Source organism: Rhipicephalus microplus, chromosome 9, assembly GCF_043290135.1.
Source record: "Rhipicephalus microplus isolate Deutch F79 chromosome 9, USDA_Rmic, whole genome shotgun sequence".
Lineage (NCBI taxonomy): Eukaryota > Metazoa > Arthropoda > Arachnida > Ixodida > Ixodidae > Rhipicephalus > Rhipicephalus microplus.
Window position 1 is genome coordinate 48,707,142 of NC_134708.1, and position 72,089 is coordinate 48,779,230.

Sequence of the window (72,089 nt, forward strand, 5' to 3'; positions counted from 1 at the left end):
TGTGGAATCATAAGACAAGTGGCTACGTGCTGAGCGCGATCAACTCAATGCGCTTATTCGCAAGGTGGTCAAACGAGCCCTTGGCCTCCCTATCACCACTCCAACGTACAAACTCCTCGAGCTTGGCGTACATAACACGCTAGAAGAGATCGCCGAAGCTCAGGAACGTGTGCAATTGACCCGACTCACTACAACCAAGGCGGGCCGCCATATTCTGCGCGAGCTCGGCTTCTTCTCCTCGAGGGCCAGGGACCCCCCAGAGTTGACTCTAATTCCCCGTGAAATCCGCGACCTTATTACGATCGCTCCCATACCACTAAATGTACACCCCGAATACAACAGAGGCAGGCGCCTTGCGCGGGCGACCGCCATTCTCAAGCGCATAGACATGGAAGCGGACAACGTCTCGTTCGTGGACGCCGCTGCCTATCGCAACAACCAAGCCTTCGCCGCGGTCGCGGTATCATCCGCGCAGCAGACTCTTAACTCAGCCACAATCCTCACCCGAAACCCCGAAGTAGCGGAGCAAGTAGCTATAGCTATAGCTATGCTCGACAGCAAACGGGAATTCATCTACAGCGACTCCAGGCCGGCCATCAAAGCCTTCGAACGCGGAGTCGTCTCCGACCAGGCGTTACGTATCCTGCGCAATGCGGACCCGAGTGCCCTGAAGCACCACACTGTCATCTGGTTCCCCGCCCATCTCGGCCAGGTGCCGGGTGCCCTATATCCAACCTCAACGAGATCGCCCATGATGCAGCGCGCGCACTTACCGACCGCACTGCCACAGGGCAACCTCATCTTGCTGGGTTGGATACCAATCGGGATGCACCAATCACGTACAATGAAATTACAAAGCACTTTTACTTGGAACGCCGCATTTTTCCACCCCCACATCCGAAACTTAACCGACCGCAGACATTAACCCTACGCCTATTACAGACACACACGTACCCAAACCTTGCCACGATTCACGTTTATTATCCCGATGCATACCCCAGCGACACATGCCCATCATGTGGACACACAGCGACACTCGAACACATGCTCTGGGAGTGTAGAACAACTCCTCCCGACTCTACCTCAAGCAAGTGGGAGAGGTCCCTCAGGAGCTCACTTCTCGCCGACCAGCGATGGGCCGTCCAGCAGGCCCACGAAGCGGCCGCCAGGTACTCCCTGTCGGTCCCTACGTGGGAGACGCCCGCTACGCGCTAAGCGCGTTCTGCAGGACTGAAATAAAGTTTTTTTCATTCCATTCCATCATAAGACGCATTATTGCAGGCACACACCTCGGAATGAAACACGATCAGTGTTATGCTGCTGTGATTTTTTGAAAATGATCTACCAACTTTTCCTTTACAATGACACTTCAAAGCTTTGTGTCCATATGCTTTGACATTTTGATGAATTCAGAGTGAGCAAGAGTCAACTCTTGGAAATGTATTCTCGAGAAGAGGCTCGACACATGTCTTCCCAAGGACCGGCGTCAGTGCATTTAATTTATACGCCACGTAAGGCAATTTCGCGTCCTGAAATTTCACTGTACAAACAAATATGTTATCGTTGACAAGGCAGCAGCATCTGATGTGGTTCGGCCTAATTGTATTGCAATTAGTAAGCTGACGATCCGAAGAATGGCTCATTCATTTGCAGCGGACGGATAGCACCCACTTTGTGTCACGGAACTGGACATTATTTTTATGTGGGATGTAATTTGTGTATACGAATTCAAATGATTACTTCATTGTGTTTTTTTCCGAACATTTATGACACACTGCAGATGAAATGACCATTTTATTTTCCATTGAACGTCCGCACTCGCTAAACCAAATATAGTACGCAGAGCTTACTGATCATGAAAAAATCTTTCTCGTAATGGGTCCAGCCGACACCTTTACGAATTGTGGCATGTTATGGTCTCAAGTTTGAAAGAGCCCAGTAATAGTACTTTTTGAGCATGCTCAGAAAACGTTGTTCCTCGAAAAGCGTTGTCGAGAACACGCGAGCCATATAATATAGCGTGGCCTTCAATTTACCAAAAATTATCAGGCAGTTAAATATCACTCTCTCTTTGCACGCAAATGAATATGTGTACTAAAAATAGTTATTCTACCACAAGCCCATGTTTCACGTCATTGAGCACGGCGTGCTGAGGAGTTACCAGGACCATCAGGGAGAATGTGACCTGTCCTTGCGTGTCCGCACCATCACGCTGACTCAGAGCCGTGTGTTTGAAGAACAAAAAAAAGAAAAAGTGGTCATGGTCACCAGGCGCGCGTGACGGATTTTCTTCCGCGTTCTATCACTCCTTACTCAGCTTCCAGCGCTTTCATCAAGACGAGAGAAAAGAGAAAGCAGATTCATCGTGCAACGAAACTTTGTAACTCGGCTCGTATTGGGCGGATTCTAAAAGTGCGGCGGTCAATTCGTGAGGCAGTAAGCTCTTTCATTGGATCCGTTCCATCGCTACGTGGAAAAACGTTGCAGGACCCCTTTAAGACAAACAACAGCTGAGCCTCTTCCCGAAGTGAGTGTTGATCACTCAGAGAACGTAAACTTCTCCGTGCTCCTTGTTCTTCACGGCGAACACCTTAGACGCATCTTCAAACAAGAAAAATGACCGTCGGCAGCAGCGTCGATGTGAATGATATAAAAGTGACGTGGTCTAATGTCACGCTTGAAGACGCCATCAGGAGACATCATCAGGACGTCACAATCACTGTGGGACCATGGTCATAAGTCATAAAAATGTTGGCCTTATAGCTATGACGTACTCATAAAGCCACAGTGGCGTCACATGCCATGTGTCATATGATGACGTCGTCACTCAAAATCATCGCGCTGTCAAAATGCGAACCAATCTCTCAGGCAATGTGAAACAATATAAGGTGCAGACTTCTTGCAATGGCTCTCATTCCACAGGAATTCCACTGATGCCACTTAAACAGCCAAGTTGCAGCGTCGACATGGAGGGATGCGAACAATGCGAGGTCATGTTAGTGTTACGAGATGACCACTTGCTGATTTGTTCGTTATTCGTGCACAGATGGCCAACAACCTCCCAGCAACGTCGATATCGCACTGAAGTATGCGTTGATCACCGCGCGGTTATAAGACGCAATCTAAGCCGCCACGTTGCAGTCATGTTGTGCTTCTCTGGCGTCACGTGCAAGCTCTCAGTTGCAAAACAAGCCGAGATGCAGAAAGCATTTTGCGGATGGTGGAAAAGGATGAATGCATCATTTGAGAAAACAAAAGTGGCTTTCATCTCCAAGTGGTCTCACTTCAAACAATAGGGAACCCCATATTTTCGTTTGTTTGTTTGTTTATTTGTTTGGTGCTTGCCTTAGAGCCGCTCAGCTGAAACAGTATGTAACAAAAGGGTGCGCCAAATATCTTATCTCGTGCGTTGCGTGCTTGCACTCAGAAAGCAGAATACTCTCCATGCATTCCAGCTTCCACTGTTCACCTTTACCAAAACAACAGGATTTGGCCACCGACTTATTTGATGACGTCATATCCCCACGATCGAACGTGCTCACAATATTTAAAAAAAACTCGCTGCCCGATTACATTATTACATACTCTGCCATGCTGTGCGAGCTGGCGGAATGTACATACTGACACAAGCAATGAGCGGCAGCAAAGGCCTCTGACGAATGACGAGCTGTGACCAAGTCGTGATTGTGTGTCTTCATAAAGTAACAAGATCGCAGGGGAAGGTTATCCCCGTGGGCATGTGTATAACATACTAGAGATACCACCGCATTCTCTTTGGCGTGCGTCTTTTTAATGTGGCTGAACGAAGCCCATTTCTGTACTCACTCTTGTTGTAAGTCATCTCTAAACAGCACAACAGATGAGGAAGAAGAGGAAAGAAAACAGCGGGAGAGATGCTGACTCCTCGTGGGAACTATTCTTATTAGGTTAACACGGAGGTGTGCAATACAAGCTCAAAAGCCTAATATTTGTAATTTAAAATTATATTTCGTACTGTTGCTATTTATTTCTTTATTATTTTACACCTACCATAGCTTAAATAACATTTAAAAGTCGAACGTCGCATTCATGGCCAATTTCGCAGATTAGACACATGCCCTTTATAGAAGGAAAACAAACAAGATACTCACTCACAACTAAGAAATTTACTTGAAAGAACACAGTTTTTATACAAGATGTCACGTGCACAGTGGTGTCGAAAAGCACCGCAGGTCACGGGTTCGAATCCCGGCTGCGGCGGCTGCATTTCCGATGGAGGCGGAAATGTTGTAGGCCCGTGTGCTCAGATTTGGGTGCACGTTAAAGAACCCCAGGTGGTCGAAATTTCCGGAGCCCTCCACTACGGCGTCTCTCATAATCAAATGGTGGTTTTGGGACGTTAAACCCCACATATCAATCATGTCGAAAAGCATAAGGTTTCGAAGTAGAATACATGATTTAAAGGTGAATTCTAACCGACTTGCCATAAACCTTCTTTTAATGCGTAAACGTTGGGCGTGCATTTGCATTTGTGTTTGAAGTGTATGCGCTACAGAGATCATGTGAACCTTCTCGGAACATCTGTGCACGGGGTGTTTGTGCAAGAAAGTTCTCTGTGTGTGCCTTGCCATCGCTGTGCTTGTGTAACAGTCCTCGGCGACATAGAGTTTCCTAATGTTAACCAGAGAGATTGGGGTGCTGCAATCGTTCAGGGAATGAGTACATGGATTCACCTAGTATTCGTGCTTGTCGGTTTCGAACGCATTTGTAGCTTCGTTTATTGAAGTGTTTTGGTTTTGTTTCGAATAAAAGAGTCAACTGTTTTGAACTTCCAGAGCCGATTCTAATTGGTGAGCCAAATAGAATAAAGTGGTGACCTTTGATAAGCTATTATTGATTGTTGTTTTATGTCAAAAGAGCTTCAAGCCATGGAAAGCCAAACGAAGCGTAAAGTGCAAAATATATGCAAATTCATGTACTACCCGTCATTCTCATGCTCCCTGAAGAGCCATGCGTTGCAGCTCCCATTGACACTAGCGCCGCAGTTGTCTGTAATGTTCTTATAGAAAAATATATGGTCTGTCGACAGTGTTTAACGACGACCTTCAGTTCAATGCACTCATAAGGTTATTAGCTTTTGAGAGAGCTGCTTTTCGGTTAATGACCGAACTGAGGCTTCCTTCAGAATATGGACTAAATATTTGCAGAACTCGGAATCTACGCCTGCGTACTTATTCATACTTCGCCGGGTGGCTTCTCATCATTTGATTGCGTATCTATAATTACGCGTTCGGCATCGCACACTGTTTTATTTGAGGCAATATAGTTTCATTTTTGTTTTTATTATCGATCGAACAGCGAAAGCGCCACCCTAGGCTACCTATGTTTTTACACACATTTATGAAAATGAGAGCATTGCGCTCTCGTATAAATATTTATCAACTGATCAGATTATATACATAAATAGTATGAAGAAAGGCAGGAAAGTAAACCGGAAAGCAATTATCTGGTTGCTACCCTGAATTGAGTAAGGGGAATGGCAGACAGGAATGTAAGAAAACGGGAATGAGAGAAAGATAGCGGGACGAACGCGAAAACACACAAACACACTAAAACGTCACAAACGCTTGACGAGGTGGGTCGATCGCAGAAACTTCAGGGTGGCCTTCGTCGCTTTTTGGCGGGAAAGTCAATCTTTCTGGCATCCCAAAATTATTTCTTCGGAAAGCAGCTAATCATCGAGGCGTGTAAACACTGCTGACAGGGACTGCCCCTGACAATTGTACTGAGGGCACTGACACAAAATAATATTCGATGGTTTTGTCAGCCCCGCATTGGTCACACGCATCACTCTCTGCCCATTCGATGCTGCAAGCAAAGGCGTTCGTATAAGACACTCCAAGCCACATGCAGCAGAGAATGGTTGTCTCAGATATAGATAAATCGGATGGAATGGTAAGTCGTTGGTGGGAATCCGGGCGATGAAGACGGGTGTGGAAAAATCCGGGCGTGTTCCACAGAGACCTGGCGACATTGTGCGCGAGCCTAATAGTCAAACTTTTATTAGATAGAAAAAATACTTTATTGTAGAAAAGACTTTATTAAAATGTTTATTAAAATATATTTATCCGTCGAGGCAAACATAGGCTGGCCACAAGATAAAAAATTGGATTGCTCATTTTTGTACATAAAAGCTCAAACGATTGTAGTAAATGTAGTCATCATAGTGATCATCACAAGCAGCCTAACTACGCTCACTAAAGGGCAAAGGCCTCTCCCATGTTCCGCCAATCAGCCCGGTCCTGTGCTTGCTGCTGACACTTTATACCCGCAAACTTCTTAATTCAATCAGCCCACCTAATTTTCTGTGTCCCTGTTGCGCCTTTATCTTCTCTTTGAACGCAGTCATTTATCTTTATTGACATGCGGTTAATCCTACTTATGCGCAACGTGTGCAGCCCACGTCGCTCGTTACGTGAGGACATGCCGAGACTGTCAGCGACGCAAGACATTGCCGACAAGGCCAGCAGGCTTTCTTCGGCTGATTGAATCATCTCGCCGACCGTTCCAACAAATCGGGATGGACCTACTGGGGCCGTTTCCGACGTCGAATTCGGCAAACACATGGATCGTCGTAGCTACTGACTACCTCACCCGCTACGCTGAAACAAATGCCCTACTCAAAGGTAGCGCTGAAGAGGTAGCCAAGTTGATTGATTGATTTGTGGGGTTTAACGTCCCAAAATCACCATTTGATTATGAGAGACGCCGTAGTGGAGGGCTCCGGAAATTTGGACCACCTGGGGTTCTTTAACGTGCACCCAAATCTGAGTACACGGGCCTACAACATTTCCGCCTCCATCGGAAATGCAGCCGCCGCAGCTGGGAATCGAACCCACGACCTGCGGGTCAGCAGCCGAGTACCTTAGCCACTAGACCACCGCGGCGGGGCAGGTAGCCAAGTTCTTCGTTGAGTATATTGTCCTTTGTCATGGTGCCCCAGAGGTTGTCGTCACCGATAGAGGTATGGCCTTTACTGCTGATTTGACTCAAGCGATCTTGAGACATAGCTAAACAAGACAATCGCCGATACGCTGGCCATGTGCGTCGACGTCGAACACAAGACGTGGGATGCCATCCTTTCGTACGTAACCTTCGCATACAACACCCCCGTACAAGAAATGACGAAGACGACGCCGTACAAGTTAGTCTACGGAAGGAACCCGACAACGACGCTCGACGCCATGCTGCCAAACATCGCTGATGAAGAAAACCTCGACGTCACCGTCTACCTTCAGCGCGCAGAAAGAGCTCGTCAAATCGCTCACCTGCGCATCAAGAATCAGCAGGCGGCCGACAGCCGCCGTTACAATCTTCGACGAATCTTCGTGGAGTACCATCCCGGTGACCGTGTCTGGGTATGGACGCCGGTACGCCGACGTGGACTTAGTGAAAAACTTCTACGATGGTTATTTGGACCGTACAGAGGAGTTCGACATCTTGGACCACTGGACTACGAGGTTGTTCCCGACGGCATTACGATCTTCCTACGACGCTGGGCTTGACCTGAAGTCGTCGATGTAGTGCGCCTCAAACCATTTCATCCGTAAACCAGAGGACTATATTTTGTTGTTTTTGCGGTGCTTTCTTGCTTGTAATTATTGTTTATTGTTTTTATTATTGTACCATCGTCTTTTGGTAAATCATCGGGACGATGCCTTTTTGAGAGGGGGCGATGCCCATTCCTTTCCTCAAGTTTTGTTACCACCCTGTTCCACCACATTGAGCGCAAACCGCGCCTAAGATGTTCGAGAAGCTTCAAGGCCTTAGTGGATCGTTTTGTTGAGATTACGCCTACATCGTGAACAGTACATATTATTGTGGAACTTACGTCACCGCTAGCGATAATGCTAGAACAGTCATTGGCAATTGTATAAATGCCGACAAGCTTCACCACTTGTCAGTTCATCGACGACCGACGCTCTGCCCGCCGCTATCAGTGCCGGTTTCTCGCTCTAATCTTACTTCTCATTTTTTGGCCACAAGTTCGGCCCAAATAATTGCTTTAATCTTTGACCTACTGTCTGCTCCCTTCGTCACTGTCATGACCCCGTGGCAGTATTGATTTGATTGATATGTGGGGTTTGACATCCCAAAATCACCATATGATTATGAGAGACGCCGTTGTGGAGGGCTCCGGAAGTTTCGACCACCTGGGTTTTTTTTTTAACGTGCCCCCAAATCTGAGCACACGGGCCTACAACATTTCCGCCTCCATCGGAAATGCAGCCGCCGCAGCCGAGATTTGATCCCGCAACCTGTGGGTCAGCAGCCGAGTACCTCAGCCACTAGACTACCGCGGCGGGGTGGCCCGTGACAGTATAAATATGGTTTATTATTGAGTAGCCTGTATGAAATATTGCTTGGCCCTTGGTTGAGTCAACTATCACGTTCTCTCTCTCATAAGCTGCGATTATGCTTGTAACGTTTAACTCAGAAACAAGACGACGATGAACACTTGGCTGGGCCTCGCCATGACGAAAGACCCCTGGCCGTTTATTCGCTGGGCTTATGTAGCCGCGCTCACAGCGGGGAAGGGGGAAAGAAAGCAAAGGAAGAAAAGTAAAGCGCACAAAACGGTGGAGAGGAGGAGGAGACAATATCGCCTAGGACGAATGCTGATAGCAGATAGTCCGGTTTGTTACATCTTCTCTTCACACACTTTCAAAACACTGATTTCTTTTGCACTCATTTGCTTGATGGAAGGATGGCCCGTAGTGAAGGCGCTTCGGTTTGCTGCTTTGGCGTCCTGACCTGCGCAGGCCAGCCAGTGGGCTTCCTGGAGTGTCTGGAGAAATGGTGGCGCTATAATCTTCCTCTGGCTGAGCTGGTTGCACCTGGTGACTTCCCAGTGGGTTGTCCGGCTTGATGTTGCCGTGGTGTCCATCACTGAACTTCGTCGGGGGCCTCGCGTCGGGGTTCGGATTACCCTCGGGGCTGACCTTGTCGTCGAAGTTTTCGTCCGTTCGCAGCAAGTGCTGTCGGTTCCGTCTCAGGAGCCCATGGTCTTCCGTTCTTACCACGTATGATCGTGGTGCAGTCTCTTGTACCACTTTCGCTCGGCGTGACCAGCTTCCATGTTTGATCCGGACCACATTTATGGCTTCCAAGGGTGGTAGTGGCCTGCCTCGGGAAGACTGTCGGTGTTTCCATACGGGTATGCCTCCGTCGACGTTGTATTCTGGAAGAGTGGCGTGCAGGCGGCGACCTTGCAGTAGTTCTCCGGGTGAGTGACCACTGTCAAGGGGAGAAGATCGATAAGCCAACAGACCAAGCCATACAACCCTCGGGGCTGACCAGATTTAACCTCTGGTCCTCGTGAGAGGGCGTGGGTTCGAACCCCACTTCTGACACCATGTAACGTTTAACTCAGAAACAAAACGACGATGAACACTTTGCTGGGCCTCGCCATGACGAAATACCCCTGGCTGTGAGTAGCCACGCTCACAGCGGGGAAGGGGGAAAGAAAGCGAAGAAAGGAAAGTAAAGCGCACAAAACGGTGGAAAGGAGGAGGAGACAATATCGCCTAGGGCGAATGCTCATAGCAGATAGTCCGGTCTGTTACAATGCTGGCATTGTTTCAAGATCCTTGTACCGTACCCGTCCAGACCCTCTTAGTACACAGGATGGCCAGTCATTCTAAAACAATCGTTTTACCATCTTTCCGAGGGTCTAATGTTACCTTATCCTCACAGCGGCTATGGGTCTTTGCATTCTCTCTATGGCATTTATTACTTACCCCGTCGTTACAGGTGGGGTCGTCCAATTTTTCTGGGCTATTACTGCTTCTTACCATATCGTCCTTGTTGTCTCGGCTGCTGTACACATCTCTGTAGAATTCCTCTGCTACCTCAACAATCCTATCAATATTGGTTATGACAACACCTTCCTTGTCCCTTAGCGCATAGATTCACTTTTTGCCTATGCACAAGTTTGCCTTCACTGCTTTTAGGCTTCTGCCTCTTTTTGCAGACTGCTTGATTCTCTCTTTTACCTTCTGGTGTCGGCTACCTTACACGTATTCTTTAACTCCTAAAGCTCCACCAGCTTAATTTGGTCGTTTGCATTCGCTCCTTTCATGCTTTGTCGTCTCTTAATTAAGGAGTGTGCAATGCAAATGCCTCTATCAGCTCTCTGGTGGTCCAATCTTGGTGTTTTGAACATTGAGATCTGACCACCAGAGAGCTGATAGAGGCGTTTCACATTAGGAGACGTGGGAGGAGATGCGTAAGCGCACCCTTCATTACGTTGACAGAAAAATAATTTTTATATCTCATCAGCACTCTTGGGGTCTGATCTGAGGTACGTGTTTTATACCCCCATTTGTGTTTATTTGAATTTTTCTTTTAAAATTTTTTTATGTTTTATCTGCCAGGTCATGGGACACAGAAGTCAAGTACATGTACCTACCTTTCTTTCGAATATTTTTAGTTGCGAGTGGCGCTCTTGGTCTGTGCAATTTTCTAATTTAATGTCCGTGTCTGTGTCCGCACCCTTATTTAGGTAAAAGATGAACCAATACCAACTAGTCCAATTATCTGTGCTACTGCTGAGAAAGTTTCGTCTTAAGTGTACTGGGCCGACTGTTTCTAAAAGGCACGCGAAGGCTTCGCGCGGAAGTGTCAGTAATTTGCTTAAGTTGTCAGAAAGAAGTTGGCTTAAGTGACATTCAGTAAACGTTTGCAGGTAAAAACCACTCGCGCAGGAGCAATATCTTGCCAATGCTGCCAGCCTAAAGCCATCTGTAGCTGCCACATCACCACCCCAACTACTACCGCAATATATATGATATAGCCATTTTGCGAGCTTCAAGTCAGGTTAGTAAGAGATTGCTTTAGGATGCACGAAATTAAAAAAAAAGATAGAACTGAGTAAGCATTGTACAGATTTTCAAACTTCTCCATGAGGAAACATACGCGGCAATATAGAGGCAAAAAGTTGGAGGCACAGTAACGGAGCTAAAAGGTAAAGCAAATCATGACAACAAAAATATCAGATTCAACCCATGGCTTGCGTGAGGCGTTCGGATAAGTCACGTGGAAGATGGAACGATTCGACGACCAATACACTCCATGATAGATTTCGCGCGTATACGAAAAAAAAAGAAAGTGAATATATGTTGAAATAATAGCACTAAGGACCATAAAGCGCGCCTGTACGCTCTGAATGCAAAAAGTTTGAGGTAAATGAACTCTTCAGCAACGCCACTCTCGTTTTTTTTTCTTGAAGTGCGCTTCCAGACAGAATTTTCAACGAAATGGTAACTTCGATAGATGAAGAAAAAGCTTCACTTCAGGGAAGACCGAATAAAAATAAAAGTGCCTTCATCACCGGCACTTTTTTCAGAAAATGGGCATCGAGGCTTTATCAGAGATGATCGAAGGCCATCACCGACCTGTCCGAGCCCCGTAATGGCCCTTTTTTTATTTCTTCTTCGTTCAGTCACTTTTTTTTTACCATGTTTAGAAGGTTTGCGTACGATTAGGCTTTGTCATTCGTCATTCACCGAGAAACGCTGAACACTATACGAACTGTAGAAAAATATTTGAACTACTGAAAAAAACGACAGTTTTTAACTCTCTTTCATAGGTATCGTTCTCCAAATGAAAGTGGCACAGAAACGTCGTATAGTCTGAGGTTCGATCCCTGGTCGAGTAGTTGTGATGGTCGTAGAAAACCTTATTTTTGTTCTTTTTTGTGAAGTTCTAAAGAGGGAGGAGTTTTCAGCGTAGGGCTCCACTTGCTGTTGCGGTCATGACAACCTTTTCAATCAATTTTCGTTAGTCGTCCAGGGTGGGCTCGAAAGTGTGGCTTCGCACTCTGTCAAATTTTTTTTCTAATATTTGAGCTGCTCGTGCCCCTCTTGTATTGACGTAAGTTCCCTGGCGGGTATCACGTGCATCAGCTCTTGTTCTACTTTCGCATAAAACACGTTCGTGTTAAAACATGACAAAAAATGTGGCACGTTCTTAAGCGGAAGCGGTAGAAGTGGGACGACTAAGCTTGGTCCACTCAGTGTCTTCACAACTGACCATGCACCCTCTGGAGGAGTCTAGAGAGCTGTAAGTCGTCCCAAATAAAAATACAATGTGATGACGTACCATCGTGCCAAGACTCTTCGTCTTCCTCTGCTTCTTCTCTCTACCCTTTTCTAGTCTGTTACAATATATTGAAAGATTACCATCTTGAAGCATATGAACTAGAAAGAGGGAGGTAACAGAATTGGGAACACAAGGCGAATTCTTCTCGCGAGAGCAGCGTTTATGTCTGCAGCAATTTATGCTGCGTTGCTCCGAAAATACTGAAACTCTATGTGCCCATAACACGATGTGATAGCAAGGCTCCCATTGGGGGAGGATATTACTTTTGGTTTATTTAGACTAATTCAGGTTTTTTTCTTTCTGTGTTTGTTTGCAGGCACCCGAAGCTAACTGCACGATTCTTGACTTCACCTTCACCGAGATGTGGTCACCATGAAAAGAAATCGAACTCAGGCGTTTGAACTTGAAACCACACTGCAGCTTCTGAGCTATGATCACAGGTAACATTTATTACTTGTTTAATGAGCTTTTACTATCGCAATAAAATAATTTGGATCAATGGTAAAAGCTAATTTGTTAATAGCAGAGAGCAACCAACGGTGATCTATAGCAAATAGAGCCGAAAAATTTGAAGTTGATAATTGGTAAGTTTGTCCCAGGACCTCTTTTTACTGCGAAACGGCTTCTTGGTGAAGTTCCTAAATTAGTTATTGCTTCACTGTAAGTGTTCTCTTCAGTTCAAACATATAATCGATTGGATGCCCGCGTTTTTTCGCTAGTATAAACACAATTGTGTTTTAGCTTATGGAAATATAGTCAAAAGTAAGCCCATTTTCCTTGTTAGGCTTGCCAAGAGGATATAACCACCTGGAATGAGTGCTTCAGCTTTTTAGCTAAGTCACTTCTACGAAGTATTGGCACCCCTTTCTTCAGGCTTTCCGTGTGAGTATTGTATGATCCTGTTATTCTTACTTCCATTAACTAGCGCAGGGTAGCCACTCAGACTGAGAAGTGGCTGGAGAAAGAGAGAAAGGGGGAAATATCGATCAAAAGGGAAACGCAAAAAAGTGGACCTGGTAGAAGTAACTGGCTTGCTACCCTGCACAGGGGTTGAGAAATGGAGGTTGTAAATAGGACAGAGTGAACTGGCTGACCCGCTCCTTCTCCTTCCGCGTATTGCTTCCCTCCTTCGAAGATCTCTTCATTTTTTCCCTCATGCTATGCTTCATTCATTGTTTTCTTTATTCCTTCCTTTATTACTTTATTTCTTCCTTTGTGACTATTGCGGCACTGACGAAATCATCGAACATATTGCGCCAGTGCCTCAGTACAACAGTCAGAGACAGTTCATGTCTGCAGTGTTTTTACGCCTCGACGACCAGCCGCTTCCCGAAAAATTAATTTTGGAATGCCGGAATGATGAAACTTCACGCCGAAAAGCGACGATGGTTCTCCTGAAGTTTCTGTGATCGACACGCCTCGTTGAACAATTGTGACATTCTAGTGTGTGTGTGTGTGTGTGTGTGTGTGTGTGTGTGTGTGTGTGTGTGTGTGTGTGTGTGTGTGTGTGTGTGTGTGAGTGTGTGTGTGTGTGTGTGTGTGTGTGTGTGTGTGTGTGTGTTTCCTCTTCCCTCCCACTTCTTCTCTCATCCCATTTCTCTTACTTTTCTGTCTCCCATTTCCTCTTCCTCAGTGCAAAGTAGCAAGCCAGATACTTGCTTCCTGGTTAACCTCCCTGCCTTTCATATCATATCTCTCTTCATCTTTTATTCCTTCCTTCCTTCTTTCGTTTCTTCTTTTATTCCTTTATTTTTTGCTTCCTTTATTACTGCATTCCTTCCTTTCATACCTCCTGCTTTCATTCTTTTCTTTATGGCTTCATATTTCTTTCATTATTCAATTCCTTCTGTTATTATTTGCTTGCTTCCGCCCTTCCTTTATTTATTCTTTATTTATTCTTTATTTCTTCTTTCATTCTGTCCTTCAGTACCTTCAATCTATAACAAAACCGAAAACGTGACAGCAGCTGTAATATCTGCTACAACGATGAAGTGCTTGTTAGCAGGAGGCTGAAAACTTGAAAATCATACGAAAGGCAAAAAATCTGTTGAAAACGATTCGCAGCATGTTTTATTTATTCTTTTGAAAAGGTGCCAAAAGTCTTGGCCATTGAGAGTTAAAAATTAAAGGAATACAACAGCAAAGAGGCGCATTTCATAGGTTGCGCGACAGCATAAACCGAAGTTGTAAATGCCAGAAGGAGAGGGCAAGAATTTCCTTGTTCTTAGTGAGTTTGAAGCGAGGAACAGCGCATTGCTGTGTTTAAACGAGATCACAGATTTGTTAGCACCGATTTCTATCTGTACTGTTACAACGAACATTGAGTATGACGCAACTTCATTATAACGAGTATCGGCTATCCTTCATGGACGTCAGCTCAAAAAAAGGCCAGTGTTCGCGGCGCGCCGGTGCTGTCTCTTGCATTTATCTCCGCGGGCGCTGTTTCGGGAGCAAAATCACAAAGCACACAGTAGATTGTTTTCGGCTGACACATAAACCACAAAAAAAAAAGCTACGCAAGCCGTCAAGATGTGGGCACAAAAAAAAGTATTCGTGGAAGATGCATCGAGCTACAGCACGGCAATATGGACAGTCTCTGTACGAGATATTCCAGATGGCATGGGGTAAGAAGGCTGTAGATATTGGTCAGGACGATGGAAGTCACGTGTAGTATTAGGCCGTCATCTTTTATAGAGATTGTGTTCCATCACCCGTGAACACGTCAAACAGCTCTTATTTCTGTGTCTACTTGTATCAGTTGGATGAGCTTGCGCAAGCAACCATCGTGACCACTTCCATATAGCACTTCCAGGTATATTTCCCTTGAGGTCTAACGTCTACTTGCGAGGGTGCAACATGCTTGCTTCTACCAATTATTCTATATACTGACGCTTCAACTAAAGTGGATGGGTCTGCAGGGTCGGTGATCTTTCCTGCAACAGCGACAACGGTGAAGTTTCGTTTATCCCACCAGACATCATCGACAGCTGTGGAACTTGCTGCTCTACGTAGCGCAATTCAAATCATTAAACACCAAGAAGCCAAGAAATGGAGCGTGTTCACGGACTCTAAGGCAGCACTACAGTGTTTGATATTCGCCTTACGCCGGGGACCTCATGAACAACTACTGCTGGAAATTAGAGAGCTACTTCACCACCTCTTCGACGAAGGACACAGAATCACGTTTCAGTGGCTTCCAAGTCACTGCGGCATATTGGGCAACGAACATGCCGATGCAGCTGCCCGATCAGCACACGAAGATGGTGAAGAAAAATCTATACCATTTTCAAGGACTGATGCTGCAATGACCATCCGAAAAATCGCTAATGCAGAATTAAAATCCCTGTGGAATACCGATTGCTTACGGCACATGCGACTGCGTAGACTGGACACGTCTCGTCGACTCCGGCCTCCGTCTGGACTCTCTCGACTCGAGACAACGGTGCTTTGCCGACTATGGCTTGGTGTCGCCTTCACCAAAGCTTTCGCCCTCCGAATTGGAATGGAAGACAGTACTGCTTGCGGTCATTGCGGCAGCGATGAAACTATAGAGCACGTTCTCTGTCACTGCCCTTGTTACAGCGTGCAAAGACGGCAACTAGCTGCTGCGTTAGCTCGCCTTGACGACAGACCTTTGTCTGAACAATCAGTGCTGGAAAGACGACATGATTTCTGTGCTCACAGAAAATCAGTGAAGGCCTTACTAAACTTTTTGCGTGGAAGCGGCCTATTGTATAGACTGTAGCACCCCAGCTCCCCCACCTTTTTTTTTTCGCGCGCGTCTATTTCCCTCTTCGCTTTCTTTCCAATCTCTCTTCCCCATTCCCCCTTCCCCTAGTGCAGGGTAGCAAACCGGATGCTCCGTTTTCTGGTTAACCTCCCTGCCTTTCTCTCATTTTATTCTCTCTCTCTCTCGGACTAGTGTAAAGCACACGGTAAGATACATTGCGTATAGGATGAATTGAACTTTCTGCATAGTCATTGTGTCTTGAGTTAACTGCGTTGAGTGGAGGATGACTCACCCTGAAACGCATTTTTGTGTTCGAGCGAGATCACTGATTTGTTAGTCCCGATTTCTATCTCTACTGAGACAAAGAATATCAGGAACGACTCGACTTCGTTATAACGAGGATTGGTTGCACTGCGTGGACGTCAACAATGTTCTGCGGCTCGGTCAACGTGCCACGTTCCAAAACCTACTTCAAAATTAATTCCATTTGCTCTAATTGAATGCAACCAGAAACAATTAGCCTGCTCACCTTGAGCGTAGAATTTCGTTTTTTTATAGGACAATCAAGCAGGACTGACTGCAGGAAATTATATATCTTATTACGCGATAATTATCATAAATATTGAATCTCACCCAAAACAACAAATTGCTTTACTTATTATCTTGTAGTGTAGTGTGAGAGCCTTGGAATATTGTTGTGTGAATTTAAACAAATTTACAAACTGTCTGGCGTAATTGGCCACTGAAAGCAATAGGAGACAGTCACGTCTAAATTAGGCTGTTTTTCTGATCAGCCTGTCGATCGATAGCTGCGCTTCAATGCCGTGTGATGCAGCCTAATCCTCCACTGATTTTAACAGCTTCGTCATTTCACCCAAGAGTGTGCCTCCATTTGACTGCCACATTGGTGATCAATAGAAGTGACATCGCAGCGTAATCACAAGAGATAAGGAGTAGAGCGGCCGCGATACCAGAACGCCAATGAAATACGTGTGTTTAGAAAAAATGTTGACAATTTAGACTAGCTTATGTGTTTTACTACGGGTAAGCAGCAAGCTGTCCGTAAACACACTCGCACTATATGTGCGTTTGGAAAAAGTTTCTAAATACCCAGGGTACTTGGTACTCTACTGTGTTAGAGCCTTAAGCCATCCCGTGGGCCTCACACATCATGAGGCTGTGTCGACAAATGTAACGCCGTGAACGAGTTCACACCATACAGATTCTGGGTACTGCTGTCTGCTGAGAAAAAGTTGTTGACGATTTAGAGTACTTGGTATTCTACTATGGGAGAGCAAAACGCTGTTCCGTGGAAATACAAGTTGCTGGGCTACTCTATTCACGTTCATGTAATCGGTTGCGCTCCCCTTCAACGCTTCCTTAGTTAATTCTTTGCGCGCAATAGCCACAACTGCGGCTTCTAGTTGAATGGCTCACATAAGCTGAAAGTTATTCGAGGTGACCACAGTTTATGGCACGCCCATTCATTTTTTTTTCGTAATGAGGTTTGACTCGTTATCACGGAGTTTTATTTGATTCAACTTTCTATGTCAGCGTCTAATTTCTTTGTTCCTTTTTTGCAATAAATATTAGTTACTATACTAGAACGCACGTTCTTTCTTGGGCCACCTGTGTAACCTTACCGACCATGGTACGTCACTGGTTGTGCGTCCAGCACTGCCCAGCAGGAGACAGCAACTTGGTTCACTCGTCACGGTGCGCGCATTATGGGTTACTATTTGCATGGCCATGGCGAAGCCGTAGAAACTTCAGACCGGCAAAGTGTTCTCGTAGTTATCAGAACCAAATGAACGTTTATTGAAAAGTGTGTAGCTCGTATTTATAGGCAGTCGAGTAGCAGGCATATAACGAGAAACACGTTCCAGCAGCGATAGTCTGATGGGGGCTGCAGGCAGTCAAGATGAGACGAAAGCGTGTGCGTGCAGAAACACCCACACCCTTGCACACGCACTAATACAAACACACACAAACACACACACAGATACGCACACGCACAAACACAGAGTACGCGTGACGATGCAAGATTTACTAGTCTTGAAAGGGCCCATACGATGAGGAGGGCACTGACACGAACCATTTCAGTAGTCGTTTTCTGCGTCAAACGAAAGGTCAAGCTCTTAAGAACCTAGGCACTGGTAAGCGTGAGTGCGCCTTGTAGAGTCAATGACATCATGTTTTGAAAGCTAGTTTCGGTTCATACACTTATTATTACCCTGACATCACAGCGTGATATGAGCTTCGCCACTCACTCACTCACACTCGCGCAATTTATTGTGACATTTCCACGATCATTTCGCTTGGCGGCTCTGTTTGTGAGGCACAAGCGGTGGAGACTGAAGTCACTTGACGTACAACTTGACGCACCGGTCCATTTTCTCACCAGAATTGATATTTTAGCGTGATTGTGGCGCTTTGGGCTAGTTGGTATGACATGACGATAGTTATAGCCTGAGAACAGAACGACGACAAAGGCACTCGTCTCCTTCTTGTCCCTTTGTCGTCGTGTTCTTCTCGTGTTATACCTATCGTTTAGCTTGATGTCACGACAGTGTCAATTTCAGTACATGCGCCATGCGAAAATTTAGTCCAATGGCAATTAACCTATCTTGTCAGAATTTCGCAGGTGGCTTCAAACTTGGTCTGAGCTGTCTACGGACGCAGGAGTTTTTTGACAGAAATAAAGTCAGCTTCGAAAATTGGTGTCGCTACCTCTGTGACAAACATGCTGTACTACAACCTTCTCGTTGGTCTATAGCGATTATCGTGTTCAACTTCTGACCCGTCTGCTGGTCGCGCTATAGTGTATGGGAAATGGCAGATGCCTATGTACTGTGCGATATTGGTGACCATTGAAAAACGCAGGGTAGCAAACCGGCTGCCTACAGGCTTGTTAACCTCCCTACCATTCTTTTCCCCCTCTTTTCCTTCCTTCCTTCCTTCCTTCCTTCCTTCCTTCCTTGAAGAACACCAAACCACCTATTTCCCCAAAGGCCACTACTGCGGTATGGGACATAACCACGTCGGGGTCCGGACGCGAATAAAACCACAGATAATATTATTACATCTCATTTCACTGCTGTTAGACTCGATGTGACAATTTTTTCCATCCATTTCCATTTTAACGGCAGAAAGTTTGAGTGCAAGATGGTCCGAAATAAAAGTCCACAAAGGTCCGATTTCTTGTTAGGTGGCACCTAGACTCGCGGACGCAACAGCTTTTCTAGCTTCCAACTTGTCTCTCGAAAGATGGCGAGAGAAAAATTGAGCTCCAGTATGTCAGAGCTGGATCGATATCCCTACGGCAACGGCAAGAGATACAAAAATGACCCTTGGGACGACATTTCTCTCTCTCTCTCTCTCTCTCTCTATATATATATATATATATATATATATATATATATATATATATATATATATATATATATATATATATATATATATAAAGCACTCTCAAATTATGACAGGTAAATTGCCACTATCCCTCAAGAGGAAGGTATATAACAGCTGTATCTTGCCGGTACTTAGCTACGGAGCAGAAACCTGGAGACTTACAAAGAGGGTTCAGCTTAAATTGAGGACGACGCAGCGAGCAATGGAAAGAAAAATGGTAGGTGTAACCTTAAGAGACAAGAAGAGAGCAGAGTGTATTAAGGGACAAACGGGGGTTAAGGATATCATAGTTGAAATAAAGAAGAGGAAATGGACATGGGCCGGGCATGTAGCGCGTAGACAGGATAACCGCTGGTCATTAAGGGTAACTAACTGGATTCCCAGAGAAGGGAAGCGGGTTAAGGGGAGACAGAAGGTTAGGTGGGCAGACGAGATTAAGAAGTTCGCGGGTATAAATTGGCAGCATTAAGCACAGGACCGGGTTAACTGGCGGAACATGGGAGAGGCCTTTGTCCTGCAGTGGACGTAGTCAGGCTTATGATGATATATATATATATATATATATATATATATATATATATATATATATATATATATATATATATATATATTGTAATGAATTAATGAATCTGAGTAACGGACGCTCTGCTGGCAACGAAGAAGACGATGATGATCGGTGGCTGCAGTAGTAGCTCGCGCACGCCGCTCGCCATTAGCCAGATCTGCCTGATAAAGGACATTTTGCCAAGCTACGTCTGAACCTTTCTCGACGTACAACACCTCTTTTTTAAGTGGTGGAGGAGCCGGGGTTCCCATCAACCTGGAACTTCGCAATCGGACGCTACCCTCACCGTTCACCATGACTGCTCCTGGCCCTTCTGAAGCTGCCTCACCAACGACAGTCTACTGTACTGGCGCGCCTCGGCAACGCGACCCACCAATTTTTCGCGGCAACGATGAACAAGACGTCGAGGACTGGCTCGTCGAGTACGAAATCGTAAGCGCTTCCAACAAGTGGAACGCCTGCGACCAGCTCACAAACGTGCGCTTTTACCTCGCTGATGTGGCCAGCCTCTGGTTCAAGAACCACCAAGGCGAAATTACCAACTGGTCCGCCTTCAAGACCACCATCTCCGCGGTCTTCGGCCGTCCCGCCGTGCGCCGGCTTCGCGCGGAACAGCGTCTCCGTAGTCGAGTCCAGCGCAGGGACGAGACCTTTACGAGTTACATTGAAGATGTCTTGTCCCTTTGCAAGTGCGTCGATGAATCTCTAACCGAACGCGACAAAATCAAGCACATCATCAAAGGAGTTGACGACGACACCTTCCAGATGCTCGTCGCTAGGAATCCACAGACCGTCACCGATGTTGTCCACCTCTGTCAGGAGTACGACGAGTTGCGTAAGCAGCGTGTCTCGACGCGCAGGGCCGCAGAAGATACGGCTGAAGTTTCCGCCCTCGTACACGACGTCGCTGCTGATCACACCGTCTTACTCCCCCAAATCAAACAATTCATTCGTGAGGAAGTTGCGCGTCAGCTTTCTCTTGTGGCCGAAGCATCCGCGCCAGTGACCTCGTTAGACCCACGTCTACGCCAGGTCATTGAGACACAGGTCACGCAAGCACTGCCTCCATCGCCACCTGTCCCTACGCCGCTGACCTACGCTGCCGTCGTTGCTAGACCCCCAGCCCCACCTGTCTCTGGCGCATACCGGGGCACCGGGTCCTCCTACCCTACGACGCTGCCTACATACACGGCACCCCATCCCGTTTCGCCCCCTGCACCTTCTGTCGTTAACCCATGGCGCACCTTGGATAATCGACCCATCTGTTTCGCATGCGGTTTCGTGGGACATATAGCACGCTACTGTCGCCATCGCAACTTCCAGCCTCCAGACCATGGGAATTCTGCAAATTACCAGGCTGCCCAGAATCCCCAGCGACCATCTTCTCCTATCACCGACTCATTGTCCCCACGACGCCCCGTCGATTCTCGCCGGTCATTACCACCCCGTCGCCGATCTGTCTCCCCGATGCTTCGGCGCACGAGCCCCGCTCGAGAGGAAAACTGACAGCCGCAGTTCCGGAGGCAAGAACTGCGTCGTCGTCGAACTTTCTAAGACCTCCTCTTTGTCCGTCCAACGAAATTGATGTGCTAGTAGAAGGTGTTGCTGTACGTGCACTTGTCGACACAGGCGCCGTCGTTTCTGTAATTAGTGAAAAACTGTGTCGCGATTTGAGAAAAGTTACAACGCCGCTTACGAATCTTGCTCGGCGTACAGCCACCTCCCATTTCATCGCGCCGACAGCTCAGTGCACCGCACGCGTTCTTATTCAAGATGTTTGGTACGCCGTCAACTTTGTTGTTCTCCCACGTTCATCTTACGACGTAATACTAGGATGGGATTTCCTTTCTACCCATCAGGCCCTCGTCGACTGCGCTCGTGCTGAACTCACGTTGACGAATCCGTGCCTTGATATCGACCACCACAGTCCCTCGAAAGTGTTTGCCGCAGCTGACGTCCGCATCGCGCCGTTGTCCGCCGTCCTAGTGCCTGTGTTTTCCCCTGCTGCCACTAACTCGACGCTCCTGTTCCAACCAACTATAGCTAGTGTGCAACACCGAACCATCGTCCTCCCGTTTGCCGTCATCAACTTTTCCAATGGTTCGGCGGTACTTTATGCGTGCAACGTTTCTGCTTGCCCGTACATCCTGCTACGCGGTGAGTGTCTGGGAAGCCTCGAGACCTTAAATTGTATTTTCGAAGACCCGATCTATCCAGACAAGCCATTTCTACCGACTTGTGCCATTACACCCGCAACTGACGCTAATGAACCTATGGATGTATTCCGCAAGTCCATCGATTGTAACCTCACGCCTGGGCAGCAGAAACAGCTGATCAAGCTCCTACAGCGTTTTCGAGCCTCGTTTGACCACAATCAGCCTTCCTTAGGTCGAGCGTCATCTGTTGTACACCGTATAGATACCGGTCAAGAGACGCCATTACGGCAGCGTCCATATCGTGTGTCAACTACCGAACGCCGTGCCATCAATGAACAGGTTGACGACATGCTGACACGTGGCATAATCGAACCGTCAAGCAGTCCCTGGGCCTCTCCAGTTGTGTTGGTGAAGAAGAAGGATGGATCCATCAGGTTTTGCGTGGACTACCGGCGTCTCAACCGAATCACGCGCAAGGATGTCTATCCGCTGCCACGCATTGACGATGCCTTGGACCGCCTACAGGGAGCCGAATTTTTCTCTTTAGATCTCCGCTCTGGATACTGGCAGGTACTCATGGCAGAGGCCGATCGTGAAAAAACTGCTTTCATCACGCCCGACGGGCTTTACGAATTCACAGTGATGCCCTTCGGCCTCTGCAACGCGCCAGCTACTTTCGAGCGGATGATGGACTCTATCCTTCGAGGCCTCAAATGGAACGTTTGCCTTTGTTAATTAGAAGATGTTGTCGTCTTTTCAACTGATTTTGCAACCCATTTAACCCGCCTCGAGAAAGTCCTCGCGTGTATTTCTGCCGCGGGGCTGCAACTGAATCTGAATAAGTGCAATTTCGCCGCTCGAAAGCTTACGATCCTTGGCCACGTGGTTTCAAAAGACGGCATTCTTCCTGATCCTGCCAAACTTACAGCCGTTTCAGCGTTTCCCAAACCGACCACCATGAAAGAGCTCCGAAGCTTCATAGGCCTTTGCTCTTACTTCCGGCGCTTCGTCCGCAATTTTGCGACGATCATCGCTCCTTTGACCAAGCTCCTCGCCGGCTCCAGAGACCTTTCAGCCTGGTCTACCACCTGTGACGGCTCTTTCAATGAACTGCGCCGCCTCCTCACGTCGCCGCCTATTCTGCGACACTACGATCCATCGGCACCCACAGAGATCCACACCGACGCTAGTGGTGTCGGGCTAGACGCTATTCTTGCACAGAAGAAAGACGGCTTCCAAGAGTACGTGGTTGCCTACGCAAGCCGAACTCTTAGCAAAGCCGAAAGCAACTATTCTGTCACTGAAAAGGAATGCCTCGCCATTATTTGGGCGATAGAAAAATTTCGACCTTACGTGTACGGGCGCCCTTTTGACGTCGTGACTGACCACCACGCCCTCTGCTGGTTGTCGTCATTGAAGGATCCAAGCGGTCGCCTCGCCCGATGGGCATTACGCCTCCAAGAATATAATATTCGCGTGGTCTATCGCTCCGGCCGGAAACATTCGGACGCAGACGCCCTATCCCGTTCGCCTCTACCCCCTGACCCGGACTGCTGCGAAAGTATAACCTGTGATGCCACTGCCGTCACCATCGCCGACATGCCATCTGAGCAACGCAAGGACCCTTGGGTTGCTTCGATTCTAGACATCCTGGCTGGGCGGACGGCTTCCCCCCCTTCTCGCACGTTGCGTCGGCAAGTGGAGCACTTCGCCACTCGCGACGACGTGCTGTACCGACGCAACTACGCACCCGGTGGACGTCAGTGGCTACTCGTGATTCCACGTCATCTGCGATCCGAAATTTGTTCCACGTTTCATGACGACCCCCAATGTGGCCACGCAGGTTTCCTGAAGACTTATTCTCGCATACGTCTCCGATATTACTGGCGTGGCATGTACCGTTTTATACGACAATACGTTCGGGCCTGCTCGACGTGCCAGAGACGAAAAACTCCCCCTTGTCACGCCAGTGGTACCTTGCTACCCTTACCATGCCCATCCCGACCATTCGACCGCGTCGGCATCGATATCTATGGTCCCCTTCCCAACACTGCTGACGGTAACCGCTGGATCATAGTTGCCGTCGACCATCTCACGCGGTATGCCGAAACTTCATCCCTTCCCTCGTCTACAGCAAAAGACGTTGCGACTTTCGTTCTTCACAACATCGTATTACGTCATGGAGCACCTCGAGAGTTATTAAGTGATCGCGGTCGCGTATTCTTGTCAGACGTCATCGCAGCATTGCTGCGTGAGTGCCACGTCGTTCACCGCACTACAAGCGCCTATCATCCCCAGACCAATGGAATGACAGAGCGCTTCAACCGCACCCTTGGCGACATGCTGTCTATGTATATCTCGTCAGACCACTCCAATTGGGACCGAGTGCTCCCGTTTATCACGTTCGCTTATAATACCGCCATTCAAAGCACTACTGGGTTCTCTCCTTTTTTCCTCCTTTACGGACGCGAACCTTCTTGCACTATGGACACAATTCTTTCGTACAAACCTGCCTCCTCAGAGTCCACGACTTTGTCTCAAGCCGCTACATACGCTGAGGAATGCCGCCAACTGGCAAGAGCATTCACAACCCAAGACCAAGGACGCCAAAAGCACCACCATGACGCATCAAATAACACCACTTCCTACGATGCAGGTTCACTCGTCTGGCTGCATGTTCCCTCTGCTACACCTGGCCTTTCTACCAAGTTGGTCCCCAAGTATCACGGCCCATATCGTGTGCTCCAAAAAACGTCACCGGTGAATTACCTCATCGAGCCACTGGAACCATCTTCTGACCAACGTCGTCGTGGCCAGGAAATTGTCCACGTCTCGAGACTTAAGCCCTGCTACGACCCTCCCGTGTTTACTTGTCCATAGGTCGCCAGGATGGCTCCTTATTTCGCGGGGAGTAATTGTAATGAATTAATGAATCTGAGTAACGGACGCTCTGCTGGCAACGAAGAAGACGATGATGATCGGTGGCTGCAGTAGTAGCTCGCGCACGCCGCTCGCCATTAGCCAGACCTGCCTGATAAAGGACATTTTGCCAAGCTACGTCTGAACCCTTCTCGACGTACAACACCTCTATTTTAATATATATATATATATAAATTTATGTATATATATATATATATATATATATATATATATATATATATATATATATATATATAAAGCTCATATTTGTCGAAATGGTCTTCTCATCAGTACCTGATTATGTGCAGCAACTGATACTTGATTAAAAATAATTATTGTGGAATCATAAGACGCATTATTGCAGGCACACACCTCGGAATGAAACACGATCAGTGTTATGCTGCTGTGATTTTTTGAAAATGATCTACCAACTTTTCCTTTACAATGACACTTCAAAGCTTTGTGTCCATATGCTTTGACATTTTGATGAATTCAGAGTGAGCAAGAGTCAACTCTTGGAAATGTATTCTCGAGAAGAGGCTCGACACATGTCTTCCCAAGGACCGGCGTCAGTGCATTTAATTTATACGCCACGTAAGGCAATTGCGCGTCCTGAAATTTCACTGTACAAACAAATATGTTATCGTTGACAAGGCAGCAGCATCTGATGTGGTTCGGCCTAATTGTATCGCAATTAGTAAGCTGACGATCCGAAAAATGGCTCATTCATTTGCAGCGGACGGATAGTACCCACTTTGTGTCACGGAACTGGACATTATTTTTATGTGGGATGTAATTTGTGTATACGAATTCAAATGATTACTTCATTGTGTTTTTTTCCGAACATTTATGACACACTGCAGATGAAATGACCATTTTATTTTCCGTTGAACGTCCGCACTCGCTAAACCAAATATAGTACGCAGAGCTTACTGATCATAAAAAATCTTTCTCCTAATGGGTCCAGCTGACACCTTTACGAATTGTGGCATGTTACGGTCTCAAGTTTAAAAGAAGAGCCCAGTAATAATACTTTTAGGCATGCTCAGAAAACATTGTTTTTCGAAAAGTGCTGTCAAGAACATGCGAGACATATAATATAGCGTAGCCTTAAATTTACCAAATATTAGAAGGCAGTTAAATATCAGTCTTTCTTTGCACGCAAATGAATCTGTGTACTAAAAATAGTTATTCTGCCACAAGCCCAGGTTTCACGTCACTAAGCACGCCGTGCTGAGGAGTTACCAGGACCAACAGGGAGAATGACCTGTCCTTGCGTGTCCACACCATCACGCTGACTCAGAGCCGTGTGTTTGAAGAACAAAAAAAAAGACAAAGTGTTCATGGTCACGAGGCGCACGTGACTCATTTTCTTCCGCGTTCTATCACTCGCTACTCAGCTTCCAGCGCTTTCATCAAGACGAGAGAAAAGAGAAAGCAGATTCATCGTGCAACGAAACTTTGCAACTCGGCTCGTGCTGGGCGGATTCTAAAAGTCCGGTGGTCAATTCGTGAGGCAATAAGCTCTTTCAGTGAATCTGTTCTATGGCTACGTAGAGAAACGTTGCAGGACTCCTTTAGGACGAACATAAGCTGAGCCCCTTCTCAAAGTGAGTGCTCATCACTCGGAGAACGTAAACTTGTCCGTGCTTCTTGTTTTTCAGGACAAACACCTTAGACGCATCTTTAAACAAGAAAAATGACCGTCGGTGGCAGCGTCGGTATGAATGATATAAAAGTGACGTGGTCTAATGTCATGCTTGAAGACGCCATCAGGAGACATCATCAGGACGTCACAATCACTGTGGGACCATGATCACTAGTCATAAAAATGTTGGCCTTATAGCTATGACGTACTCATAAAGCCACAGTGTATGGCATCACATGCCACGTGTCATATGACGACGTCGTCACTCAAAATCATCGCGCTGTCAAAATGCGAACTAATCTCTCAGGCAATGTGAAACCAGATAAGCTGGAGACGTCTTGCAATGTCTCTCATTCCGCAGTAACTGCACTGATGCCACTTAAACAGCCAAGTTGCAGCGTCAACATGTAGGGACGCGAACATTGCGAGGTCATGTTAGTGTTACGAGATGACCACTTGCTGCTTTGCTCGTTATTAGCGCACTCCAACAACCTCCCAGCAACGTCGATATCGCTCTGAAGTACGCGTTGATCCCCGCGTGGTTATAAGACACAATCTAAGCCGCCACGTTGCAGTCATGTTGTGCTTCTCTTGCGTCACGTGCAAGCTCTCAGTTGCAAAACAAGCCGAGATGCATAAAGCGTTTTAGGGACGGTAGAAAAGGATGAATGCATCATTTGAGAAAACAAAAGTGGCTTTCATCTCCAAGTGGCCTCACTCCAAATAATAGGGAACCCGGTATTTTTGTTTGTTTGTTTGTTTGTTTGTTTGTTTGTTTGGTGCTTGCCTTAGGGCCGCTCGGCTGAAACAGTATGTAACAAAAGGGTGCGCCGAATATCTTATCTCGTGCGTTGCGTGCTTGCACTCAGAAAGCAGAATACTCTCCATGCATTCCAGCTTCCACTGTTCACCTCTGCCAAAACAACAGGATTTGGCCACCGACTTATTTGATGACGTCATATCACCACGATCGAACGTGCTCACAATATTAAAAAAACTCGCTGCCCGATTACATTATGACATACTCTGCCATGTTGTGCGAGCTGGCGGCATTTACATACTGACACAAGCAATGAGCGGCAGCAAAGGCCTCTGACGAATGACGAGCTGTGACCAAGTCGTCATTGGGTGTCTTCATAAGGTAAGAAGATCGCAGGGGAAGGTTATCCCCGTGGGCATGTGTAAAACATACTAGAGATACCACCGCATCCTCTTTGGCATGCATCTTTTTAATGTGGCTGAACGAAGCCCATTTCTGTACTCACTCTTGTTGTAAGTCATCTTTAAAACAGCACAACAGATGAGGAAGAAGAGGAAAGAAAACAGCGGGAGAGGTGCTGACTCCTCGTGGGAACTATTCTTATTAGGTTAACACGGAGGTGTACAATACAAGCTCAAAAGCCTAGTATTTGTAATTTAAGTTTAATATATTTCGTACTATTGCCATTTATTTCTTTATTTTTTTACACCTACCATAGCTTAAATAACATTTAAAATTCGAACGTCGCATTCATGGCCAGTCTCGCAGATTGGGCACATGCCCTTTATAGAAGGAAAACAAACAAGATACTCACTCACAACTAAGAAATTTACTTGAAAAAACACAGTTTTTATACAAGATGTCACGTGCACAGTTCTGTCGAAAAGCATAAGGTTTCAAAGTAGAATACATGTTTTAAAGGTGAATTCTAACCGACTTGCCTTAAACCTTCTTTTCATGCGTAAACTTTGGGCGTGCATTTGCATTTGTGTTTGAAGTGTATGCGCTACAGAGATCATGTGAACCTTCTCGGAACATCTGTGCATGGGGTGTTTGTGCAAGAAAGTTCTCTGTGTGTGCCTTGCCATCGCTGTACTTGTGTAACAGTCCTCGGCGACATAGAGTTTCCTAATGTTAACAAGAAGAGATTGTGGTGCTGCAATCGTTCAGTGACAATGGGAATGAGTACATGGATTTGCCTAGTATTCGTGCTTGTCGGTCTCGAACGCATTTGTAGCTTCGTTTATTGAAGTGTTTCGGTTTTGTTTCGAATAAAAGAGCCAACTGTTTTGAACTTCCAGAGCCGATTCTAATTGGTTAGCCAAATAGATTAAAGTGGTGACGCTTAACTGATAAACTAATATTGATTGTTGTTTTATGACAAAAGAGCTTCAAGCCATGCGAAGCCAAACGGAACGTAAAGTACGAAAAATATGCAAATTCATGTACTACCCATCATTCTCATGCTCCCTGAAGGGCCATGCGTTGCAGCTCCCATTGACACTAGCGCCACAGTTGTCTGTAATGTTTTTATAGAAAAATATATGGTCGGTCCACAGTGTTTAACGACGATCTTCAGTTCAATGCACTCATAAGGTTACAAGCTTTTGAGAGAGCTGCTTTTCGGTTAATGACCGAACTGAGGATTCCTTCAGAATATGGAATAAATATTTGCAGAACTCGGAATCTACGCCTGCGTACTTATTCATACTTCACCGGGTGGCTACTCATCATTTGTTTGCGTATCTATAATTACGCGTTCGGCATCGCACACTGTTTTATTTGAGGCAATATAGTTTCATTTTTGTTTTTATTATCGATTGAGCAGCGAAAGCGCCACCCTAGGCTATCTATGTTTTTACACACATTTATGAAAATGAGAGCATTGCGCTCTCGTATAATTATTTATCAACTGATCAGATTATATATATAAATAGTATGAAGAAAGGCAGGAAAGTAAACCGGAAAGCAATTATCTGGTTGCTACCCTGAATTGAGTAAGGGGAATGGCAGACAGGAATGTAAGAAAACGGGAATGAGAGAAAGATGGCGGGACGGACGCGAAAACACAAAAACACACTAAAACGTCACAAACGCTCGACGAGGTGGGTCGATCGCAGAAACTTCAGGAGGGCCTTCGTCGCTTTTCGGCGGGAAAGTCAATCTTTCTGGCATCTCAAAATTATTTTTTTGGAAAGCAGCTAATCATCGAGGTGTGTAAACACTGCTGACAGGGACTGCCCCTGACAATTGTACTGAGGGCACTGACACAAAATAATATTCGATGGTTTCGTCAGCCCCGAATTGGTCACACGCATCACTCTCTGCCCATTCGATGCTGCAAGCAAAGGCGTTCGTATAAGACACTCCAAGCCACATGCAGCAGAGAATGGTTTTCTCAGATGTAGATAAACCAGATGGAATGGTAGGTCTTAGGTGGGAATCCGGACGATGAAGACGGGTGTGGAAAAATCCGGGCGTGTTCCACAGAGACCTGGCGACATTGTGCGCGAGCCTAATAGTCAAACGTTTATTAGATAGAGAAAAGACTTTATTGTAGAAAAGACTTTATTAAAATGTTTATTAAAATATATTTATCCGTCTAGGCCAACATAGGCTGGCCACAAAATAAAAAGTTTGATTGCTCATTTTTGTTCGTAAAAGCTGAAACGATTGTAGTAAATGTAGTCTTCATAGTGATCATCACAAGCAGCCTAACTACGCTCACTAAAGGGCAAAGGCCTCTCCCAAGTTCCGCCAATCAGCCCGGTCCTGTGCTTGCTGCTGACACTTTATACCCGCAAACTTCTTAATCTAATCAGCCCACCTAATTTTCTGTGTCCCTGTTGCACCTTTATCTTCTCTTCGAACGCAGTCATTTATCTTTATTGACCTGCGGTTAATCCTCCTTATGCGCAACGTGTGCAGCCCACGTCGCTCGTTACGTGAGGACATGCCGAGACTGTCAGTGACGCAAGACATTGCCGACAAGGCCAGCAGGCTTTCTTCAGCTGATTGGATCATCTCGCCGACCGTTCCAACAAATCGGGATGGACCTACTGGAGCCGTTTCCGACGTCAAATTCGGCAAACACATGGATCGTCGTAGCTACTGACTACCTCACCCGCTACGCTGAAACACTGCCCTACCCAAAGGTAGCGCTGAAGAGGTAGCCAAGTTCTTTGTTGAGTATATTGTCCTTTGTCATGGTGCCCCAGAGGTTGTCATCACCGATAGAGGTATGCCCTTTACTGCTGATTTGACTCAAGCGATCTTGAGACATAGCTAAACAAGACAATCGCCGACATGCTGGCCACGTGCTTCGACGTCGAATACAAGGCGTGGGATGCTATCCTTCCACACGTAACCTTTGCATACAACACCCCCGTACAAGAAAGGACGAAGATGACGCCGTACAAGTTGGTCTACGGAAGGAACCCGACAACGACGCTCGACGCCATGCTGCCAAACATCGCTGATGAAGAACACCTCGACGTCACCGTCTACCTTCAGCGCGCAGAAGGAGCTCGTCAAATCACTCACCTGCGCATCAAGAATCAGCAGGCGGCCGACAGCCGCCGTTACAATCTTCGACGAATCTTCGTGGAGTACCATCCCGGTGACCGTGTTTGGGTATGGACGCGATACGCCGACGTTGACTCAGTGAAAAACTTCTACGATGGTTATTCGGACCGTACAAAGTAGTTCGACGTCTTGGACCACTGGACTACGAGGTTGTTCCCGATGGCATTAAGATCTTCCTACGACGCTGGGCTTGACCTGAAGTCGTCGACGTAGTGCGCCTCAAACCATTTCATCCGTAAACCAGAGGACTATATTTTGTTGTTTTTGTGGTGCTTTCTTGCTTGTATAAATTGTTTATTGTTTTTATTATTGTACCATCGTCTTTTGGTAAATCATGGGGACGATGCCTTTTTTAGAGGGGACAATGCCCATTCCTTTCCTCAAGTTTTGTTATCACCCCGTTACACCCCGTTCAGCGCAAACTGCGCCTAAGGTGTTCGAGAAGCTTCAAGGCCTTATTGGATCGTTTTGTTGAGATTACGCCTACATCGTGAACAGTACATATTATTGTGGAACTTACGTCACCGCTAGCGATAATGCAAGAACAGTCAATGGCAATTGTATAAATGCCGACGCGCTTCACCACCTGTCAGTTCATTGACGACCGACTCTCTGCCCGCCGCTATCAGTGCCGGCTTCTCGCTCTAATCTTACTTCTCATTTTTTGGCCACAAGTTCAGCCCAAATAATTAGTTTAATCTTTGACCTACTGTCTGCTCCCTTCGTCATTGTCACGACCCCGTGGCAGTATTGATTTGATTGATATGTGGGGTTTAACATTCCAAAATCACCATATGATTATCTCTGTAGAATTCCTCTGCTACCTCAATAACCCTAACAATATTGGTTATGACAGCGCCTTCCTTGTCCCTTAGCGCATAGATTCACTTTTTGCCTACGCACAAGTTTGCCTTCGCTGCTTTAGGCTTCTGCCTCTTTTTGCAGACTGCTCGATTCTATCTATCTTTTACCTTCTGGTGTCGGCTACCGTACACGTATTCCTTAACTCTTAAAGCTCCACCAGCCTAATTTTGTCGTTTGCATTTGCTCCTTTCATGCTTTGTCGTCTCTTAATTAAGGAATGTGCAATGCAAACGCCTCTATCAGCTCTCTGGTGGTCTGATCTGGGTATTTTGAACATTTAGGTCTGACCACCAGAGAGCTGATAGAGGCGTTTCACATTAGGAGACGTGGGAAGAGATGCGTAAGCGCACCCTTCATTACGTTGACAGAAAAATAATTTTTATATCTCATCAGCACTCTTGGGGTCTGATCTGAGGTACGTGTTTCATACCCCCATTTGTGTTTATTTGAATTTTTCTTTTGAATTTTTTTGATGTTTTATCTGCCAGGTCATGGGACACAGAAGTCATATACATGTGCCTACCTTTCTTTTGAATATCTCTAGTTGCAAGTGGCGCTCTTGGTCTGTGCAATTTTCTGATTTAGTGTCCATGTCTGTGTCTGCACCCGTATTTAGCTGAAAGATGAACGAATACCAACTAGTCCAATTATCTGTGCTACTGCGGAGAAGGTTTCGTCTTAAGTGTACTGGACCGACTGTTTCTAAAAGGCACGCGAAGGCTTCGCGAGGAAGTGTCAGTAATTAGCTCAAGTTGTCAGAGAGAAGTTGGCTTAAGTGACATTCAGTAAACGTTTGCAGGTAAAAACCACTCGCGCAGGAGCAATATCTTGTCAATGCTGCCAGCCTAAAACCATCTGTAGCTGCCACATCACCACCACAACTACTACCGCAATATATATGATATTGCCATTTTGCGAGCTTCGACTCAGGTTAGTAAGAGATTGCTTTAGGATGCATGAACAAAAAAGATAGAACTGAGTAAGCATTATACAGATTTTCAAACTTCTCCATGAGGAAACATACGCGGCAATATAGAGGCAAAAAGTTAGAGGCACAGTAACGGAGCTAAAAGGTAAAGCAAATCATGACAACAAAAATATCAGATTCCACCCATGGCTTGCGTGAGGCGTTCGGATAAGTCACGTGGAAGATGGAACGATTCGACGACCAATACACTCCATGATAGATTTCGCGCGTATACGAAAAAGAAAGTGAATTTATGTTGAAATAATAGCACTGAGGACCATAAAGTGCGCCTGTATGCCCTGAATGCAAAAAGTTTGATGTAAATGGACTCTTCAGCAACGCCACTCTCGTTTTTTTTCCTTGAAGTGCGCTTTCAGACAGAATTTTCAATGAAATGGTAACTTCGATAGATGAAGAAAAAGCTTCTTTTCAGGGAAGACCGGATAAATATAAAAGGGCCTTTATCACCGGCACTTTTTTAGAAAGTGAGCATCGAGTCTTTATCAGAGATGATCGAAGGCCATCACCGACCTGTCCGAGCCCCGTAATGGCCCTTTCTTTATTACTTCTTCGTTTACTCACTTTTTCTTTACCATGTTTAAAAGGTTTTCGTACGATTCGGCGTTGTCATTCGTCATTCACCTGAAAATGCTGAACACCATGCTAACTGTGGAGAAATATTTGAACTATTGAAAAACAAAAAGACATTTTTAACTCTCTTTCATAGATATCGTTCTCCAAATGAAAGTGGCACAGAAACCTCGTATAGTCTGAGGTTCAATCTCCGGTAGGGTAGTAATGATGGTTGTAGAAAACCTTATTTTCGTTCTTTTTTTGTGAGGTTCCAAAGAGGGGGGGGGGGGGGTGGAGTTCTCAGCCTAGGGATCCACTTGCTGTTGCGGTCACGCCAGCCTTTTCAATCAATTTCCGGCAGTCGTCCAAGGTGGGCTGAAAAGGGTGGCTTCGTACTCCGTCAAAATTTTTTTCTAATAATTGAGCTGCTAGTGCGCCTCTTTTGTTCACGTAACTTCCCTGGCGGAAATCACGTGCATCAGCTCTTGTTCTACTCTCGCATAAAACACGTTCGTGTTAAAATATGACAAAAAAAGTGGCACGCTCTTCGGAGGAAGCGGTGGAAGTGGAATGACTAGGTTTCGCCCACTCAGTGCCTTCACAACTGAGCATGCACGCTCTAGAGGAGTATAGAGAGCTGTAAGACGTCACAAATAAAAAGACAATGTGATGGCGCACATATATTGAAAGATTACCATCTTGAAGCACGTGAACTAAAAAGAGGGAGGCAACAGAATTGGGAACACTGGGCAAATTCTTCTGATGAGAGTAGCGTTTATGCGTGCAGCAGTTTATGCTGAGTTGCTCAGAAAATTCTGAAACTCCATGTGCCCATAACACGATGTGATACCAAGGCTCCCATTGGGGGAGGATATGACTAGATTTTTTTAGATTAATTCAGTTTTTTTTCTGTCTTTGCTTGCAGGCACCTGAAGCTAAGTGCACGATTCTTCACCTTCACCGAGATGTGGTTCGCCCTGAAAAGAAATCCAACTCAGGCGTTTGAACTTAGAACCACACTGCAGCTCCTGAGCTATGATCACAGGTAACATTTATTACTTGTTTAATGAGCTTTTACTATCACACTAAGATAATTTGGATCAATAATAAAAGCTAATTTGTTAATAGCAAAGTGCAACCAACGGTAATCTATAGCAAATAGAGCCGGAAAAGTCGAGTTTGATAATTGGTAAGTTTGTTCCAGGACCTCTTTTTACTGCGAAACGGCTTCTTGGTGAAGTTCCTAAATTAGTTATTCCTTCACTGTAAGTGTCCTCATCATTTAAAACATATAATTGATTCGATGCCCACGTTTTTTCACTAGTATGAACACAATCGTGCTTTAGCTTATGAAAATATAGTCGGAAGTAAGCCCAGTTTGCTTCTTAGGCTTGCCAAGACGATATAACCACCCGGCATGAGTGCTTCAGCGTTTTAGCTAAGTCACTACTATGAAGTATTGGCACCCCTTTCTTCAGGCTTTTCGTGTGAGTATCGTATAATCTTGTTCTTCTTACTTCCGTTAACTAGCACAGGTTAGCCAGTCGGACTGAGAAGTGGCTGGAGAAAGTGAGAGAGGGGGAAATATTGATCAAAAGGGAAATGCAAGAAAGTTGACCTGGTAGAAGTAACTGGTTCGCTACCCTGCATGGGGGTCGAGAAATGGAGGTTGTAAATAGGACAGAGTGAATTGGCTGACTCGCTCCTTCTCTTTCCGCGTATTGCTTCCTTCCTTCGAAGATCTCTTCATTTTTTCCCTCATGCTATGCTTCATTCATTGTTTCCTTTATTCTTTCCTTTATTATTTTATTCCTTCCTTCGTGACTATTGCGGTGCTGACGAAATCATCGAACATATTGTGCCAGTGCCCTCAGTACAACAGTCAGAGACAGTTCATGTCTGCAGTGTTTGCACACCTCGACGACCAGGCGCTTCCCAAAAAATTAATTTTGGAATGCCGGAATGATGAAACTGCACGCCAAAAAGCGACGAAGGCTCTCCTGAAGTTTCTGTGATGGACACGCCTCATTGAACAATTGTGACATTCTAGTGTGTGTGTGTGTGTGTGTGTGTGTTTTTCCTCTTCCCTCCCACTTCTTCTCTCATCCAATTTCCCTTACTTTTCTGTCTCTCATTTCCTCTTCCTCAGTGCAAAGTAGCAAGCCAGATACTTGCTTCTTGGTTAACCTCCCTGCCTTTCATATCATATCTCTCTTCATCTTTTATTCCTTCCTTCCTTCTTTCGTTTCTTCTTTTATTCCTTTATTTTTTGCTTCCTTTATTACTGCATTCCTTCCTTTAATACCTCCTGCTTTCATTCTTTTCTTTATGGCTTCATATTTCTTTCATTATTCAATTCCTTCTGTTATTATTTGCTTGCTTCCGCCCTTGCTTTATTTATTCTTTATTTATTCTTTATTTCTTCTTTCATTCTGTCCTTCAGTCACTAATTCTTTCATTGCAGCTTACATCTGGTAATTTACTGATTTGTCAAATTGAATAGTGAGGGAGAGTTTACTCACAGAAAAGTAATAAATTAGCAGCTATAATAAACCAAATACGAATTTGGTTCGACATGCTTCATTTCATTTATCTTCAATCTATAACAAAACCGAAAACGTGACAGCAGCTGTAATATCTGCTACAACAATGAAATGCTTGTTAGCACGAGGCTGAAAACTTGAAAATCATTTGAAAGGCAAAAAATCAGTTAAATACAATTCGCAGCACGGTTTATTTATTCTTTTGAAAAGGTGCCAGAAGTCTTGGCCATTTAGCGTTAAAAATGAAAGGAATACAATAGCAAAGAGGCGCATTTCATCGGTTGTGCGACAGCATAAACCGAAGTTGTAAATGCCAAAAGGAGACGGGCAAGAATTTCCTTGTTCTTAGTGAGTTTGAAGGCAAGAATAAGTGCGTTCCTGTGTTTAAACAAGATCGCAGACTTGTTAGCACCGATTTACATCTGTACTGTTACAACAAACATTGCGTGTGACGCAACGAGTATCGGCTATCCTTCATGGACGTCAGCTCGAAAAAAGGCCAGTGTTCATGGCGCGCCGGCACTGTCTCTTACATTTATCTTCGCGGGTGCTGTTTCGGGAGCAAAATCACAAAGCACACGGTAGATTGTTTCCGGCTGACACAAAAGCCCCAAAAAAAGTTACGCAAGTCGTCAAGATATGGGCATAAACAACAACAAAAATATTCTTGAATGATGCATCGAGCTACAGCACGTCAATAAGGGCTGTCTCTGTATGAGATATTCTAGATGGCATGGGGTAAGAAGGTTGTAGATATTAGTCAAGACGATGAAAGTCACGTGTGGTAGTAGGCCATCGTCTTTTATAGATATTGTGTTCCATCACCCACGATCACGTCAAACAGCTCCTATTTATGTGTCTACTTGTATCAGTTGGATGAGCTTGCACATGCTACCATCGTGACCACTTTCATGTAGCACTTCCAGGTATATTTCCCTTGAGGTCTGACGTCTACTTGCGAGGGTGCAACATGTTTGCTTCTACCAATTATTCGGACTAGTGGAAAGCACACGGTAAGACACATTGCGTATAGGATGAATTGAACTTTCTGCATAGTCATTGTGTCTTGAGTCAACTGCGTTGAGTTGAGGGTGATTCGAGCGAGATCACTGATTTGTTAGTCCCAATTTCTATCTCTACATTACAACGAATATCAGGAATGACTCGACTTCGTTACAACGAGGATTGGTTGCACTGCGTGGACGTCAACAATGTTCCGCGGCTCGGTCGACGTGCCACGTTCCAAGACTTACTTCAAAAGTACTTTTATTTGCTCTAAATGAATGCAACGGTAAAGAGTTGACCTGCTCATTTTCAGCGTGGAATTTTGTTCTTTTACAGGGCAATCGAGCAGGACTGACTGCAGAATAATTATATATCTTATTATGCGACTATTGTTATATATATTGAACCTCAATGAAAACAACAAATCACTTTATTTGCTATCTTGTAATGTAGTATCAAGAACCTCAGAATTGTGTTGTGCGCATTTAGACAAATATACAAACTGTCCGGCGTAATTGGCCACTGAAAGCAATAGGAGACTGTCACGTCAAAAGTAGGCTGTTTTTCTGATCAGCTTGTTGATCGATGGCTGCGCTGCAATGCCGTGTGATGCAGCCTAATCCTCCACTGATTTTAACAGCTTCGTCATTTCACCCAAGAGTGTGCCTCCATTTGACTGCCACATTGGTGATCAATAGAAGTGACACCACAGCGTAATCAACAAGAGCTAAGGAGTAGAGCGGCTGCAATACCAGAACGCCAATGAAATACGTGTGTTTACAAAAATGGTTGACAACTTAGACTAGCTTATGTATTTTACTACGGGAGAGCAACAAGGTGCCCGTAAACACACTCGCCCTATATGTGCATTTGGAAAAAGTTGTTAAATACCCAGGGTACTTGGTACTCTACTGTGTTAGAGCCTTAAGCCATCCCGTGGGCCTCACACATCATGAGGCCGTGTCGACAAATGTAACGCCGTGAACGAGTTCACACCATACAGATTCTGGGCACTGCTCTCTGTTTAGAAAAGGTTGTTGACGATTTAGAGTACTTGGTATTCTACTATGGGAGAGCAAAACGCTGTTCCGTGGAAATTCAAGTTGCTGGGCTACTCAATCCACGTTCATGTAATTGGTTGCGCTCCCCTTCAACGCTTCCTTAGTTAATTTTTTCGCGCAATAGCCACAACTGCGGCTTCTAATTGAATGGCTCACATAAGCTGAAAAATATTTGAGGTGACCACAGTGTTCGGCACGCCCATTCATTTTTTTTTCGTAATGAGGTTTGACTCTCTATCATGTAGTTTTATTTGATTCAACTTTCTACGTCAGCGTCTAATTATTTTGTTCCTTTTTTGCAATATATATTAGTTACTATACTAGAACGCACGTTCTTTCTTGGGCCACCTGTGTAACCTTACCAACCATGGTACGTCACTGGTTGTGCGTCCAGCACTGCCCAGCAGGAGACAGCAAATTGGTTCACTCGTCACGGTGCGCGCATTATGGGTTACTATTTGAAGGGCCATGGCGAAGCCGTAGAAACTTCAGACCGGCAAAGTGTTCACGTAGTTAGCAGAACCAAATGAACGTTTATTGGAAACTCTGTAGATCGTATTTATAGGCAGCCGAGTAGCAAGCAGATAACGAGGAACACGTTCTAGCAGTGATAGTCTGGTGGAGGCGGCAGGCAGTTCAGATGAGAGGAAAGCAAGTGCGCGTGCAGAAACACACACGACCACGCACACGCACTAACACACACACATAGAGAGAGAGAGCTACCAACACGCACAAACACACACACACACACACACACACACAGGGTACAGGTGAAGATGCAACAGTTACTAGTCCAGAAAGGGCACATACGATAAGGAGGGCACTGACACGAACCATTTTAGTAGCCGTTTTTCTGCGTCACACGAAAGGCCCAGATTCTTAGGAACCTAGGCAATGTGCTGGTAAGCCTGAGTGCGCCTTGGAAAATCAAGGACATCATGTTTTGAAAGCTAGGTTTGGCATATATAAATACCACTCCAATCGTCGACTTCTTCAATTGGTCAGCCTTCACGGGGCATCTACGTCAGGTATATGTCACGTCTGCAAGATGCTCTGTGGTAGCGAAACAGAAGCTCGCAACCCGCATCCGTGGGGACGACGAATCGTATACGTCCTACATTGATGATATTCTGGCTCTCTGTCGCCGAGCACAAAATGACATGACGGAGGCCGATCGCACGCGACACCTACCGAAAGGTATCAACTCTGTGGTCTTCAATGCTCTCGTGATCCAGAATCCAACTGCCGCCCGGGACGTCCTCACTACATGCCAGCGCCTGGACGCGCTTCATTCCATGCGCCTTCCACACGCCTCCTGCGACGCTCGCTTAACCGGAGAGCATGAACTGCGAGCCCTTATCCACACAATTGTCAGAGAGGAACTCCGTGGCCTTGTTACAGGTAACCCAACCCAACAGCCTTTCGCCAGTCGTATCCTGCAATAATTTCAACATCGGCGTCTCAGAAATAACACCTCAATCATTCACGTAAAGTGTCGACATTCATCCGTTCGCGGTCAATCGGAGCTTTTTCACTCGTTAAGACATTGCAATGGTTGACCCGCTATTTCATGAGAGAAAAATGAAGAAGAGATCGTCTCTGAACTCGAACCTCTGTAGAGTGAGGTAGCCACAAGAACTTTTTCACTTTATGTTGTCGATTCCAGGTTCGGTCAGCCACGTCTCAGTTGTGATAGCCTGTGTTTAAATGTGTGTGTGTGTGTGTGTGTGTGTGTGTGTGTGTGTGTGTGTGCGTGTGCGTGTGCGTGTGCTTTTTCCGCCCCCTATATGTAAAAATAACTAAAAGGAAAAAGGGGGTAGCCCGTACCACCAGAAGGTATAACGGGCTCAAGCCAATCAAACAAAAATGAAGAGGGGAAACTTCCCAAATTTTTATTTTTATTTGAAAAAGCCAATTAGTTAAAAAAATAACATGGGTAAAACCTAGTGAGTGCAGCATGAAACTGTAATAAATAAACTAGTTAGCTTCTCAGGAATGAGCAGGTCGATATGCAGCAGCAGTGTATTTCCCCCACTTGAGTTTTTGGAGTTCGTGTGTGTGTGTGTGTGTGTGTGTGTGTGTGTGTGTGTGTGTGTGTGTGTGTGTGTGTGTGTGCGCGTGCGTGTGCTTTTTCCGCCCCCTATATGTAAAAATAACTAAAAGGAAAAAGGGGGTAGCCCGTACCACCAGGAGGTATAACGGGCTCAAGCCAATCAAACAAAAATGAAGAGGGGAAACTTCCCAAATTTTTATTTTTATTAGAAAAAGCCAATTAGTTAAAAAAATAACATGGGTAAAACCTAGTGAGTGCAGCATGAAACTGTAATAAATAAACTAGTTAGCTTCTCAGGAATGAGCAGGTCGATATGCAGCAGCAGTGTATTTCCCCCACTTGAGTTTTTGGAGTTCGTGTGTGTGTGTTGCGTGTGTGTGTGTGTGTGTGTGTGTGTGTGTGTGTGTGTGTGTGTGTATGTGTGTGTGTGTGTGTGCGTGCTTCAGCAGTCGGTTCACAAAAAATAAAGCTTCTATCTTTCGATATTAACCAATTACAATGCATAGATAGAAAAGCGCGTGCAACTGACACCTGTTGTTTTCTGAGGTGGTTGCAATTAGTGTTGACTACTTCTTTCAAGCACTTTCATCGGAAAATCTACGCAAACTGTCATTTGCAACCGTCTTCTGAACTCCAATTCCCTCCCGCAAAGCTTCCTACAGACATGTCAATGGCAGAAGTGAGGCGGCGCGATTTATTTTTGTTTAGACCAGTGCATACGACTTTCGACGACGCACGCCAAACTTCCACACGAATCACGACCGTTTCCGTTAGTTGAGCGAATCGAGACGAACTTGTCGGAAGTTATACATTATTTACGAAACCTTCCACTTCGATTCAACCTCTGTAGAGACACTGTCGAGCCGGTATACATTTCCCACCCTTCTTTGAAAATGAAAGTATTTCATAGCGAGGTCCACCAAGGCATATCTGACGTTATTTGCGCCATCGTGGGAATGTTCTTGAAGTAAACACGAACAGATAACAAATTCAAAGGAGAAATTTTATTTAGAAAACCTGGCAGCCGAACCCAAGAGCTCCATGTCCTCAATTTTATGTGCAGATATACACCACAACCACACATGTAGAAGGCTTTAAAAACACGTCTTTATATCTGATACATTTTGCCTCTCAGATGGCATCTCAGTCTGGTAGCAGTGAAGGGACACATTATGACACTCAACCTTAGCACGGACAGCAGACTCTTCGGTAGCTTTAGCGCAATGCTGGCTTTCGGTGCTGTGTTGTGTAGGAAACCAATACGGTCGGTGCAATGCGGTGTGCGTAGTGATTCGCTTTAATGACGAAGCACTTGCGTACTTTGTTTTTCTCGTTGTGTTGGCATACGACACCGTGCTGCTTGAGTAGTGCAGCTTATACATGCACCGATGGTATTCCGCCGCCACCTATTTCTTCGAGCGCGACACCACCGGCTAGTAAACGTGCTACAATAAACGCCACAGAAAGGCGATGACCTGGACGAGTAAATGTCAGACAGTGAGTGAATAGACCCTGTAGAACATTCAGTCTGGCAACATGACTCATTCTCAACATTTTGCTCACTCGTGCAAGCTGGCGAGCTGTGTGTCAAGCGACGCCGATGAGCGTTCCCTGAAGCGCACACGGACGCCGCTTGGGTTCTTGCAAGACGTGTACCGCGTTTGAAGGGTACGCCAATGAGCGTCCTTTGGGTGAACAAGACATGGCGGGAAAAAAATACGTTTTCGGTTTCGTTCGATGGGTGGCACTGAATTTCGAAAAGGGTTTATTGGTGCAGCGAAAGAGACGCCAGGCTGTTATCTGAATGCCTTACCGCGTTCACCGGTCAAGCTAGAAGCTCTGCCTCTAACGTTCTTGAAATTTCATGTGGTATAAGCATCAGTGCTCGCATAGGTTATTGGAGAGCGGACGCGTTCACGTATAGTTCATTAGCTGAAGACACTATCCCCTCGAATTCACAAGCACTCCTCGACTCGACTTCACCCTTCCACTTAACAAAGTTGATAACTGCGCCGCCGCTCAACTGAAACTGACGCTGCGCTACTCAAGAATCGCAGCAGATTATGGCTGATATGCAGTGACTTGTCGTGCATAGAGACGGCGCTCACATCGGCTTTCTCAAGTGAGAGAGGAGCGTTTGAGTGAAGGGACGTTCTAGAATATGAAGGTATAAATCAGTTTATACGGAGTACCAATGTTGAAAGCGTGTGCTGGATGATGCCATCTCTGAATGTGTTTCACCAAGTGCTGTGTCCAAGTGTATCTTAACCACTTGAGCTACCAGAAAGGCTTGCTCTTGATCATGGGCACTACTCGGGAAGATGGAGATGCGCCGATTTAGGCGTCAATGTGGCTTCTCGCCACGTCAAATGTTTCTATAGTTTCAAAACACCGAATACGTTGTGGAAGTTCTCATATATTTATTCACGATAAACAATCTACTACTGCAGAGACACGGTTCATTTTTACGCTATACTGATTCCAATACGAAGTGTATGTATGTATGTATGTATGTATGTATGTATGTATGTATGTATGTATGTATGTATGTATGTATGTATGTATGTATGTATGTATGTATGTATGTATGTATGTATGTATGTATGTATGTATGTATGTATGTATGTATGCCTGTATGTTATCTGGCGTTATTTAACGTGCACTAACCTCAAGCAGTACACAGGCCGCTACCATTTTGTCTCAATTGTAGCGAAGCCTTGGCACTATACAGTGGGTCACCCACGAGAAGAAAGCACTGAAAGTTTGCGACAAAGTTCTCAACTCGACTCGTGCTCGATGAATTCAAGGAAATTTTGCACCAATAAATTAGTTGATCAATGAACGTCAACAAGGAAGTCATTCGCTGATTGGATAGACGGATGAATAGATAGATGAACGAACTTTATTGGATCCTTCGGAACGTGGTTTAGCACGCTGCAGGCCGCTCCCACGTGGGAACAGAGACACCAAGTCTTTCAACTGTGTTGCGGTCCCATTGACTGTCCATAACTGCTGTTCGAGTCTGGACCTGATAACAAGTTCCTCCCATTTGGGCGGCGTGATGACTTCACCACAGCGTAACGTGGGGGCCCGCCTTAGTATGTATGTGTTCCAAGTTAGCTATATCAGCGCTGAAGGAACATGCATTAGTTGCTTTGCTTGTATTTCGGGATATATGTTGTGCCATAGCGCGGCCTTAGGGAATTCTATTATTGGTCGAAAAAACTGATTGACGATTGATATGTGATGTTTAAGGTCCCAAAACCACCATATGATTATGAGAGACGCCGTAGTGGAGGGCTCCGGAAATTTCGACCACCTGGGGTTCTTTGACGTGCACCCAAATCTGAGCACACTGGCCTACAACATTTCTGCCTCCATCGGAAATGCAGCCGCCGCAGCCGGGATTCGAACCCGCGACCTGCGGGTCAGCAGTCGAGTACCTTAGCCACTAGACCACCGCGGCGAGGCGGATCTCCTCTGAGGGAAATTAGTATGTATGTATGTATGTATGTATGTATGTATGTATGTATGTATGTATGTATGTATGTATGTATGTATGTATGTATGTATGTATGTATGTATGTATGTATGTATGTATGTAGGTATGTATGTATGTATGTATGTATGTATGCGCCTGACCTTTTTTTTCTTTACGTTTCGGGTGTTTTTTGTACAGAAGGACCAGGCAGGCTTGTGCTGAAGTTTATGAACCAATATCTGTCCTCTTTCTCTACTTTTGAACTATCCGCAGTCACCTTTGGAGTGTTTTCTTTTAATGTTGTTGCTTAATTTTCTGCACCAATGTTTTTATTTTAAACTGCACGTCAGTGCACATAACTGACGTGTCAAGGACTCGTCAGCATCTGCTTGAATATACATCTCAAACAGAGAAAGTGAAAGAAAAGAACGCCACTTTTTCAAGATGCTTCAACGGGCTATATCGTCATGATCGCCTTGCATTCTGATGCAGACTTGTCGTTCAGAATACCGGTTTTCGCATAAGGTCGTGGCGTATCGGGCTGGCATTATTAAGTTATGGCCGTCACGGCTCCACGGTTATCTGTACATGATTACATGCCTCAACGTCCGAGCAGGGCCAACCATAAACATTGTTTTTACTCGTGTTTCTTTGTTTTCACTGTTCGACAAATTTTGTCAGCTTACTTTCAGAGGCCGCGAAGCTCGAGTGGGGATTTCATGGAATGGGAACACTAGAATTCATGGAATGGAAACACTGGAATTTATTTACGCTGAAGCGATAATCACATTTGCAGACAGACCCATAGCGTAAGAATTCGAATTGCCTAATAATGCATCGGTGGAGCAGTTTTATCGCATAACTTTTTATATGTTAGTTTTGTTTCTTGGAGCTGGTGCGGCAGGCGAAGCGTACTTGTATACAGCACGCTGTCCGCGCTTGTCATAATCCGCTTGCAGTTGTACACTGAATAAAAACAGAGCAATAACAATGTTCTCTTTACTCGATAAGATATGCATAGAAGACAGACGTTCAACTGTTATCCCAAGCCTCGAAATTGTTATTGCAACTCTATAATCCTATTAGAGCTGTCAGTGAATTGTGCGGTTACGAACGATGAACGAACGCCGCTTCTCTGTAGGCCCCTTCACCAGCTCAGCAGGTAAGGCACCGTGCTGCTGAGCACGAGACCATGCCCGGGGTTCTGTATTCGGCCATCGCGGCCGCACTTTAAAGGCAGCGAAAAGCAAGAGCACCTCCATACATCGAGTCAAGTTCATTTTTTAGCATAATCATTCACACACACAATAGACATTTTGCAATAATCTACGGCTGCTTTTCGCTTTTCTGTAATGTTTGTTTTCCAACCAAAAACTCTCGTTCACAGACTGCTTTTCTCGCCCATTGTGTTGTACTCGTGTGCTCACGTGCCATCGCTGCATAATGAGCGAAAAAAAGCAGTCTGTGAACAAGAGTTTTTGGTTAGAAAGCCAGCCTTACAGAAAAGCCGACTTGTAGATTATTGCAAACTGTCCATTAATCGGGGTTCGTAAGCATGTACTGAATTCTCACAAAATGTCCCAAGAGCCCCACTGATTAATGACCTGGCATTACACGAATAAATGCCTAAATTTGTGCGTACATGACCAGTTTGAAATGGCAACTATTTTTATCATGTGTTTTGACCATACCCGGTGTATGTAGTGCTGTCTTGCTAAAATGGTTAACGCTTGAAACCTCATTTTCAACTTTCGACTGGGTGCCCAAGCGTTCACGTTTTGTTTTCAAAACTTTCCCCGTATATTACACTAGAGGGCCGGATGACCAAGCTTGAGGGCCCAGTGATGTCGTTTGAACTTAACGGCGCTGTCTTTTGGCTGTGTCCTTTGATGCAAGCTGGCCCCGGAAGCGACGGGCATTTCATGCTTAAAAGGGTTTGCTGTCCTTAAAAGTCGCCGTGAAAGCGAAAATATCGCTTTTGACGTCTACCTGGCTCTCTGTTATCCTTTTCGCCATAACTCATCTTTCTTTTTACTACTAAAACTGCTCAGTATGAGCATGAATCACCTCCAAAAAGCTGCCTTACTCTGAATGGTGGCACATTATTGGCAATCGGCTAATTGCCTGTCACCACAGTGTCTCATCGTTTCGTGTCTCGCATAATTTTAGTTACCGAGTTACCGTTCACCTGAGCGTGAGTGCAGATAAATCTTGTAAGAAACACTATCTATACATATCCTGTGTTACAAACATTGACAGATTGTTTTTTTTTTTTTGCTGTTTTCAAGTTGATTTTTCTTTCAACACAAGACCTTGTGTTATTTAACGTGAACCGACATTGCATATCTTTACGTGAGCCTCTGGCAACTCATCTGCATTGAAACGTGACCACCGCGGCCTTCGGGCCAGCAGCTGTAAAGCAGTGCCACCACGGCGGACATGCAGAACCAGCGTGTTTTGTTCGTGATGTTACGGTGCACCGTCGACAGGAGCAAGCGTAGCACTTTGCGAAGAGGACGAAGAGGCCTGTGCGTTAGACGCTTGCGCGTGAGGCAACTCAGCCATTTTGTTCGGCTGCCGATTCTCTGGGGACGAAATGTTTTGTATGTGGACGCTTGTAGGTAAAATTTCAAACGGTCAGTTGCATCAGTGCTTAGCAACGACAACTGCATGGTGACATGTGCATCACTGTACACGTCCTCGATCGCCAAGGCGGAATGCTTTGCCATTGCCCTTGCAATCAAAGCGCAGGAACAAAGAGATGAACAGCAGACAGCTATCATTTCCGACTCGCAGGAAGCGTGCTGTTTCTTTTTAAGAGGCCGCCTTCCGATAAAAATAAGCAAGTTCTTAGGCGGGAGCTTGACGAACAAATACAGACTGATCTGGTGTCCAGGACACGCAGGCCTGGAGGGGAACGAAAGTGCTGACGCTTGCGCTCGATCGCTCACGAACCGAGCAGAGCTTCGACAGCACATTTAATCCTTTAAAATACTCCAGAAGGAAGCTATCGAGGAGGATAATGACCCATCCAGAATGGCCCCTTGCGAAATTCTTGCTAACCAGCGAGGCATGCGACAAAAATACAGCGCCCCCCACAAATCATTAGAAGGGAAGGACGTGATTGACCTCCGCCAAATTCAAACGGGAGTCTTTCTCAATCTTCAAAGGTTACACCAAATTTTTTCGAACGCTATAGGGGCGTGCTTGTCCGTGGTGTGGCGGCTCGCCATCGCTCTACCATATTTCGTGGGGATGCCTAAAACGACCACCAAATTTAGATGCCTTTTTAGGTCAGTACAAGCTTTGTAATGGGAGCGATGGGAGGCACAGCTCGCCAGCTCTGACCCAGAGGTGCAGCTTGCACTTCTGCGTCACGTCAGACAGACGGCGGCAGCCAGTGGAGCCCTGGACTTGGGGCCCCACCCATCAAGCTCATGTCCCCTGTCCCAAACCCTTGCAAATAAAGTTTTTCCTTCTTTCCTTTCTTCCTTCCTTCCTTCCTTCCTTCCTTCCTTCCTCTGAGGACGCTTTACTACAAACCTAGATCTCGCCCCGTCACAGTGTTATGCCGTACTGATGGACGAGTGAACGACCAGTTTTCCTTTCTAGCTCAAGTTAAGTTTTGCAGTTGGGACCCTTCTCTTCGCCAGCATGTGAACATGCTCGGTACTTTGTTGTCAACGATGTGACTACTGCAGTTGGGTTGATTGTACCCCCGTCGAGGGGTGCTTCTTTAGGGGCGACGCTTATAAGGGCCCAACCTTGTCTTCACTTGTGGTCGCGGCATATAACCGTTGCTATAGTCAAAACATATGTTAGAGTAAAAAAAAAAACGTTTAGAGTAGACTTCAACGTAGCCACAAGCTAATAATATGGGGTAAGACATCGCTGATGCCGGCAAGAATAACCTATTTAGGATACTATTGATAAGTTGATCTCTACTGAAGTATTCCTAGATGTGGAAGCCTCTGAAGGAATCCTGTACCAGAAAGGCACGCGTCGGGCACTATATGCCCCAACAAATCACCCGCATTAAAATGGTATTATGCCACCGCTAAGATAGTGAGCTCTTGAATTCACTGTCGAGGCATATCCTCTCCTCGAGCGATTCTCTAAATTTTCCTTGACGATGAGAAGGAGAAATAAATTTGCAATTATATACGCCCTTTATGTCACTCAATTCACATTATATGGGGCAACGCTCGGGTAATGTATGGTCCTCCGCCGATACGATACCCAGAGTTTCGCGCAATTATAATCATTCAGTTCAGGGAGAAGCGAGCGTCTTTTTTTTTTTGACAGCGAAGGCTGTCGTAAAATCGCTGAAAGGGTTTTTTTTGTGACATGGCCGCCTCCAGTGTGTGTAACCACTATCGTGCGAAATTAGGAAAAAAACAATAAAACTAAAAAAAACACAGTAAGGACATAGTAGGATTCGAAACTGGTTCCCTGCTGCGTGTCAGTCCAGTGCTCTACAACTAACTGTGAGCAGGTTTCATGACGGGACAGGAATCGCGTTAATGTGAGTATAATAAAGCGTTTTGAAACAGCGAAGGAACCACCAGGCGTCACACAATGCTAATTACGTAACGAGCGGGTCGTCAAATGCACCAGCTCATTACAGAAGCCTCAGGCATAATTCCTCGTAGTCGTCATCCACAGCATAAAAAATTGGCAGATCCCACGTATTTCGGGAATTGATTATATGCGAAGCACGAATCGGGAAGGTTGATTTGTAAATATAAAATCAGCACAATGTTACGAGGTGGAGATAAATGATGCCGTACATGACTTACATGTCATGATTATCATGTTTGGATGTGTCGTTAACCTTCGTCATCAATCCACGTCACGTGACACCAAATTCAGTATATGTGGAGCCAGCGAAACGGCTGTGAGCACGCTATGAACGTGGTGTGTTGTCATTTTCTTGAATGACGCGCTTGTCAGCATTATCATGTTTGCACCAGAAATATACTTTTGTTGTCCATTGACGTCACGTAACACCAATTTGATATATGTGGAGTTACCAAAATGGCCGCAAGCGCATCATGAAGGGCCCAATATACTCCAGTGTAGCGTTGACGGGTGCGCACGCTGGGCACAGCGACGCTACGTTAGCAAACGCGAGCATTCCATAGTGTGACGCCAGGCGCGACCGGCGCGACCAGTGTCCGTCGGCGCGGCCCGGCGGCAACCAGCGCAAAATGCGACACGCTGCATTTCGCGCCGACACGTTACTCAGACAACGCTGCGTCTCTGTCTTTTCGTGACGGAGGAACGCCGGACGCACTCAAACGCGCATGCGTCAAAGAAACACAGCGTGGCACGCCTGCGAGTATATGGCAAGACCGGTGCCTGGCGTGGAGACGCCGACGTGATGCGACGAAATGAACACCGGCCGGCAAGCACGCGCACCGCGTCACGTCGAAATGTATTGGCGCCTTGACTGTGGTATGTAGTGATGATTTCACATGACGCGCATCTTATAATTATCACGTTTGCACCAGTCACACACTTTCTTCATCCATTGACGTAGCGTAATACGAAATTTGCCTTAAGTGAAGCTAGCGAAAAGGTCACGAGCGCATCATGGGTGTGGCATGTAGTCATGTTGTTACATGACACGTATGTCATGATTTTTATGTTAGAGTCGGTCGCTTGTGTTCGGCATGGAATCATGTCGTACCATATACCAGTTTTGCAACATGCCATGTGAACGAAACCACCGTAGGAGCTGCAGGACCATGAAATGTAAATCATGACATGCATGTCATGATTTTCATGTTATGGCTAGTCGGATATGTTCTTAATACAGACATGTTGTGCCATACTAATTTTGGTGTCGATACCATTATCTAAACGACCAGGAAAGCTAAAAGTCGTAGGCGGCTAGATAGACAGATAGATAGATACGCTCAAAGTCGCCGAACTTCGCTAAGAAACGCTTCGCATTTAAAAAAAAGTTACACAAAGTCCTTGCAAGTGTGTAGCGGTTGCCATCGCCCAAGAATGACGAGGAATAGCACAGTGAATCCCTCTCTACTACACATGATTTATGGTAATATATGGCGTAGCGGGTATTTCGCAAGTGTCCTTGTAGAGTCTTAAAAAGGTTCTAGAAAGGTGTATCTTGCAGCTTTCGTTGTGGCTGGGCTGTGCCTTCCGCGCAGGCTTGGCGCTTTTTCTCTCCGCTTTTTAACTCGCGCGTAAACTAGCTCTTGCGATCGCTCTTCGTGATAAAGGCGTAATTGTACAAAAAAAGGATGTTTTTTATTCTAAAAATAAGATGGCGTCTTATCACGACCTCTTTTTCCTTGCTTCCAAACACTCTGGTTCTCATTTCGACATCACGCGAACATAGCCTTTTCGAGAAAGCTTTCTTTAAAGAGGCACCGTTCCGAGTATAAGGGGCATGACTGCAGACGCCCTTGTTGCCGCCTGGCCATTAGTTTGTGAGAGAGAATTTCTAAGCTTTGCTTTCGTTGCTTTCCTCACTGACAAGATGAATGGAAAGGTATAGGTCATCTATTCGCGAAGATGAATGACCCTTTGATCTGATTCGGATGTAATGACGGTGCGAAAAAATAGGGAGGCATGTCTCTCTGTAAAATCCCGAGAAGCGCTGTTAGGGAAAGATGATAGGTACGTTTCAAAAAATTTTGTTCGTTCTGATTCGATTCATTTTATTTTATTTTGAGGGCTAATATGCCTGAAATGAAGCGAAAGTGTCATGGTAAATTAGATAAGAAAAATCTAGAAACGCGAAGGTTTTGTTTACCACATCTTACAGCGCAGAGATTGTTAACTAGTTAAAATTTCTCTGTACTTATCACCGTGTTGTTGTTATATAGATTATACAAAGTATACACAGAGTATCTTAGTGTATAATTATATTTGTATTTTGATGTATGCATCAAAATACAATCTATTTTGGTGTATATTTAATAAGTGTACTATTTGGATCATGAAACTAACTTGCTTTTCAAATTTTTCGTCTTGGTTTTCTTTTAATTCTTGTACTTGTAGGCGCCATTTGGGGATCCGCAAAGATGCAATGAATTCGAGCAGTCCTCAAAACCATGCAGTAAATTGGTAATTAAAGAAAAAATGACCAATTTAGAGCCCGGTGTCGCTAGCACTTTTGGTTGTGCCGTCACAATTAACTTTTTTTTTCACTTGCTGTTAGTTGCGCACGATACGTAGCACATGGCGATGGTGGCAACGATACTTAAACGACTCGACATCTAGGTTTCTATGAAAAGTTTTCATTGCAGTTTACATATACCTTGCTTTACCAATGCATATATATCAGTTTTTTATTGTGAGACTTGAGGATGAAAACACAACAAAAAAAACGTTTGAGTTTTACTTGTGTTGATTAAGTTCCGTCTTATTGTGAAACTGGATGCCTTTTTTTTACAACTTCATAGCGAGACAGCAATCTGGCATATTTGGTGATAGATTCGGCGTGCTGTATTTTTTCCTCTCGGAGCACACGGCCGAAAATTAATTATTTGCTAACGAAATTAAATAAATGCCCGCGTCGCCCGAGCGGCCAGTGGGCGGACTGGCAAGAGAGAACGAACACACACCCCTTACATGTAAAATGGGGAAGGAGAGCTTCTACGGGCACACTTCACCCGATCGGCTTCCCGCATTTTAGTTCTGTTTGCTGACCTCAACCGTAGCGTCACGAAAGGAATGTTTTATTTGCGAGTTATCGCTGGTTGAGTACACGGCAGCCACCAGTGGTGATAATGGCGCTGCCGCAGCATGCGGCTGCGCATTTCGTGAAAAGTATTTTGGGAGTTTACACTGCCCTGGTTCACTGAAAAGGCGCTAATGGATGCCACTTTACACGTTTTGATGAAAGCCAGACATCTTCGGAAATTCTTTCGAACAGCAGTTTACATCCAGGTAGAGCTCATTTTACGTATTGTTTTTTAGGGGCGAAGCTCCTTAGGGCGTGGGCTGTGCGTCCCCTGTAGCCTGTATGTAGCCACCTCTAGTTTAGTTCTTGCAGTGTTCATTAGATGGCGGTACCGTCCCCTGTATGTAGCCACCTCTAGTTTAGTTCTTGCAGTGTTCACTAGATGGCGGTACCGTCTCCTGTATGTACAGGGAAACAACCAGGAGGACGCTTTGACAGGTAGAATTGCGAAAAACCAGAAAAAAGGTAAAAGAAAAAGGAAAAAGGCGCGTGTTGCAATTAGTTACATAAACATGCAGGGTGGCAGAAAGAAGGCAAAATGGTTAGAGATTGAGGAGCAGTTAAACAAAGAACAGATAGGCGTGTATGCGGTTACAGAAACACACCTTAGAGACTTGGAAGAGCCACCACATATTAAAAATTATGTTTGGGAAGGGTGTAACAGGACCATATCGGAAAGGAAAGGTGGGGGTGTAGGAATGCTAATTCACCGCGGAGCCAAATGGGTTAGAGTGAAACAGACGTGTTCAGAGCACCTCTGGGTTCTGGGCACAGTAGGTGGAAAGGAAACGTGGCTAGGGGTAGCCTACTTGTGGACGGGGAATAACTGCAGAGAAAAGAATCAGGAGATAGTGGATTGCATGAGTGCGGATATTAAGAAATTTGGTAATGGGGCCGAAATCATCCTTCTAGGGGACATGAATGCCCACATACATGACCTTGACGGATATTCAGACACCAATGGGAAGTTATTACTAGATCTTTGCGAGCAACATAGTCTGGAGATAGTTAACACGGGGCCTAAATGTGACGGCCAGATCACATGGGAAGTCGGAAACAAGCAATCAAGTATTGATTATTGTCTCATGACTGAAGGAATTTATCACAAACTGACAGAAATGAGGATAGACGAGGAAGGCATTAACAGCTTGGGTAGTGATCATAAACGAATAACATTACAAATGGGATACGAAACTAAAAATATGAGCATGGAATCAAAGTCTGGCAGCTCGTATTTAAATGACAAACAAATAATAAATATAGCCGCAAGAGTCGAGGAAGAAGTAGGCGAAATACCAGGCAAGGACTGGGAGTATAGTGAGCTGTTACATCTAATGACGAAGGAGATAGGGAAAGAGAAGAAAACTGTTTGCTGGAAAGGAAAAAGGAAGCCAAAAAGTTGGTGGAACAAGGAAATCCGGGAGGCGATCGAGAAGCGACGCGAAGCATCACGGGAGCATAGAAAGGCAAAAAAGGAGAAGCGGCCGCAGGACGAAGTCAAAAAAATATGGGAAATATATTTGGAGAAAAAATCCCTTGTACAGAAATTGGTAGAGGCAAAAATTAAAGGTGAAAGTGAACGCTGGATGACAGAGATACACGAAAAAAAGGAGGCCGCGCCTAGGATTTTTTGGAGCCACATAAAGGCGCTAGGTAGGAAGTCTGTCACAACGCAACAACATATTCTAGATGAAGGAGGAAATCAATTGGAAGGGTACGAAGCGCTAGGTTACATCCAAAAGGTAACAGCCGATTCGTTTCAAAAGAGCGTCCAGGGGATCTCCCCGGTGAGTAAAAGTGTGGCGGAGAAAGCAACAGAGGAAGAGCTAGTACTTGATAATTTCAACTGGAAAAAGGCCGAAGGAAAAATTCCAAAGCGCACTGCCGCGGGTTTAGATGGGATTCCCGTTAGCCTCATTAACGAACTAGGACATAACACTAAAGAAGCATTGTTAAAAGCAGTAGAAAAAAGCCTAAAGGACGGACAAATACCGGACAGTTGGCGACAAAGTAGAATGAACTTAATCTATAAAGGCAAGGGAGAAAAGGACAAGATTCGCTCGTATAGACCACTAACCATTACATCGGTACTATACAGGTTGGCGATGCAAGCAGTAAAAATGAAAATAGAAACATGGGCCGAACATAACGATATTTTGGGAGAACTTCAGAACGGATTTCGAGTCGACAGGCGGTTAGACGATAACCTGTTTGTTCTCACTCAGTGTATAGAAATATCTAAAATAGAGAATAGGCCCTTGTACGTGGCTTTTCTGGACATCACTGGGGCATACGACAACGTTAATCAGGAAATTTTGTGGGATATATTGAAAGGAATGGGCATGGGCGACGACTGTATACAGCTTTTGAGGGAGATATACCGAGAAAATACAGTTTGCATAGAGTGGGAAGGAATGCGTAGCAAAGAGAACGTTGAGGTTAGCAGGGGTCTGAGACAGGGATGCCCTTTGTCCCCACTGTTATTCATGCTGTACATGGTGAGTATGGAAAAAGCACTAGAAGGTAGCAACATTGGTTTTAATCTGTCACACAAACAGGGCGGCATGATGATTGAGCAGAAGCTTCCAGGTTTATTTTATGCGGACAATATCGTCTTATTTGCGGACAGTCGAGATGATATACAGCAGCTGGCGAATATATGCGGAAGGGAAGGTGAAGCTCTTGGACTAGGATTCAGTGTAACGAAGTGTGGATTGATGGTATTCAATGATCCCTGTGATCAGACGGTGTCCATACAAGGCCAAGAAATACCGAGGGTAAGTGAATACAAGTACCTTGGAGTATGGGTAAATGAGAGTGATAGATACATGGAGGTACAGGAAAAAGCCTCGGCAGCAAAAGGAAAGAGGAATGCGGCAATAATGAAGCACAGAGCGTTGTGGGGATACAATAGGTATGAGGTGCTTCGAGGTCTGTGGAAGGGTGTAATGGATCCAGGGCTTACTTTTGGGAACTCAGTGGTGTGCATGAGGGCAGAGGTGCAATCGGGAATGGATGTAAATCAAAGGACTGTGGGACGCCTCGCGTTGGGTGCTCACGGGAAGACGACAAACGAGGCTGTAAAGGGCGATATGGGGTGGGCAGGTTTTGAGGCGAGGGAAGCGCAGAGCAAAATAAGGTTCGAAGAAAGGCTAAGAAATATGAAGGAGAGTAGATGGGCAGAGAAGGTGTTCCGTTATTTGTATAGGAAGAGCGTGGACACACAGTGGAGAAAAAGAACTAGAAGACTCACTAGTAAATATACGGCTGGTATTGTGAGCCATATGTCAACAAAGAGCGTTAAGGGAAAAGTCAGGGAGGCGGAGAGGATTTACTGGATGGCAGCTATGGAGAAAAAACCGGCTTTGAGTAACTACCGAAAGGGCAAAAATGAAATAAGGAGGGAGGCATTTTACGATAATTCAAGGGGAAGCGCTTTACTGTTTGAAGCGAGATCGGGTTGCCTTAGAACGCGTAGTTATAAAGCAAGATTCAGTAAAGAAGAAGAACAATGCACATGCTGCGGGAAAGATAAGGAAACGGCGGAGCATGTTCTGATTGAATGTGGAGATATCCACCCAGGTGTACGTTTGGGCACGAGCCTACAGGAAGCCTTGGGTTTTAGGGACAACAATGGAAAGCTGAACACACCCGCGATTGAAATAAGTAAGAGACGGTTAGAGTATTGGTGGCAGAAAATTAGAGAGAAAGGACAAAAATAAATATTGGAAAAATAAAATATGGACAGTGTGCCGTAAATGGCAGAGAACTTAAGCTGAAAATTTACCTTTTTTCCATTATGATAGAATTTATCGAAGTAGAGGCATTAGGCCAACATAAAAAAAAAGAAAAAAGGTTTTTTTTTTTTGTCGAGCCTGGTGGCATACTTGTCACCACCCCGTTATAAAGGGGACGCTCATAGCATCCATCCATTCCATCCATCCATGTAGCCACCTCTCGTTTAGTTCGTGTAGTGTTTACTAGATGGTGGTACTTGTAGCGGATGATGAAAAAATGCAAGATGTTATAAACTAGAAAGCGGTACTTGTAGTTGATGAAAGACGCGAGATCTTATAAAATAGGAATGATGTCACATATGGCGCGTGTCATTGGTTGAAGGCAATCGTTCGATTTAGTGCGGCGACGTACGCTAGGGGGAGCAATGTAATAAAATCGAGTGGGCAAAATGTACAGAGGATTCATGGTTTACCAGGTTTACCTCTGGAGCTTCGCCCACTCATCATCATTCACTTCGTGGATATGGCGGAATTTTTTATTCCACGTCATGTTGTCCGCCTTAGGGGCCACATCTTTCGCAACCACAAGAATGAACTGTTTGTGAAGACAAAGTGTTAATAATAATATGTGGGGTTTTGTGTTCTAAAACCCCGATTCCATTCCAGGAAGGCTCCGAGAATTCGAGCTATCTCTTCTTCTTCAACGTGCACTTGTTTCGCACAGTACACGGGCCGCCACCATTTTGTTTCCGTCTATATACAACTGCTGTGTTCGGGATCGCACCCACGACCTTCAGATAAGCAGCCGAGCACCATAGCCACCGATTCACCGAGGCGAGCCAGCACGAAGTGTTATGTCAGTCTGCTTCGTTCATAAGTGGCTGCGGCAGCTGCATTTCCGATGGAGGCGGAAATGTTGTAGGCCCGTGTACTCAGATTTGGGTGCACGTTAAAGAACCCCAGGTGGTCGAAATTTCCGGAGTCCTCCACTACGGCGTCTCTCATAATCAAATGATGGTTTTGGGACGTTAAACCGCACAAATCAATCGTTCATAAGTGTCACGTTATTTGTGGACATATTCAGCGCTCGCACAAGTGGGCGTTGAATTAATTTTATTGTTGTAAAACGACTGGACTTGGGTCTCGGAGTACTTTTTCGTTTTTTATCTAATGGCTTGATTATAAGAAGGAGTGTTCTATTAACAAGAAATGACGGTTCGGGTAACCTAATATATGATCTTATTTCTTTGTATTGTGGTGTTCAGTATTTATATTCTACACGATATTAATAGATTAGTAACGCCATGGGAAGTCGCCAATACTTAGTAAATATTATATACTACCCTGCGAAAAAGTCGAAAAAGCCCCAATAGTTCGTCTTCTCTATACTAGGTTGTGTAATTAGTGTCATAGGAACCAATACAAGGGAACTAATGTACCGGTGAATGTTTACATTTCGTCATAATTAGCGAAGCGTAAACATATGTTTGTGTAAGCTTGCTATCTGGTGAGAAAAAAATTAAAACGAACGTCTGTGCACAGCCCTTGTATAACAAACTATTATTGACCTATTAAAAAATATGGGTACTCATTTTACGCAAAAGCCATTTACACAGGCATAGTTAATGACCTCATGGCTAGCATGGTTTCAGCATCAATGAGGTCGATAAATATTTCTCATGGGTTTCTCCAACAACTCGCTTTTGTTTCATATATGTAAAACATGTTTCTATGAGATACTTGAAAATAGTTGCGATTCGAAGGCGCACTTCTTTTGTTTGGACATTTTAAGCGCTCGTACCAAGCGACCCGCTTAATTGAGCTTAGCACTCGTTATGCTAATATCGCCTTCCGAGGCTGGAAGTTTAACCCAATGCGCAACCTCGTTCATATACCGCTGATTACTTCTTACACGTTGTTTCAGAGAATCAGTGTTTGGTTCATAAAACTTGAATCTTTTTTTCTAAGTTCGCGAAAGGAGACAGAAAAACCCAGCTTCCCTCTTTCAAGAGCAATTAACCGCTTCACATGGAAACACCTTTATCTGTACCGGAAGCCAGTTTGATTACGAAACAGTCAGATAAATAGAAAAATTGAGTGATCGGTAGCTATTGAAAGTATCAGACGAAGCAAGCTGGCTAGGAGTACACTCGAAGTATCAGATGAAGTAAGCTGGCTTCAAAACTACAAACTACGAACACACGTGGCAATACTGTAATTAGAAGTTAAACGAGGTTCTTCCTCGAAGACCGAGTGCGCACAATGTTGGTCACGTTGTGCAAACACTTGAGATAATGCTAACACGGAAGCCAGCGTTTTTACTGCGGATATCTCAGCATCGTTTCCCTATCTCGTCAGCTTTCATTCTTGCGCAAACTTCATGCGGAAAGCAGAATCAGAGCTAGTTCTTATGCATTCACTGCGGACAAGAAAAAAAAAATTGCGCAGAAGCAATAAGAAATTCACATATACGTTTCAAGCAAAGTGCCAACTACCCACTGGAATGAAAAAAATAGCATAATTCTGTCACCGCAGTTGACGGCCAAAGGACCACCTCTTGAAATCTGTTGAAATCTATCGTAAAAATTTCGTGTGGGTGATGACGGCACGTGGGATGTTTTTCTCCCCATCGCCTTTCACTGGCATGTGAGTAGTCACTTACGAGGTTTCTGAATCATCTTTTTTTTTTTTTGACCAACTGACCCGCTGGGTGCTGGTTCGGATCCCGTCTGCGGCGGCTACATTTCCGATGGAGGCGGAAATGTTGTAGGCCCGTGTGCTCAGATTTGGGTGCACGTTAAGAAACCCCAGGTGATCAAACATTCCGGAGCCCTCCACTACAGCGTCTATCATAATCATATGGTGGGTTTGGGACCTTAAACACCACATATCAATCATCAATCAATTTTTTCGACCAATCGTTGAATTCCCTAAGGCCGCGCTATTGCACAACATATATCCCGAAATACAAGCAACTAATGCATGTTCCTTCAGCGGTGATATACCTAACTTGAAACACATACATGCTAAGGCGGGCTCCCACGTTACGCTGTGATGAAGTCATCACGCCGCCCAAATGGCAGGAACTTGTTATCAGGTCCGGACTCGAACAGCAGTTATGGGCAGTCAATGGGCCCGCAACACAGTTGAAAGACTTGGCCTTTCTGTTCCGACGTGGGAGCGGCCTGCAGCGTGATAAACCGTGTTCCGAAGGATCCAATAAAGTTCGTTCATCCATCCATTCATCCGTCTATCCAATTAGCGAATGACTTCCTTGTTGATGTTCATTGATCAACTAATTTATTGGTGCAAAATTTTCTTGAATTCATCGAGCACGAGTCGGGTTGAGAACTTTGTCGCAAATTTTCAGTGCTTTCTTCTCGTGGATGACCCACTGTATAGTGCCAAGGCTTCGCTACCATTGAGACAAAATGGTAGCGGCCTGTGTACTGCTTGAGGTTAGGGCACGTTAAATAACACCAGATAATCACAATTTTTGAGGCCTTCCCTTACGGCGCCTGTCTTAACCATATTGCGACTTTTGGACGTGAAACTCCAGATATTATCTTCATTATAATACTTGAATACCATTTTTTATTCCTGTCAAATGTGAGTCGATACTGTTTTATCTGTCATTCGGTGTCGTGCGGAAGCTGCGAGGATGGTGATGACAGTCGTTTGTGTGAAAGGACGACGCCTGAAAAAACGCGAACTGCGCTCACCTCTTGTAACCTCTTCTTGACGCGCACGGCTGCAAGATATGGCTGGGCTGGTCATATAGCAGTGTCTGCTATGCGCAGAATGCGTCTCCTCACCAAGTTGGCATGTGGTTTATGACACCTTTAAGTGCACGTTTTCTGGGCCCTTACGAGTCCGCCTAGCGGCTATGACGTTGGTCGGTTTTACGGGTCGGGAAGTGGTATGGCCAAATGCTTACGGCAGTAAGATGCGAAAAAGCTCTAATGCTTAGGTTTAGTGGCACTATGAAGAAAGACTGCAGGTTAAAATCACTCCACCATTGACTATATACTTCGGCGTGCTTCAAATTCATGCTGTGTGTACGGCATAAGACGCCCTATAAATATTTACTTCTTATATTTGTTGTGCCTTTTACACGGGAACTCTCACACGCACGACAAGCGCGTACTTTGGAATAATATAACCTTGCATTATTGATGTTGTTTCCTTAAGTATCCACGTGCCCCTGTCTTTTCCTAGCCTCATACGCTAGGGCAGAGCCTAAAAGAAGCACATTCTTCCCAAATGGTCCCTATGTCGTCTAGCTTGCGTTAGTCATGAAACTGAACTTCACACTTGAGCGTAACTTCTAAGTGGTGTGGGCCCAAATAAACAAAAAAATGAAAGCTAGAGTGAAGTTGAGCAGCGGCTGGACAATGCTGTCATTTACAAGCTCGTACAGGCTGATTGGACCTTGTCGTGATGCTGGGTACTTCATAGTAAGAGTAAAGATAGCTCACTCGAAAACGTAACTTTACAATCCAAATTATGAATATGCTTTTCTCAAGCAGATCGCACGTTTTGTAACTTCTGAGCCCTTTCTGGATATATACTTTTGATTATTTATCGCTGCTTTGTTGACGACCCTCTCTTGTGAGGCGACGGTGCAGACATCGGCGTATCGAAAAAGCCACGATGCCATCCAACTCACAGTGCCAATTTTATACCATGGGCGAACTGATTCCAGTCGCCTGGGACCATTGCGTATTCGCCTAGCTTAACTCTGAATTCCCTTACATTCAGCGTCCTTAGGATTCAGAAAATTACCTCCCATGAGCTTTATTTTACTGAAATGAACATAAATCATGAAGTTGTCACCATTTATTAACACTGGCTATTCCTTTCCACTTAGTTCTTAGTACGGAAAGAAATAGAAAAAAAAGTACATACACAAATATACGAGCTCGCATTTGGCAAGTTCAAAAGTTCTCATTTGAACGGAACACACGTGCACTCGCAGTGTACACTTTCAATCTAGTCCGCTCGATATTGATTACAACCGCGAGCTCTTCGTTTCTTCGATGGCTCACATAAGTAGAGAGAAAATGCCTTTACTGCAATGACGTATACGAAATGTTGTGCATGTGATAATGATGATGATGATGACGATGATGAATATGATGATGACAGTGACGATGACGACGACAACGACGATGATGAAGATGATGATGATGATGACGGTGACGACGACGACGACGATGATGATGATGATGATGATGATGGCCTGAACGAATGGCTCTCGCCCACTCTGGGGGATTGGTCAAGAAACGATTATATGTATTGTGGATCACATATTACTTCTAAATCCAGTGGATTTAAAAAAAAAAAAAAGGTTAGAAGAAATCAAATTTTACTAACTTAGAAGTTTGCGATCAAAACTGACTTGATTAGATTAAGAATCTTTGTACAGCAGTACAGATATCCCGTTGACGATGACCTAATAGGGAAGCTCCCAGTGAGAAAATAATAGAAATAATGAAACCCAATCTAATTCGATTAAAAGCTGCTTTAAAAATGCTTTTCCTTAGTGACTTTAAGCGAGTACACGATAAAAATAATGCTCCATTGTTTCATCCTTGTGACAAAATCAGCAAAAAGGGGAAGGAGCCAGACCAGCTCTATGCATGTAGTAATTCAGTTCTGGCACTCTACAGCGTAATTTAGTAAAAATAACTTCTTTGCTTTTGACCAGAACTTCCTACGCCAAGAGAACAAAACGTGTCGCTGTTCGTTCAGGTGGGTGATTAACGTTTTGCCAGAGTCTTCAATTATGGCACGCCTTCGAAATCTGCCACGTAATATGAGTGCTGATGTATCTGTCGACATTAGCCTTTTCTTTGTCACCCCATATATTTCTTGCAGAGAAGAACGCGTCCTTCCAAAACAAAAAAAGTAACAGTGTCGCAGCAAAGGTGCAGCAATCACTGAATTAGCAACAAAATATATTTGTATACAAATAAAGTCCAGCACTTCACGCCTCTAAATAAAAAAGCGTTCACTGCAACAAGTGAAGCGACCTTTGCTGAGCTCCACCCTACCACCCCCTATAGAGTTAAGAGCGTGAGATCGGGTGACCAGGCTTTGTAAGTTAAAATACCGGCGTCGTCTGGTGGTTACATTTATACATCACAAACAAGAATGAGCACAGTGACTTTTTCTTTAAAGGTGATAGTTTTTCTTAAGGTCCTTCGACGCAAAAAATTTTTGTCTGTCTGTCTGTCTGTCTGTCTGTCTGTCTGTCTGTCTGTCTGTCTGTCTGTCTGTCTGTCTGTCTGTCTGTCCACCGAAACGATGCCCGAAACGGCCAAAATCCAACCCCGTCCACAACGCCCACCTATATTGCTCATGTTCCAAGATTCATACTTGTGCAATTTTCAATTAAAAGCAATTATTGCGCATATATGAGGCACAATAACAACACTTCAATATTCTGTATGTGTCCTTTTATGCTAGAAACGGAATACATAAATAAATATAAGGACCGTGGCGTAGATCACGCTGCGCTGACAATGCAACGCTTTGCTAAGACGACACAATAGTGTCCCCTACCCGTCGCCTGGCGTTCTACACCTGATCGCCTCTGAGACGGGTGCGCACAGCGCGCGCTTCGTTTTCCCAGATAACTGCCAGATAGCGCTCGTGTCTCACGTGCCTCTATGCGCACGTTCGCCTCCGCTGCACGCTCAAGGCACTCTAACGCACCGCCTCCAGAATGCCATTCACCGATTTTCTCGCGCATGACATCAAACGACCGTTTTGTTCACTCTCTCCAGACGCAAGATTATTGTCTTTCTATGACATTTGCCGTGAAACGTGCAGATACGGGGCGAATAGGTGATTGTGAACAAGTCTCTGCTACGGAAAAGCGCCTTACAGACCTGCGTAAAACCAATGCTAAATGGTTTCTTAGTAGCAAGCAGCGCGAAAAAAAAAACGAGGTGGACACAGCGGACGAAACCAGGAGAACAAGGGCTGACTTTCAACAAATTTGTTTTGAATCAGCAGAGAAACGCATATTGAAACCGAAGATCAAACGTTGTCGGCCTCGGTGGAGCAGTGGCTATAGGGTGATCAGCTGCTGACCCAAAGATCACGAGCGTGATCCGGGCTGCGGCATTGCGATTGAGGGAGAACTGTAGAGGATCGTGTATTGTGCATTGTCAGTGTACTTCAATCCAGTTCTGCTATTTATATATAACATACAGCATCTACACACAGGCAAATGGTGTATGTATAAGTAGCCCTCCGTTAATATGCTTGGTGGTTTATGAGGGCGCACTGGTTTGTTTCACGCGTTGTGCACTTTTTAAGTACGGTTCACATGTTCGTATACCCGTTTACGCGCTTCAAAAGATGTTCTTCTGGATCATTTGTGACGTTTTTATTTGTTACTTTCTAGTAACAGCGCGACAACATCAGGAAAAGACAAAAAGGACAGGAAAGAGCGCTGCTTGTCTGTCTGTCTGTCTGAGCGCTCTTTCCTGTTCTTTTTTGTCTCTTCCTGAAGTTGTTGCGCTGTTACTAGAACAGAACCACAATAAAACAACTCATCCAAATTAAGCTCTTGCTATTGTATTTGTTTTTTGTGTATTTGAAAAGAGCTTGGTGTCTTTTTTTCTTTTACCTGCAATCTACATTTGTGGTATTTGGGGCGTAAAAGTTTCCTGGCAACAAATTGTTCGAGCAGGCCCTACCGTACTGTCATTTGCAAAAAAGATGCGTTTTTTCAGTTTGAGTTATTCAGCCCCCTATCGGTATCCAGGAGCAAAATTTGCATTTGGCTCTTTTAGATTGCAGCATTTCATTTGGGCTTAACTTAGCTTTTAAAAGATATCTAAAATGATCTGAATGTAGGATATATAAATATTTGGCGATTAAATTAACATTCGTTTGCTTCCCTGAGGCGTAATGAATGAATAGATGGCTATAGATATAAAGGGATTGTTGTCCTTCCTGGCAAAAGGCTCACTATTCTGGAGGGATGATGATAATTATGATTATGGGGTGGCAGTCATAGTTTCCTAAATATACACTAGAGAGAAGTCTGGCACTGGTACCTATGGGAGCTGCAACGCATAGCACTTCAGTGAGCATGGGAATTATTGGTATGACATGAATTTTTCTAGTCTTTGTACTTACAGTCTTTCTGGCTTCGCCTGGCTTGAAGCGGCTTTATCACGAAACAACAATTAGAAAATGTTTGGCTGTTATCCACCTTAATCTCGAAGGCTCACCACTTCACATTGGGTCACGAAGTGAAAGACAGTTCGTTTTTTCTTCTTCAAAACGAAGACAAACATAGCAATAAACAAAGCTTCAAATGCGTTCGTCGCTTGCAAGCACAAAAATGAGGCTAATTCATGCCATACCCATAATTTCTATGGTCACTGAACGATCCAAGTGCCAGAGTCCTCTCTAGTCAACTTTAGAAAACTTTATGGTGGCAGTGGTTGCGGTGGCCGATATGTATGGCTGACACCCACTCTGGGAGATTGGTAAAAAAGGTATAATTTGTAGATAAACGTGATCAAACGAATATTGTATGAAAAATGAATTACATGATAATTGGAATTAAATTATTGATGCTAATTTGAAGATTCGAGATCAAAGTTGCCCTTATTCATTTAAAAATCACAGAATATCCATGGAGTGAATTATGAGGAGTAGGGCGAACCGTGAGTCTGTCCATTCCTCCATGTGGCCATTCGTCCAAGCATGCGTCCAAGCGTCCGATCGCGTTCGAGAATGCAGATGGTGGACGGGTAACACCGAGGAGACGCGACCCAAAAAAGCCGAGCGCAAGCGTCTTCAACGTGTTCGCCGCTCTGCTTCATCCTTGCCCCGCCAACAATCCGCCACGTAGGGCGACTATCCAAGGGACAGAAAAAGCACTTGTTATCCGCGCACTCAGGCAAAGCGCGCGCAGCAGCCAATCGGTCTGTAGCGGTACTTCTGAGAGTAGCGGCAGAGTAACGCTATCTAGCAAATGAGACAAAAAATGGTCATCTATTCATCCATTTATTCCACCTTCTTTTCTTTGTCGTCTCTTCTTCACTCGGTTACGCGTGACAAAAGACAAGGTTAGACTAAAGGGAGCTTCGCCCCTAAAACATTTCTACCACGGAACAGAGATACCGGTGAAAATGACTTAGTGAGGGAGCTCCCAATGTCTTTTCAAAATTGTTTGATGATTGATTGTATAATGTGCTTCACTATGGCAGATCGATAAGCTCAGCTGTTCCTGTTCACACGCATACACGCAATGGTTTGTTTAGAAAAAAAATTGCCCGCAGCTTCCCTTTGGGGAACACTGAGGAGGATGCGGAGCACACGACGTAGTCGGCATAGTCGGTGCCCTTTCCAAACGTATCGCAAAGAACCGACAACGCTTTGGAGTTGTTCTGAATGTTGCTGATCCGAGTTAAGTTGTTATCGAACCAAAGACGATCACACACCTTGCAGGTGTGGCCGAAGCTTCGGTCGAGGAAGTCGCGCTTGAAGCGAGCGTTGGGCGTGGCATACTGCTTGGCGCGCCACGCCGCTGCCTCGGCGCACTTGCGCTCGCGGGCAGCATCGGGATCGGCCTCTCGTCGCCGACGCTTGCACTCGGCTTCCCGTTTTCGAAGGTCCGGGTCCTCTTGTCGACGCTTACGTTTCAAAGCGGCCGAATCCGGTGCTGCTGCTCGACGCTGACGTCTCTCAGCGGCTTCACGTTCTCTAAGGTGAGCATCTTCCGCTCGACGCCGACGTTTACGTTCGGCGTCGCGAGCTCTTCTCCGCGCTGCCTTGTCTTCGGACGACGACTTGGTTGCGGTTCCGCCAACACTTTGGCCGGCGCTGGTCGAAGGGACGTCGATCATTGCGACCTCGGACGTCGACGTGCCGTACAAACCAACCGACGAGCGGCAACTGAGCGAGCGAGCACCGACCTTGAGTATATATACAGCGCGACGGCGCATGCACTGTCAGCTGTCGAATGTTCGAGAAGGGGGAGAAGCGCAACGGCGCATGCGCGCGCGTCAGCTGCCGATGTTCTCGAAGCGCGACGGCGCATGCGCGCGCGTCAGCTGCCGATGTTCTCGAAGCGTGACGGCGCATGCGCGCTACATTATACAGCTAGCGAATGTTCGTGAAGAGGAGAAGCGCACGCGGTGTGTAGAGGAGGAAGGGTGCACAGATGGTGGAGGAGTGAAGCGCGCGCGGTGTGTAGAGGAGGAAGGGATGCACAGATGGTGGAAGAAGGAGGAGGAAGCTTGCGGACGGCGCTGCACTACAAGCCTCGAGTATTAGATGCTCCGCATCTAAAAGTGTTTAACGCTTCAGAGTACGTCGTACTTCCCTGTGGGAGAGGAGAAAGCCCATTCTACACAAAAAAAAATCTAAGTCTGAAAGTCGTAGAGGTTGGTTTTGAAAAAGTGTTTAACGATTTAAAGTACTTGGTATTCTACTAAGGGAAAGAAGAAAGCCGACGCATAGTAAATTGTTGACCGTGATAAGCGAGCAAATATATATTTTTTTGAAAAAATAAGTGATGATTTAGAGAACTATGCACTCTACTAAGGGAGAGTACATAGTTACTCAACTCAAGGCAAGCATGAAAAATCTGTGTTCGGATGCAGTGTTCACAATTTTGAGTAGTTTGTACTCTACTACGAGAGAGCGAGAATCCACAGCACATATGACATTGTTAAAGGGCCAGTCAACAAGCTCCGAAATGCGCAGGAACAGCTCGCGCATTTTTCCTGCGCGTGACTAACCTCCCTGAACGCGCAGCGACGTCAACTCGGTGATCGGTGACGTCACGCAGCACGCAGCTCGTCGATTGGTCTAGGCAAGGTCTCAACAAACAGTAACAAAATCAACGTCACCTATAGCCGAGCTTACGTCACTGCGCGATGAAGGAAGTCGGTCACGCGCAGGAAAAATGTGCGAGCCTAACCTTCACGTTTCGGAGCCTCTCTGCTGACCCTTTAAAGTTAATTTAAATCCATTGGACACCATTTTTTCTTCAACTTTTCATCTATACAAAACCTTCTAAAGTTCTCCAGCTGGCATTCTTATTCTGAGCTCACCTTATGTTATGCTGTTTTCGATCACTTCTTTTTCAAGAGATAGATCGGGGCCCAATATCTTCATTTCATACGTCTTTTATTTCAAGTCCACCGTTTTAAAGTGAAATACAAAAAATGTTACTGTAGCCTTAAACTCCAAAAAAAAAAAGAGGCAACAAGTAGGAAAGTTGGTCTCTGGCTTTTTATATTCAAATTTCGCCCTGCAACTCCATGTCCTTCTGTAAGGGCTTAGTTAACCCCTAAGAAAACCAACTGTGAAACTTAAACATGAGAGCAAAGCAACTTTATAAATGTTAGCTTCGCAGGCAGCAGTTACCTTCCCACCCAGGAGAAATTTTCATAAATATCCCACTAGTTGCAATCGCTTATTTACGGGACGTTAGGTTCTTTTACGTATTTCCGGCATATGACTCGGCCATTCAGGCACGTGTTCAATTAGATACTTTTCGGTCAAAAAGATTAACTTCTTGGCTAATTTCTTCAAAATTCCAGCTTCAAGAATTTGGCACATCCCACATGCCTGGGAGCCAGCTTTATGCGAAGCATGCGGAGGAAAGGTGACCGTGTTGTGATTTCTTTATTGAGTTACACGTCGTGAAATGACGCTAAATATATGTACAAATGTTGCGCACCCAAACATATGTTCAAGAGTTGCAGATGTTTATATAACCAGTTGTTTGCACTTGCGCAACGATGCCAACTGGAACATGCGTATTAGAAACACAAGAAGCTGATATGAAGCACTAATGCTCGCGAGGATGCTGGCCCTGGACACTGCTACATAGATCAAATTCAGTGCATGGCAACTAACCACTATCGACGTTAACCCGAAGTGACGCCCGTATCAAAGGAGTACATATGTAATGTTTATAAAATTGGGTAGACAGCACTGCAACCACTATTGACGTTTAACGAAGATTGGCATCTATTTGAAAAGTAGTTCCGAGACCTGGCGTATCTCTGTGTTAAAATGCTTCATTGACACGCAGAATGCTTCTGTTCGATTCCAGCTGGGACCCTGACATTTACTCTTTGCATTCGTCGAGTCGACGCTACCAATGTCGGGTATTTCTTGACGCTCACGCGTTAAAATTGCCCATGTATGTTCTCGTCGTTCTTGGGTAGATACTAAGTTTCGATTACCTGTGGCACATACCCGTATACCAACGGCACATACCAGCCCCTGGGTATGTGCCACTGTTTGGCGGGAAGTGTTTGACGACGTACGCGACTGGATTGCAACAGTATTCATCTCTTGATTAGCACGTCATATTCGTCAAACCATCTTACCCTCCAATAGTCACTTTGGTTCACGTCACACTAAGGCACGGGAGCGCCCAAATGTAAACGGCTAGATAGATAGATAGATAGATAGATAGATAGATAGATAGATAGATAGATAGATAGATAGATAGATAGATAGATAGATAGATAGATAGATAGATAGATAGATAGATAGATAGATAGATAGATAGATAGATAGATAGATAGATAGATAGATAGATAGATAGATAGATAGATAGATAGATAGATAGATAGATAGATAGATAGATAGATAGATAGATAGATAGATAGATAGATAGATAGATAGATACGCTCGAAGTCACCGAAGTTCGCTGAGAAATGCTTTGCATTTAAAGCTTTGCAACAAAGATGCACACCAAGTTAGTTACCGAGGTCAACATCCAATGGCTTACACCTATAGTGCACTGCACCTCTGTCCGCTCGACTGGCGAAATCGGGACACCTCAGCTGTGGAACGAAGGAAGAAGCAGACAAGGATTCGCTTTAAGAGAGCAAGTAATTATTTGCTGCCGCGCCCAGCCGGAATGTACCCGATATTGGTGGAGAAAAAAGATGCGCATGCTATACCGATTCCTCTCCTGAGAACCCGTCACCTTATACTAGATATTGCACACGCGAAGCTCACTCGCTGGTCGAGAACTCGGCTGCTGACGGCTGAGATGGCCACCAGACGCATTCTCATCAGACCCTCATCAAACACGAACGCAATGCCAGCACGCAAGCCCTGCTTATTGGATCTGGCACTCTGGCTTGCCGCTTTACTCGTCTCGTCTGGGGAGTCTATGAGCGTCCGAGTGACCCCCCCCCCCCCCCGCACTTTCCCCATTCGCTAATACAGAATCGATTCCATTGGTCTTCGAGGCGAGCGCATACATCGTGCTAAGCATCAATACCTCCTTCCACGTTTTTTTTTTTACAGACCTTCCTCGAAAGTCTTTCGACGTGAAACTTGAGAACTATAAAAAAAGTAGAGCTGGTTGGAAGGTATTCGCCGTGTTGGAAATGAAACCAAGGTATTTTCTCGGCTCTACTCTTGGATGGTGAATTAAAATGGACCACAGTAGAATTCCCCGCTCGATGAAAGCCTTTGAGTGGAAGACTCTTTTTTTTAAGTCAAGTTTTGTTTTTTTCCAAACGAGCGTTTCTTTTTCATGCAGAATATATATAGTACCGGAAGAACAAATTCAATCGAAGCTGAGCGTTGCAGTCTATGTCTGTATTGCTTCTTTTGTTCTCTTAATAGAAGCCGTCTCTGACTCTTTCTTAACTTGATTTTATTACGTTTACCCAATCAACCTTCAACTAGTTTTATTGATTGCGCGGAATGGTGTGGCTGTCATAGAATGAAAGATGGAACCGCAAATACATTGACCTAAATCTACCCGTCTCGTGATTTAAACAATAAAGTAATCACGAAAGTTTTTTCCACACAATGTCGGCTCCTATATATCTCAACAGTGCACTGACGTCTCGATGGTCTGTCACGTGATATACGTCGGTTTGTTTTTATTTCTCTTATTTAAGATACAGCCCAGCCTGTAATTTCCTGATTGCGCCAGGACCCCTGCATGAGTGCGTGACTATTTTCGGCCTGCTTGTCTATGATGACAACACAGCGGACGTCCGCTAACCCTAGCGAGAGTTTAAGGATACGTCGAGGAATTCTATGGCAGCGTGACCAAATGCGTGTCGTTGACTACTGCATGGTGTAAGTCAGACTTTTTTTTCGTGTTCGGCTTTATTGGCTAATTAACCAAGCTTGATTAAACAACTTCTGAAGCAACAAATCTTGGTGTCAAATTCCAATTATAAAGTTGTAGATCGGTTTTTCAAATGTCCTGGTCGACAGTTCCTAACTTTAAATTAATTGTGTTTCTTTACTTTTCGTAGAGCTCTGGTAGTCGAAGTTCCCGGAGCCCTCCACCACGGCGTCTCTCATATAATGGTTTCGGGACGTTGAACCCGCCACATAGTAATAATAATAATAATAATAATAATAATAATAATAATAATAATAATAATAATAATAATAATAATAATAATAATAATAATAATAATAATAATAATAATAATAATAATAATATATTGCTTATTAATAGGTAAGCACTTGGCGTTTCAAGGCACACTAGGGGCGCGAAGCTTAAGGTTCCCCATTTTTAATGATAATATTATTAATAAAGTAATAATATAGTAATATACTATATTATTATTATTATTATTATTATTATTATTATTATTATTATTATTATTATTATTATTATTATTATTATTATTATTATTATTATTATTATTCCATATATGACCACGATATACGAAACAAATACTACCGGACAGGCCCAATAGTTATTCTTGATAACACCGTTCCCTATGTTGCACGTGCAAATGACAGTAGCGCTTGGCCACGTGGTCTGGGACTTCGAAGGCGACCAGACAGTCCCGCTGGTGGTCGATGTGTGACGGCGACGCTGTTTTTTGCGGCCCCAAAAGCGTTAATTGCTGCACCCGATAATAACCATCAAGACCCATGTGTGCCGTGAGGGAAGCATACGGGTAATTTGTGTGCGGGACATTAAGGAACATTTCAGTGTGGTGCGCAAGCGCACGTGGCTCGTGGTATTATTACATTTTATATCGGCTGTTCCGATCTCACTACAGCTCACTGACTACGCAGTTAGCGTATCAGAGAGACAGCCTCTGAAGATGGGCTTAAAAATGCTACAGTACGCAAATTTGGAGTTAAAAAAATATTCTAGGCCCATGACAGACCACCTCCAGTTCATTAGACTCTACAAAAGTGCTACTGACATTCTTACGGGTCACAGGCTTGAACGAAACGTTGTAAATAGTCCAGTGCGTGTGAGTGACTTTATGTGTTATGTGACTGTTATGCGTGTATGTAACTGTATGTGTTGTGTGTTTATCATTCTATATATCATTGTCTACACCCGGCAACTGGAGTAGCCTGTCAGGTGAAAAACCAGGCAAATCTCTCCAGCTTCCCATTAAAAAAATTCTCTCTCTCTTTCTCTCTCTCTTATTGGGCGCAATGACATACCACGGCGCCACCATGCAAAGACATGGGTTCAAATCCCGGCTGCGGCGGCTGCATTTCCGACGGAGGCGGAAATGTTGTAGGCCCGTGTGCTCAGATTTGGGTGCACGTTAAAGAACCCCAGGTGGTCGAAATTTCCGCAGCCCTCCACTACGGCGTCTCTCATAATCAAATGGCGGTTCTGAGACGTTAAACCCCACATATCAATCAATCAATCAACCATGCAGAGGCATACTTGTGACGTGCGTCGTTGGATTGCGCCGCCGCCCTCCCGCGTGCAGCCCGCAGTCGCTTTCGCGTCTCGTTTTTTTTATAATTATTGTTGCGGTACTTCACTGAACGAAATCGGTAAAATACCGCTGGAGATTCTTCGTTGATTTTACGAAGTGCTAAATAACTGCCCCGGAAAAGCGTTGCGCTTCTTGTAACGCCTGACTACCGGCGTCGTTTGCTATGGCCACCAAAATTAAAACCACGAGGACCGAGCGCGCCGTTCCGGTAAAAGGTAACGAGTTATTCCGTGTCGAAATGAGCGTCAAATGAGTATTAGCGGTAAAGAAAACTATCTTTGCTGCGAGATGTGCACGCAAACACACTGTAACTCATTCATCGTAGGTATGCATATCTGAAGACGGGCCGCGGTAGGCATAACAAGCATGGGCAAGTTTACAGTCTTGTTTAGCGTCGACAGCCCTACAAATCACAACGCGAGGAAATTCACCACTTTGCGAAAAACACCGCAGCATCATTACAGTCGCAACCTTTCTGGATTGATTGTGGGAAAACGTGAGAATCATACACGCGCGTGCCTCATTCAAAGTTGTAACTTTTCTCTGCGGCACGATCCTGATGTTTATTGCGCAAAATTTCTACGGTGGTAAGACGTTGCACATTCGATCAACATCGATCGACACATGAGTTAAAATAAAAGGGTCGTGAAACGGCCGCTCTACAACGACAATGCGGCACCGTCAGCAGCTACATGCGCTAACTGTGCCATCAGCTTGAGTGTACCTGCATAGACGCTTTGCTTATAGAGGAACGTGGAATTCTATGGCATATCGAGCAAGCGCAAGAGGCGCTCATTGGCGTCTGCCATAAGCGATCCGCGTCCCACAAGGACGCTGCTTAATATGACGTCAGAGTTCAAGTTAGCGCCGATTGCGTATGACGAAGACGCTGATGAGTGTCCCAGTTTCACGCACCCGCAAGTACCGAAGAGTTCCGCGTTCCTCGATAGGCAAAGCATTGCATATGATGACGTCACCTAGTTAGTGCGTGTGAACGTCGGTGGCTTCTCATTGTCGCTTTATAGCGATCGTTTCACGACCCCTTTAATTATAAATAACTAGTTCAGTTCCAGAGCTTCTATCAAGGAGCAAATCACGATAACAAAATGCGATCAGCCACCCGTATCACTTTGCGCCCTTGCCTACCATGATCTTAACGGCAACTTCATGTTCAAGTTACATTGCTTGTGTCCGCTCTTTTTTTCTTTTTTAAAGCTTCATTCATAAGTTGTGTCATATTTCTCGGAAGCTCTTAGAACATGAATCAGTTTTTCGAAGTTGACCACGTTTTCGCTTGTACAACAAAACAACACTCAGAAGAAGTGACAGGGACTATGGAATCGATCTACAGACGTAATCTATAAGCGACGAACCGTGTGAGCTGAAATCACAGACGGCAGAGGCGTTGGCACAATTTTTTTTCCGAAGTTGGTACA

The 72,089-nt window shown here is 45.1% G+C and overlaps 1 long non-coding RNA gene across 1 annotated transcript; it reads left to right on the plus strand.

Annotated features, from left to right (window-relative positions):
• The first annotated feature begins 12,476 nt into the window (after nucleotides 1-12,476).
• On the plus strand, nucleotides 12,477-34,366 carry LOC142771335 (uncharacterized). The gene is made up of 3 exons (XR_012885870.1): nucleotides 12,477-12,581; nucleotides 12,926-13,023; nucleotides 34,245-34,366. It is a non-coding gene; the product is annotated as an uncharacterized LOC142771335 (long non-coding RNA).
• Nucleotides 34,367-72,089: the final 37,723 nt, after the last annotated feature.